At 40.9% G+C, this 66998-nt stretch overlaps 1 long non-coding RNA gene across 1 annotated transcript; it reads right to left on the bottom strand.

The window, feature by feature from the left end:
* Positions 1-8931: 8931 nt before the first annotated feature.
* Positions 8932-39234, bottom strand: LOC110222856 (uncharacterized). Its single transcript, XR_002328507.2, has 4 exons — positions 38418-39234; positions 31104-31230; positions 9569-9661; positions 8932-9450 (listed from the first exon to the last, which is right to left on the bottom strand). It is a non-coding gene; the product is annotated as an uncharacterized LOC110222856 (long non-coding RNA).
* Between the last annotated feature and the right edge of the window lie 27764 nt (positions 39235-66998).

Genomic DNA, 66998 nt, shown 5'->3' with positions numbered 1-66998 from the left:
AATCAGGCCTCAGACCAAACATTTAACACTTACTAGCTGCGTGACCTTGGGCAAGTCACTTAACACCAATTGCCTAAAATTAGGGGAAAAAATAATTAAAAAAAGAAAAGAATGGAAGTTTCAGAAAGAAAAGTACCAGCTTACATAAGGAAAAACTTCCTAAGAATGTTAGTAGAAGGGACTGCTTCAGCAGATAATGAGCTCCCCATTGCTGGATGTGTAGAGGCAGCTAGGTGGTACAATATAGAGAGTGCTTGACCTGGAGTTAGGAAGAACTGAGTTAAACCTGCATTAGACATTTACTAGACATGTGACCCTAGGCACGTCATTTAACCTCAGTCTGCCCCAGTCTCCTCATCTATAAAATGCAGATAATAATAGCTACCTCCCAGGGTTGTTGAGATGAGATAACATTTGTAAAGCATTTTGCAAATCCTGAAACATTACATGCACACTAGCTTTTATTATTTTCAAGCACAGGTTGGATGATTGTAAGGTTTTATTTTTTAAATTAACAAACATTTATTTTTCCTCCCCTTAACCTTCCCCCCATGATAGAAAAAAGAAAAGCAAAACAAAATTTTTGCAACAAATATATACCATGCAGCAAAACAAACCCTAATATTGCCCATGTGGAAATATCTGTCTCCTTCCCCACCTTAAATTCCTTACCTCTGTGAAGAACTGAGAAGCATTTTTCATCATTGGCCCTCTTCTCTAGAATCATTGACCAGGGGGAAAGGGGTTGGAGAAGGGATTCTTTATTAGGTCTGGATTGGACCAGAATCTCAGGGGTGGGGAACCTGTAGCCTCAAGGCCACATGTGGTCCTCAAGTGTGGCCCTTTGACTGAATTCAAACTTCACAGAAAAAATCCCCTTAGTAAAAGGATTTATAGGGGCAGCTAGGTGGCACTGTGGATAAAGCACTGGCCCTGGATTCAGGAGGACCTGAGCTCAGATCCGGCCTCAGACACATAACCCTTACTAGCTGTGTGACCCTGGGCAAGTCACTTAACCCCATTGTTCAGCCAAATAAACAAACAAACAAATAGATAGATAGAGAAATAAATAAATGAACAAATAAACACATAAATAAATGAATGAATGAATGAATGGATGGATGGATGGATGGATGGATGGATGGATGGATGGATGGATGGATGGATGGATAGATGGATGGATGGATGAATGAATGAATGAATAAGCAAACAAATAAATAAATAAATTTTCGGTCTCTTGGACTCAGTCAAAAGGCCATATGCGAGAACCTAGAAGGCCACATGTGGCCTTGAGGCCACAGGTTCCCCACCCCTGGGTGATCCCTGAGGTTTCTTCTTGCTCTGAAATTCTGTGATGAGCATCACATAAAGCCATTTTTAATAGTTAGCATTTTATGTGAATTGGCTGAGCTTTCTTCCTTCCAAATAAGAGTTGGTTCTAACAGATAAGAGGGAATGTGAGGGCACTGGCAAGCAGGGGGAAAAAAGGGAATTCTCCCTGAAAGGGACATGAGAATAACTCAAAATAACAATTTTGCATCTCCAATCCCCACAGCAAGACTCAGGCCCCCAGTCTTTATAAACCTGAACCACGACACCCCAACTCAGCTTTTGATATTTCAACATTCAAAAGGCATTGTGTTAGCCAATCTAAGCACAGTCCTCACTGCTGAAGGCAAGGCTTTCATTCATCTCTGATTAACTTATGTGCTTAAAGTGCTATAGAAATGATAGCTATTATTATTATTATTATCATCATCATCTCAGGGGTAGAGATGGAAGGCAGTGTGGTATGGGAGAAAAAAATACTGATTCTACCTTCAGAGATTTTTGTTGTTCAGCCATGTCTGACTGTCTGTGATCCCATTTTGGGATTTCTTGGCAAAGATACTGGAGTAGTTTGCCAGCCATTTTCTTCTTCAGCTCATTTTATAGATGAGGAAACTAAAGCGAACAGGGTTAAGTGACTTGCCTAGGGTCACACAGCTAGTAAATGTCTGATGCCAGATTTGAAATTAGATCTTCCTGACTCCAGTCCAGCTAGCTGCCCTGCAATAAGCATCAGAGGGGGGTCTGAACCCAAAGCCTGTGCTCTTTATCCCCATGTACTCCTTTTCCAGAGTCAACGCTTGTTCCACTGTACCATATTTTCTCTCATCTAGTCCCAACCTTTCATCTTACAAATGAAGGAAATGAGGTTCTGAGAAAGGAAGGCACATGTCTTAAGCCCCATACTTAGTAAATGGCAGAGCTAGACTTTGAAACCAGTTCTTATGACTAAATTTAGTCCCTATTCTACCATCCCAAGATAAATACCATGGACAGTACCATATTTCCTTGCACTAACCAAACCCTTCTCTTCCTTGCCTCAGGTTAGAGCAATACAGTTATATCTAGTGGTGAGCCTGTTTGCATGTAAGAGGGTCATCACTGGTCATTTAAGGCTGGCAAGCCTTAGGATGCTAACGAGGAGGCCTTTGTTAAGAGTTAAGGCCACTAGATAAGGCCCTTCCTTTTCAGGATCTCTATAATGAAAGGATTGGGCTAGCATCATCCAGCAGTCATCTGACATTCTATGATGAAATATTCCATCTTCTAAGCTCCTTTCTAGCTTTGACGGTCTTTATTCTATGTTCTAATTTTTCTAAGGGCCATTCTAGACCTGACATTCTGTTTTATGTACTAACATTCTATATTTTAAGATCCTTTCTAGCTCTGGCTTCTTGTGTTCTAATATTCTGTGTTCCACAGTCTCTTCAAGCTGCAAATACCACAATCCAAGCCCCGGCTGCTTGTTTCCCCAATTCTCCACACCACGGCTGAATCTTTATGTTTGCAGTTTAAGTGGGCATCCCCATGATATTTGTTTCTTCTCATTGATCAAGGCCTGTCTGCCCAGATCCATGAACAGCAGAAGCCTGGTCTTTTCACTGTTTTACAAGTCACAGAGAGCTGGGCTTTTTCCAAATCATTTGGTCACATCTGATTTCACTTCATGTGGAGAATATTGGACTCTCCCCATCCGTGTCAACTCTGATTCTGGGGAACAGCAAGGGATATTCACCTTTATCTATCAAATGCTGTCCATAAACTGATCAAGTGTGGAGATTATGACCAAGCGTTCTTTACAATGATGGAATTTCATATCTGTCTTAGTGTGTGTGTGTGTGTGTGTGTGTGTGTGTGTGTGTGTGTGTGTTTGTGTGTGTGTGTTTAGGCTAGAAGGTTGTATAGACATATATATACATACACACATATGTATACATATATGCACACACATGTATATATACATGTGAATGTACATTTTGTTGTTGTTGACTCATCTTCCTGAGTTCAAATCTAGCCTCAGCTGTATGAGTGTACTAGCTATATGACTCTGGGCAAGTCACTGTTTGTCTCAGTTTCCTTATCTGTAAAATGAGCTAGAGAAGGAAATGGCAAACCACTCCAGTATCTGTGCCAAGAAAACCCCAAATGGAGTCAAGAAGAGTTGGAGATGACTGAATGACTCAACATTAACAACAACAGTCTTGGCCACAACTTATTTATTTGGTCTTCAGAACAGAGGAGTTATCATATATATGTATACATATATGTATATATGTGTATGTATACACACATACATATATAGATCAGTATACAGTGGAGTAGAAAGAGCCCAGGTTCCTCTTATGCTAATTAAGGAAATGAAAATATTGGATACGATGATCTCTAAAGTCAATCAATTATCAAGTAATCATTAAGAACCTATTATGTGTCAGACACTATGCTAGGTGCTAGACATAGAAAGACAAAAACATAACCATCCCTGACCTCAAAGAACTTCCAGACTTTAGGGGAAGACAACAGGTACATGTATAAGTATATGTTAAATAATGTGGATGTGCAAAATAAAATAATTGTAAAAGAATTTCAGGGTAATTGGGAGGAGGCACTAGCAGCCTGGGGATCAAGAAGAACCTCGTATAGGAGGTGGTAGGTGATTGGAGTGTTGAAGAAAATCAATCTTTTCTAGCATTTACATTCTGTGAATTCTTAAATCTGTTAAGTTCCGTGAGTTTACATGTTCTGAATTAGTAGACTGGCGAGGAAAAAAAAATACTTATGTGCAGGAACCTGGCCCCTCCCAGCAGATTAAATGAAAGGAGGACCCAGAGTCAAAGACCAGGGGTAGAGATCCCTAGGTCACAACTCAGGGTTTTCCAAATAGCAAATCACCAGGTATTTAGTAAGCACTTGCTCTATATCAAACACCATGCCAAATGCTGGGGATACAAAGAAAGCTATAAAAATATTCCCTGCCTTCAAGGTGCTTGCATTCTAATGGAGAGACAGCATGTACATCTTTGAGTATACACAGAAGAGCTACAAAATGAATACAGAGTAGTTCTATATAGGATTGCACTAGCAGCTCGGGGTTGGGGTTGGGGAAGCAGAAAAGCTTTAGGAAGAAGATAGTACTTGAGCTGAGTCTGGAAGGAAAGCAGGGAGGCAGAGGTGAAGAGAGACAGCCCTTTAAGCATGGAGCACAGCCAAGGCAAAGGCACAGGGATGGGAGATTGAGCACTGTGTGTGCAAAAAATGAATTGGGTACGTGAGTGAGGAGTTTAGATGATGCACTAGTGTGTCCCTACAGGCATGTGAAGAAAGGGATCAGGGCTTTTGAAAATGGATTCCCAGAAAGAGGAAGAGATGGAGGAAGAGGAGGAGAAGGAGGGGGACACTTAAAGTCAGATGCTTAATTTCTGGGATGGCTTCAATGTACATTGTCCAAAGATAAGGGGGATGAAGGCTCCTTGATCCTTCCCCATTCTGTGGTTCTAGAATACATTCCCTTGACTCTAACAGCTAAAATGTAGAAAGAACCAAAGCCTCTGTGACATGGTGGACAGTTCATTTTGGAATCAGGTGACCTAGCCCCATAGCTTAGTCCCTGTGTGACCTTGGGTAAGTTGCTGAATCTCTCTGGGCCACAGTTACTGGTTCCTTATAAAAAAAACCACTCCATCTCCAACCTCCATAACCTTTGCTCTGACTGTTCCCCATGTCTGGAATGCCCTCATCTCCTCCCTCTCTTGTAAGTCCTAGTGTTAAAAAAATTAAAAAAAAATTTCTAGTGTAAACTGGTATTCAGACTTGTAAACTGTTGGGCTCAGGGAGGTATCTGAGTACACGGTTATCCATAGTGATAGCTGCTGGTTGCATTTCCCTCCCCTCAGCCTGATCACATTATAACCATTTTGAACATATGTTGCATATAGTTATATATGTACATGTATTTCACCCAGCTAGGTTGTAATCTCCATGATGGCAGAGACTCTCTCACCTTTGTATCCCCAAGAGCCTGGAACATAAGAGGCGCATAATAAACATTTGTTCATTGATTGACTACATGACCTCAAAGGTCCTTTGAGCTCTATACTTATGGTCCTATGAATCTTACAGTCTTAGATCGAGAGCCGGAAAGAACCTCAGAGGTCATGAAGTCTAACCTCCTCATTTTACAGATGAAGAAACTGAGGTTCAGAGAACTTAAATAAGTTGCTCAAGTCACACAGAATGAGACAAGTTTAATTTAGTCTCAAAATTCAGACAGCAACCCTATCTACCAGACAGAGAATGAAAGTTGGTCTCTTTGAAAAGATCTTTTGGGGGAATAGGAGAGACATTCTGTCTCCCTCTTCCTTCATCCCTTCAGAGTTTTCTGCTGGAGATAGGTAGGATCTGTTCTTTCAATTTGGTCCCAGAGTCCACAGGACCATCAAATGCTACTGATCAAAGATCTCTGATCAAAGTCAAGGTATCCAAATGGCTCCTGTTGCTGGGACTGGGTCCAGGCTTTTGATAAGAATGTTAACGAGGAGGAGAGAGAAGGAAAAAATAAGCCATGAGAAGCCTTGATATGAACATCACTGTTTGGGCTCAGTGGTAGGTTCAAGTCTAATGCATCATTTCACTGGGTACCTGGGGCAACTGCCACTCTACCCTAGACTCTCATTCTAAGGCCACTTTAATTGCAGTGCTGAGAATGGGCCTTCTTGGAAAGGTGTCAGATTGAGCATACAGCTGCCTGCTGGGTTGCCCGGAGTCTGTGCTTGGCCACTCAGTTGGATATTGTCAAATGGTTGTACTCAGTGGAGGTCTAGGAGTTCAGGGCATGCATTTGATGGGGATTCTGGAGAAATGCGGGGGATGAATATCAAAAACAATATGACATAGTGGAAAAGGCACTTGGCTAGTGAATCAAGAGATTTGAGTTCTCATCCTAGCCTTGCCACTCATTCAGTCAGTGACCTGGTATCATAGAACAAGAAAACTGGAATGAGGGTGGTGAACGGTGGGGTGATCACAGGATCTCTGTGTTGGAGGCTGTCAGAGGCCAGCTAGTGACAAAGGTGAAGATACTCAAAACCATGCCAGATGAAGCTCAAGGGAAAGCATTTTGGTAAAAGGAGGAAGCTAGGTGGTGCTTGGCCTGGAATCAGCAAACAAACAAGTTTGAATCCTACCTCAGACTCTTATTAGTTGTGTGACCCTGAGCAGTGGACTTAATCTTGCTTAGCTTCTTCATCTATGAAATGGGAAGACATGGTAGTGCCCATCTTATAGGATCACTGTGAGATTCAAATAAGAGAAGAAGGAAGGAAAAAAGAAAGGAAGAAAGGAAGGGAAGGGAAGGAGAGAGGAAAGGGAAGGAAAGGGAAAGAAAGGGAAGTGAATGGGGAAGGGGAAGGAGAAGAGGAAGGGGAAGGAGAAGGGGAAGGGAAGGAGCATCTATTATGTTCCAACTATGTGCCAGGAACTATGCTAAGTGTTATAGAATTATTATCTCATTTGATCCTCATGGCAACCCTGGGAGGTAGGTGCTGTTATTATCCCAATTTTGTAATTGAAGAAACAGGCAGGCAGAGGTTAAATGACTTGCCCAGGGACATCAAACTAGCAAGTATCTAAGGCTAGATTTGAAGTAAGGTGTTGGAATTTTGCTCACGGTAAAGCCATGCCATTCTTAGTTCTGTGTTGTGACATTCTATAGTCTTAGGTCCCTTCTTGTTCTAGAAGCTATGAACCAAACTCCAGCCCATATAGAAATTTTTGAGCATGTTCAAAGGACAGCAATAAAAAACATGTGGGAGCCCCACCTATTGCAGGTGAGGAACAATTGAATGAACTCAGGATGTGCAGCCTAGGAGGAGAAGTCTCTGAAAACACACGAGATCTTTCTTCAGTCATTAGAAGGGCTAGTATGGAAAAGACGGATTAAACATGTTTTTCCTGATTTACAGAATCTTAGAATTGGAGCTCAGAAGCCATCCTGTCCAACCCCTACCAGCACAAGAATCCTCTCATGAGCACCCGTGATATGTGATGGTACAGTCTTTGATCAAGCAGTTCTAGTGGGGAGAGCCCATCACCTCCAAAGGCAGCCTCTCCCACTGTTGGAAAGGGAAAGGGCTGTGGGAGGAGGAACATAATATTTAGCTTCAGATGGGAAAACCCAAGATCGATGGATGAGTATTGCCAAGGCAGGTTCCCTTTCCTTCCCCCAATATATAAGAAAAAAATCCTAATAATTAGAGCTGTCCCAAAGGAGATTGTATGGCTTCGGGATGCTGGATAACTTCAAGTGGAGGATGAGTAGTCAGCCATCATACCCTACAGTGGCTGACCAGGTATGATATAGAGGTGATGCCTCTTGGACATGATGACCTAAGAGGTACTGTCCCAGTTTGAGGATTCTTCAATTCTGGGAAAACAAGGTTAATCTCTTTTTCATTGGGATGCCCCTCAAATGTTCCCGGAGAGCTCTCATGTCCCTTCTGGCACTTCTCCAGGCTAACCACCACCAGTTATTAGAGATCATAAATATGGAACTGGGAGGGATGTTAGCATTCATCGAGTGATCATTCTACAGGTTAGGAACCTGAAGCCCAGAGAGGGTGAGTAGTTTTCCCAAAGTTCCATAGAAAGTAAATGGCTGAAGGTAAGATTTCAACCCAGGACCTCTGACTTTAAACGCAATGCTTATTCCCAGACCCTGAAACATAAGAAGCAATTAATAAACACTATTGATTTCTTTCCATTGTAATAATCAGAGCACTTTCAGATTTTCAATGTGTTTTACAAACATCTCATTCTATCCTCACGATAACCCTGGGAAGGTGGTAATTAATATTATTAACCTACTTTTATGTATGAAGATAATAAGGCAGGCAAAGGGCAAGAGACTTGCCCAGGATCACACAGCTGGTTAGTGTCTGAGGTTGCATTTGAACCAAAGTCTTCCTGGTTCCAGGTCCAGTGCTCTATCCACTACTCTGCCTAACTGCCTTCAGATAATATTTACATAGGACTTGAAGGTTTGCAAAGCCCTTTACATGGATTAATTCATTTAATCCTCACAAGAACCCTGTGAAGTAGATGCTATTATTACCTATATTTTACTGATAAGGAAACTGAGGCAGACAGAGGTTAAATGACTTTTCTAGAATTATACAGCTAAGTGTCTAAGACAAGTTTTGCATGCAGGCCTTCCTGTTTCTAAGTTCAGCACTCTATTCACTATGCTAACTAGTATATTGAAATACCTTTTGACTCTGAAATTCAATTTAATTCATAGGATCATATGATTTAGACATGGGGGGTGCCTTTGAGTTCATCTAGTCCAATCTCCTCATTTTACAGCTGAGGAAACTGAGGCTCAGAAGTGTTAAGTGATTTACCCAAAGTCACACAGGAAATAAGTGTTTTAGCCAGGATTTGAACCAAGGTCCTCAAATTCCCAATCATATTAGGGAAAATCAATATTTTTTAAAAACCGAGCTTGCGATCTTATTGGTCTAGAGACTCCCTTTGAGGAAACTCCCTTTACCAGTACAGAATATAGTCCTAGATGCTGAATGATAAAGTGACTTGTCCAGCAATCAGAGGTTCTGTGAAAAAAAATTTCACTTTACTTCATCAAAGGTGGGGACTCTGCACCTGATCATAGATATGGAAGATTTGGGTGAACATTGCAGGTATCATAGCACAACTGCCACCCACACCCTCCAAAGCAGAGCAGTCAGGAAATAGCTGTTTTACACTCTGTGGAGACAGGAACATTGGGTCCATTACATCTCTATTGAGATGAACTGCAAAATAATGGTTATAGCTCTGATTTGTAATATGTAGTAGCACTCCGGGCAGAGAGTCATCCCAAACTTGCTTGTTAGAGGAATTTGAGGATACTCTTCCCTGGCATCCCTCAAAGGAAACATAAATGTGCCAATTAACCCAAAGAGCCAGTTGCCAGAGATTGCTAATGCAGCTAATTTTAGGGATTCTTTTCCAAATAACCATTGGGCCAGGCATCTCAAATCATCACATTGATCCAAATGGCGCAGTGCTTGTTCAGATCAGCAACGTGCATCTGTGCTAAGTCAGCTGGCTAGCTCGCTGAGTCAGACCCTGGTAATAAGAAGAACAAGGTCAGGAGTTCAAGTCCTCTACAGAGTGGTTAGTTTTGCTCTATTCCAGGTTCAATAAAAAAACCAAAACACTCTCTGTGTACTAGGTAGTTACTTACTTTGCTGGATACTGGGGGACACCAAGGCTAAAGGAAAGTTTCTGCCTTCAAGGTGTTTTCATTCAAATGGAAAGGGACAGCATCGACAAATATCTAGAATAATTACAAGGAGGTTAGAAAAGGGGAAACATTGGGAGAGAAAGAGGAAAAGATGGTTATACGTGATCTGAGTCTTGAAGGAAACCAGAAATTCCAAGAGGCAGAAATGAGGAAAGAGTGCATTCCAGCCATGTTGGTGCACAGATTTATATTCAGAAGGGTGAACAGGCAAGAAAATGGGAATGAAATGGGAATGGATCAGTGCCAAACTCTCCCCACTATCAGGAAAGCAAAAACATCAACAGCATAAAGCTTAAGTCCTCTTAAGTTTAGGCCAGTAGAATCCGATAAGCATTTATTAAGCGCCTATGCTATGACAGATACTTATGTTATATTTTGGGAAAACAGAGACAAAAATAAAAATGGCTCCTTTCCTTATGAAGCTTACAGTCTACTGGGTAGGGGTGGAGGAGAGCATGTACACACCAAAATAAATATTTGGTAAACACAAATCATTCCCTAGAGTAGGTACATACTAACAATTGGGAGTAAGTAGATTTAATCTTTGTCTCCCATGACAGCCTTTTCAATCCTTGAAGACATCTATCATATTCCCCACTAAGTCTTCTATTATCTAGGCCCCAAATTTCCAGGTTTTTTTCCACTGGTCACCAAGCAGCAGAGTTATCTAGTCCTCTTCTCTGGATAAACTTGTACATGTCTTCCCAAAATGTGGTGCCCAGAAGTTAACATCAGACCAGGGCAGAGGACGGTGGGACTATCACTTTCCTCATTCTGAGCACTACTATGACTTTCTTTTTTTCTTCTTTTCTTTAATATTTTTTCTCCAATTACATGTAAAAACAATGTTCACTGTTTTTCAATTTTGAGTTGTAAATTTTCTCAATGTTCATTTTTTTTCAATTTTGAGTTCCAAGTTTTCTCACTATATCCCCTCTCATTGAGAAGACAGGCAATTTGATATGTTATACATGTACAGTCATGCAGAACATATTTCATATTAGTCATATTGTGAAAGAAAACACAGACCAAAAAAAAAACTAAGAAAAAAAGTATGCTTATATCTGAATTCAGACTCCATCAGTTCTTCCTCTGAACATGGATAGCACTTTTCATCATAAGTCCTTAGAATTGTACCGGATTATTGTATTGCTAAGAGTAGCTAAGTCATTCACAATTGATCATCACACAGTACTGCTGTTGCTGTGTACACGTTCTCCTGGTCCTGCTCATTTCACTTTGTATCAGTTTATGTAAGTCTTTCCAGGTTTTTCTAAGAGCATCTTGTTCAACATTTCTTATAGCATAATAATATTCCATCACAACCCTATCCATAACTTGTTCAGCTATTCCCCAATTGATGAGCATCCCTTCAATTTTCAATTCTTTGCCACCACTAAAAGAGTTGTTATAAATATTTTTGTATGTATATGTCCTTTTCTTTTTTATTTACTATCTCTTTGAGATAAATACTTAGTAGTGGTATTGCTGAGTCAAAAGTTATGCACGGTTTTATAGTCCTTTGGGGGTAGTTCCAGATTACTCTCCAGAATGGTTGAATCAGTTCACAACTCCACCAACAGCACATTGGTGTCTCAGTTTTCCCACATCTTCTTCAATATTTGTCATTTTACTTTTCTGTCATATTAGCCAATCTGGTAGGTGTGAGGTGATACCTCAGAGTTGTTTTAATTTGTATTTCTTGAATCAATAGTGCTTTAGAGCATTTTTACTACGCCTTTCTTAAGGCAACCTAAGACAGTATTTTTGTTTGGTCCTCAGGAAGTAAAGGTCACAGTATTATAAGCTCACATTGAGCTTATAGGGCACTGAAAAAACACAGATCTTTCTTAGTATACTACTGTGGCTTTGCCATCTTGTGCTTGTGAAGGTGATTTCTTGAACTCAAGTGTCAGACTTAACATTTATTATCCCTCTTAAATCTGCATCTGCCCACCATTTTAGCTTGCTGAGATCTCTTTTAGTATCCTGATTCTCTCTAGAATCAACAGGTTATACAGAGGATGGAACATTCATGATTCATCTTTGTGTTGTGTTCATTGCTTAACATGGAGCCATTATACAGTAGTCATTTAATAAATGTCTCCTGAGCTTAGTTTAGTGTTGAAGATCCAGATTCCAGACCAGTGTGACTGTATCTTTTATTCACTAGAAAGCCCTTCTTCCACCTACATGGAATCCCACCCTTCCATTCCCAGAGAAGATGGATCTCTTTTATGTCTGTGGAATTTGAGGTCCAGATGGCTAAAATTACACTGGAAAATTAATTTCTGGTAATTGTTCCAGACAAGAGATTGAACTGGGAATCAATCTATTCTTTCATTAATTGTTCTATCTTCCTTTGGAAAGCTTAACTGACTTGTGACATAGTCTGGGTAGGCCAGATGACCTTTGAGGGAGCTTTAGAGTGAGGTTAAGATTATGTTGTCACCTCTTCCCAAGCCTGCCCACCCATTTGAACCTTCCATATCAGTTCTCTCCCAAAGTGGGAAAGATCTAAGGTCTCACTGAATCACATTTAGTAAGCGTAGGGGTAATGAGGCTGTAAATACACATCTAAGCCATGCTGAGTTTTCTAAGGCGTCACCTTGACATTTAACTGAAAATTCCATCCCCAAGAAGCCATGAGGCATAGAGATTAAGCTTACTGAATCATAAGATTATACATTTAAAGATGGGAAGAGCTAAGGCTCAGACTTACCCAAGGGCACACAGCAGTGTCTCAGATGGCATTCCTGACATTAAGTTCATTAAATCATGCTACTTACTGAGGAGAATTGTCCATTACACTTGGGGAACCCAACAGATTTCTAAGCCTCATTGCCAAATCTCATCCCTCCAGAGGAACAAGAAAGAAAACAAGGTGTTACAAAAAAGAACTCTGGACATGGAGACAAAGGACCTGAGTTCAAAACCTGGCTCTCTTGGCTACCTATGTGACCTTCAGCAACTCACTTGATTCCTCTGGGTCTCACTTTCCATATTTATGAGAGAAATGGATGGACTACATTATTTCTAACTTTCCTCCAAATGACAAATTCTATAATTTAAAATATTATATACTCCCTTCTCCCCTCACTCCCATTTCACCTGGCTTAGTCCTGGTCTAGCCTCCAACTTCAGAATTCTGAACTTCAATGACGTCTCTGGGATAATTATGCAATGGGCAGGGGAATCATCTTTGTGACTCTGTTTCCCCTTTTGGCACTCTTCTGTTTTATTTTAGAACTCTTTTCTTTCACCCAAGAATTAGATGTGTGCTCCCAGGTGGCAGCAATCTTTTCTGATAGACATCAGATAGACATCGTCACAGAGTTAGAACTGAAAGCTGGTGTGCTGATGAATGTTCACCAAATGGCTCTCTGGCTAACACATTTGTGAGTGTAATCTCAAATTTAATCATTTTCTCCATAATTTTATTAAGTCTAGGGCAGAAATCAACAAAACAATAAATCAAGCCTTGATCTATAGCCCTTTACCATTCCTAACGCATAAATGTTCACATTGAAAATTTAACAATTGGATCTCTTGCACCAAGCTGACTCCAGCACACTCTTGTATTTATTGTATCTTCACAATGGTTCCACCAACAACTTGCCTCCTCTGTTAGCCTCACAATTAAAAATAAACAATAAACACTTCCAGTCAAAATTCTCTGTTATTCAACAGTACCACATCTCCTCCCAAGACCCCTACCCCCCACCGACCCTGAGGATCTTAATTATTACTAATAACAATCAACTCTGGCCCAGCAGCCATTGGATCCTAGATTTAGAGTTGAAAATGTGTCTTAGACATGATCTAATCCAACTCCCTCACATTATAGAGGAGGAAAGAGGCTGAGAGAGGGGAATTGACTTGTCTAAGGTCACATAGTAAGAAAATGGCAGAGGAGGGACCAGTACCATGGTTTCCTGACTCACAACCAGGTACACTGTTGCTTTGATCCTGTAGTTTAATTCAAATCAACAGTGAGGCTGGCTTCCAAGCCTGGAATACACTCCCTCCTCATTTTTGCCTCTTCTAATGCCTAATTTCCTTCAAAACTTAGCTCAAACTTCCCCTCCCACCCCCCCCAACTATTAGAGTCTTCCTTCAAATTGCCTTGTATTTATTTTGTACACATCAAAAAAGAGAAGCAAGATGAGTAAATGCCCATTAACTGAGGAATGACTAAAATTGTGGCACACGAATGTCATGGAATATCACTGTACTACAAAAATTACAAGCATGATGAATACAGAGCAGCATGACAAGATTTCCATGAACTGATGCAGAGTTAAGAAAGAAAATCCAGGAAAACAATATACACAATTACCGTAGCAATGTAAACAGAACCACCAACAATGACCAAACAATAGAGACTGAAGGTTGCAAAATGATGAACAGCAATCTTGGCTCCAAAGAAGAGATATAAGGGAATATCGTAGCTCAGTCCTTTGAAGAGATCAGATTCCGTCAAAGGAACATTCCATATAATATTGGAATTTTTTGATATGTTCATCAGTTTTACTGATTTTTTTACCCTTTTTCTATTTCTTTTTTCTTTGTTAAAAAGTCTTTGTTATATAGTACATTTCTCTGGGAAGAGGGAAAGAAGGATACAGGGGAAATCTAGAAGTTATAGAAAATCAATTAAAATTTATTTTTAAAATTGATCTACATCCTAAAGGATTATTTCATCCCTGGAACTCACACCTCAGCTCCCAGGGCCTCTTCATCTGATTGGATGTCTCCTACTAGAATGTCCATTTAAGGAGGGTGCCTAGGCTAACCAACTCTTCATTTCCTTTATTTCCAGGCTGCACTTCTTCAGACTCCTTTACTTGGCTCCCATCATGGGTACCTTCTTCCTCTCTTTATCCATCAGCTTTTTTTAAAAAATGTTTTTTTTTTAATTTTCAGTTCCAAATTTTCTTCCTCCTCTAAAACATCGAGAAGGCAAGAAAAATGAAACTCAACACACACAGACATATTGCTGTTGTTCAGTCATTTCACTTGTGTTTGACTCTTTGTGACCCCATTTGGGGTTTTCTTGGCAAAGATACTAGAGTGATTTACCATTTCCTTCTCCAGCTTCTTTTACAGATGAGGAAACTGAGGCAAGCAGGGCTAAGTAAATCGACTTGGGTCACACAGTCAATAAGTATCTGAGGCCAAATTTGAACTCAGGAAAATGAGCCCTGACTCCAGGATTGGCACTGTGCCACCTAACCCCTTGCACACACACATATGAAAAATAAATTTCCACATTAGCCATGTCCAAAGAAAAAGAAAGAGAAAAAATACAAATTAACATGTACCCTGAGTCCATCAGCTTTCTATCTGGAGATAGCGTGTTTCATCATGAGTCCTTTGGAATTATGGCTGATCATTACATTGATCAGAGTTCTTAAATCTTTCAACATTGTTTATCTTTACAGTATTGTTGTTATGTATAAATTGTTCCCATTCTGCTCACTTCTCTTTGTACAATTCATACAAATCTTCCAAAGTTTTTCTGAAACTATCCCATTCATCATTCCTTATAGCACAATAGTATTCCGTCACCTTCGTGTACCATAACATGTTTAGTTATTCCTCAATTGATAGGCATTCCCTCAATTTCCAAATATTTGTTACTACAAAAAGAGCTGCTGTGAATGTATCTTTGTACATATAGGACCTTTCTCTTTTTTGTTGATCTATTGTCTTCCCCATCAAAATATAAGCTCCTTTAAGAATCTTTCTTTTGTCTTGTATTTCTATTCTCAGTGCTTAGCACAGTACCTAGCATAAGGCAAGTTCTTAATAAATATTTGTTGATGACTGACTAGCTAACTGATTTAGGCTGAGACCATGCTTCTGACCCATTCTGGCTGTGTGAGAATGAGCAGATCACCTCAACTTTCAATGGCCTGATTACTTCTTTCAGAATGTAAGTTGTAGAGAAAATGCTGATCTTCTTTCATAGTGTGCTCACTCATCCAGTAGTTTTCTATTCTAATGAAATCACAAGTTCAGTCCTATCCATATTTTGTACCCACACGTGTGCATACACACACACACACACACACACACACACACATATATATATATATAATTTCATATTTCTTTTTCTATCCCTAACACTTAGAAGAGTGTTGATTGATTAAGTGCCTTCTATGTCCCAGATACAGCTTCTCACCTCCCAGACTTAGTACATCTTACTCCCCAGTTCAGTTCACCAAACTGATGAAATCACTGCCATAACCCTCTGATATGCTATTCTACCAGCACAGATCCAGTTGTTTCTAGCATCAGAAATAGGGCCTCCCTTGTTAACCTTCATTTGGAAAGCAATTTAACTTCTTGACATTAAAAATTAAAATATAAACAGCCTGGGTGCCTGATTTAATGGACAATTAAAAAATAAATTAACAGTTAGTAAGTAATGAGCTAATAATTGTGTTATCATAACCATATTAGTTGAATGCTTTGAGTGAGTGGTATAAAAGGGAGGAGTAGACCCCCTCTGAAAAAGGGAGGCAAATCAAACTCATATATTATATATTTGTTCTTTGAAGCCATTTACTTATCTGATATTTATATGAAACTGTTCAGGTAGTAATGAGTATTAATGACATGATTTAAAAAAAGAAGTTAAAGCTATTGTCAAGTTACAGGACAAAAACTGTGTTAGTCTTTCCCAGAACCTAGAAGTTGTGATTACCTTTTAAATCAACTATTTATGTTCCCTCCTGAATGGCCATAAATATTCTACATCTGTCTTTAAAGTATAAAATTGGATAGAGTTATTATTTACTTTGTACAACAGTCTCTACAGGAACCTTATAGCCCAACTCCTGGGCAATGTAGAAGTGAACATAATCAAAAAGAAAGGATTTCAGCACCCTGGAGAGAGCATACTACAGGCTAAGCTTATGGAGTTAATCTATCAGTTACAGTCGGTCAGTAAGCATTTATTGAATACCTACTATATTCCAGGGCAGCTAGGCCTGTGAGTGCTAGGTCTGAAATCAGGAAGACCCATCTTTGTGAGTTCAAATCCTGCCTCACACACATACTAGCTGTGTCATCCTGAGCAAATCACTTAGCTCTGTCTGCTTCAGTTTCCTTATCCATACACCACTCCAGTATCTCTGCCAAGAAAACCCCAAATGGGGTCCTGAAGAGTTGAACATGACTAAAAATGATTAAATAACAACAAACTATGTTACAGGAACTGTACTAAGGATTGAGGATGCAAAGAAAGGCAAAAGACAATCCCTACTCTGAAAGAACTTAAGCTAGTGGGGGGAGCATCATATGAACATTATACACAAACAAGTTACAGACATGATTATCAGAGATAATCAATAGAGAGAAGGCACTAGCATTAAGAGGGATTGTGAAAGATTTTGTAGAATTTTAAATGGGATTTGAAAGAAATCAGGAAAGCCAGGAGGCAGAGACGAGGAGTGAAAGAATTCCAGGCATGGGGAACAAGAAATTAAAATACCTGAAATGGGGGGATGGAGTATCTATAGAATGGGGTGGAGGTGAGTGTAGATTCAGGTGTAAGAGGGCTGGAAAGATAGAAAAGAGCCATATTATAGGGTGTCTTTTTCAGTTCAAAATTCTCACCCTCTCTGCATCCCCTTCCCCCACCCATTGAGAAAGCAAGATATACAATACGCATTATACATATGAAGTCATGAAAAATATATTTCCGTATTAGCCATGATGCAAAAAAGTGAAAAAATATGTTTCCATCTGCACTTAGACTTCATTAGTTCTCTTATAAAGGCTTTTAAATACCTAAGAGTTCATTTCTTATTTGATCCTGCAGGTAATCTCCAGGTAACTAGTGGTTATCGAATAGAAGGTGTGAAATAGTCAAACCTGTACTTTAGGAAGGTCAGTCTGATTGCTGAGTGAAAGATGGACTGAAGCAGGGAGAGACTTAAGGCAGGGAAACCAAAAGGGTATTGAAACAGTCTAGGCAAAATTGGGGAAACCATGTATCTGAGAGTTGGAAGAGTCCACAGAGGCTATTTAGTCCAAGAGACTGCTAAATGAATGAATAAATTAATGAGATTTTTTTTTTGACAATTATTATGTACAAAGCTGGGGTAGCTACATGGTGCAGTGGATAGAGTGCTGAGCCTGGAGTCAGACTCATCTTCCTGAGATCAAATCTGGCTTCAGATTTACTAGCCATGTGACCCTGGACAAGTCACTTGTTTGCCTGTTTGCCCCAGTTTCCTCATTTGTGAAATTATCTGGAGAAGGAAATAGAAAATCACTCCAGTATCTTTGCCAAGAAAACCCCAAAAGGAGTGACAAAGAGCCATGGATGACTGAAAGATGACTAAACAAGAAATATACAAAGTATCATCCTAAGTGGTGGGGATTCAAATCAAGAAGTCAGTCAGTCCTTGCCCTCAAAAAGCTCATATTTTAATGGAGGAAACAAAACTCATGAAAGCTTTCAACTGCAAGTCAGATGGAAATGTGCCATGATCTTTAGCACACAGTGGCAAAACTGAATTAAAATTCCCTTCACAATGTGCTTGTTAAATGTTTGCCTGGCTATTGTTTAAAGACCTCCAGTTAGGTACAGCCCAGTTATCTTTGAGGAAGTTCATTCCATGCCTCTAATTATTATGAGGTTTTTCCTTACATCATGAACAGATTTGCAGCTTAGAATCATAAAATCGTAGATGGAGAACTGCCAGAGACTTCAGAGGTGATCTTGTCTAACTCCTCCTTTCTCAAATGAAGAAACTGAGGACCATGCAGTTGAAATGAATTGCCGAAGCTTACACAGGTATTAGAGTATCAGAACTGGGTCCTCTGCCTTTAGATTCTCTGCTTTTTCCACCATTGTACTATTTTATCTCCACTCATTTCTAGTTTTGCTCTCTTGGCAGAAATACAACAATAGAAATGACTTAGCTATTCTCAGCGATACAATGATCCAAGACAACTCGGAAGGACTTGTGACCAAAAAATGCTATCCATCCCCAGACAAAGAACTGAGAGTCTGAACACACATTGAAGCAGACTTTTTTACTTTCTTATTTTTCTTGAGTTTTTTTGGTCTATGTTTTCTTTCACAACATGACGAATATGGAAATGTTTTGCATGACTACACATGTATAAGCTATATCAAATTGCTTGCTTTCTCAATGGGAGGGGAGTGGGGAAGGAGGAAGAAAGATAATTTAGAACTCCAAATTAAAAAAATATATATGTTAAAGATTGTTTTAACATGTAACTGGGGGAAAATAAAATACTAAATACATTTTTAAAAATTATGCAACAGAACAAACATTGAATTTGGAATCAGAGGGTCTGAGTTCAAATATCTACTCTGTCATTTACTATCTGTGTATCTTGGGTAAAGCTTCTGAGCCTCTTCAGGGCACTGATTCCTAATCTTTTTTTTTCTGAAGAGGAAGGGTAGATTAGATGTTTTTATAAGATCCCTTCTAGTTCTCAATCTAAAATTCTCTCTCTCTCTCTCTCTCTCTCTCTCTCTCTCTCTCTCTCTCTCTCTCTTTTTCACCTTTTCTCTCTTTCTTTCTCTCTCTCCCCAACTTGATCTGTACATTGAACAGGGACTAACAAATTTAGAGAAGCCAATTGCTTCCTTAAATAATCTTGCCCACATCCCACTCCTGCATTCCTGGCTCCTCATCCTCACTCACTGGAGGTCAGTTTTGAGACCAGGTTTTCTCTCCATCCTTTATCCCTGGAGATCAAACCAAGACCTGTGGCTCCCCCAAAGTCAAAGCCTGAGGCTGTTGAATAGTCATATTCCTCCTGAAAAAAAATCATCTACTTTCCCATTCTTCCAAATGTCTAGGAGTCTGGCTGAGGAAGGCACCAGCTTTTGTTTCTTCCATCCCATAAGCCCTGACTCTGATCAGCATAATCTGCTGCCCACAGAGGCTCAGAGAATATGTGCAGAAGGCCAACAGGACAGAGTTTGAAAGGGGAGGAAGGGGGAGGGATGAGAGAATCAGCTATACAAAGGCCTGTGAAGAGAATAAAAGGGAACCAATTCTCTGGTCTCTACTGGTCCAATCCAGAGCTTCTTCAAGCCCAGACACTGATTTCACTCTGAAGTTATATTATATCACACATATGGGTGCAATGTTCCATGCTTTTCAAAGCACTTTCATGCCTATTTTTATTTACTCATAATAACAACCAGGTAAAATCGTCAGGGCAAACCATCAGCATGGTACAGTCAAGAATACACAAGTTCTGGAGTCAGAGAAACTAGGCTCAAATCCTACCCTCTGAAGACTATGACCTGTGTGATCTTAAGCAAGTCATTTACTAACCCAGGCCTCAGTTTCCTCATCCATAAAATGAGGGATTTCCAAGTTCTCTTCCATCTCTAAAGAGATAATTGTGTGATCATCATTTTATAGAAGTGGAAAGTGATGGATAGATAGGACTGGGGAAGGGGGTGCTAGAATCAGCACAAATTGATAGTGGAGTGCTGGTTGTTTAATTTTCAGTGTGAGCATTTAGACCTTGGAAATTGGAAAGTGATGCAAATAAAGGATTGATCTGTTGTTTTGTTGACTGTCAACTCTAGAGTTAAAAAGGTGATGGAGAAAATGTTCCAACTGCAGATTCAACTAAAAAGTGGAATTTTAGAGAAAGTCAGTTGTTAAATATTTACTAGCATACCCATAGATAGGACCCAGATGATTTAGTCGGTGGGACTAATATCTCTATCTTATTCTCTAGGCACCTAAATATAGTGGGGGAGGGAGGAAATACTGAATTTGGATTCACATGGTCTAGTTTTGAGTCTTGACTCTTCCATTCACCTGTGTGACCTTGACCTCTCTGGGCTCCAGTTTTTTCATCTATATAAAGTGAGAGGATTGGATTAGATAATCTCTTTGGCCCCTTGAATGACCAAATCCTGTGAGTCTTAGATCAGTTTTCTTTCCATTTTACCATCTTTGCTGAAAAGCAGTTCAGAGAATACATATCTCTTTCCTGTCCCCATCAAAGGGGCTAAGTCCTGGATTCCTAGTCTGTGCCAGCTGACAGGTGCCCCTAAAGAACCCCGACTGTTGGAGGAGTTCAGGGCACCTGCTTGTCCCCCTGTCACACACCATCTGCCCTACAGGTCCCCAACAAATCCTGGGGCCAGTTAAAGGCCACTTGGAACAGATCAGCTCATTAAAGTCAGCCTGTCAAGGTACAGTGTGTCCAGGGAGAATTGTTTAAATGGCTCCCAAAAGGCAGCTTAATATCAGAAAACTGCTTCTCTTTCCCCACCTCCACCTATTCTTAGCCAGTTTGCTTCTTTTGGGATGAAGGGGAGGGGGATCCAGCAGCAGGGTTGTCTGCAACTGGGTATCACCTGGGGGCTGCCATTTCAGGCTCCCAGACAGCAGTGACTTATGCATTTTTTATGAAGAAACCTCCTTAGGATTGCCAGAGCCAGTCTCTTCCAGGGAGCTCTTAGTACCTTTCATTTATGTCATTTAATTTTTCTTCATGTTAATTTAGGAAGGCTGGGAAAGAAGGAAGAAAAAAAGGAAGGGGGAAGGAGGGAAGGAAAATCAAGGGAAGAGGAGGTGAAGAAGAGGAGGAAGAAGGAGAGGAAGAGATCAGGAGAGTGAAAGCAAGGTGGACAAAAGGGAAGGAAGAGAAAAGATAGAAGGAAGCAGGGGGGAAGAAAGATGGAAAAAGAGATTAGGAAGATAGAAAGAAAAGGAATGGAAGAGAGAAGGAAGATAGCTAGAAGGGGGAATGAAAGAAAAGGAAGAGAAAAGAAAGAGGAGGGAAGGGTAAGTGCTTTAATCCTTTTTATAAATGGAGACAGTGCAACTAAGAGAGTCCCATTTCATCCAGCAAGTCGGAAAATGGTAGTAAACCTCTAGCATGATTTTGAATTCAGTATTTTTTCTTCATTAATGTAGTTCTCAAGATACTCTCACATGCCATTCCTACAGCTGACAAACCAATGATGACACATGAAAATTACTGAAGGCTGAATGGTACCAACAGAAACAGTAGGAGCTAGCAGGGGAAATAAAGGGAGTCTCCAAACATACCATTCATTCATTATTGAACAAGCATTTATTAAGCACCTACTCTGTGCCTAGCAGTATATGTTAGGTGCTAGAGATATAAAGAGAACAGTAAACCAGTCCTTGTCCACCAAAGGGACCTTACAATTTAGCAGAGGAAGATGACCTAATATTCAGTTAACAAGCACGAAAATGTTTACTGTGTTCTAGGCATGGGACTAGATGCTGAAGATATAAAGACTAAAAATCCAAGTCCCTTAAGCTTACATTATACTGAAAGAAAAACAATATACATTTATCCTTTCTACATCGTGGGGGCTAGGGGAATGGCTCCCCCATGATCTGGAAAATCTGCATAAAATTTTTGGCCCTTCAGAGAAGAAGTCTAAATTATTATCGTATTAAAAATAAAATATGTTGATGTTATAAATACTACACATCTATTTTATGCATTTGGGAGCTTCTAAACTTTTTCTGTGTCATCTGCTGGCCTTCTTGTGTTGTCTGCGGCTTCTGTAAAACTCCCCCAAAATTCCTATTTAATTTCTTATGCCCACCAGCATATGTGGGATATGGGGCATATTCCCACTGCAATGGGGAAAGTACCATATAGAAGGGATAACTATACATGTACAGTTAAATTTTAAAAAATCAGGAAAAGAGCTACATGAACTGATGCAAAGTGAAGTAAACAGGGTCATGAAAGCAATAAATCCAATGATTATAACGATGTAAATGTAAAGAACAATGGAAACAAAGTAATTGCAAATGAATATCGTAAAATTACAGAGAAAAAGATGTACCTCGGAGAAGAGATTGAGAAAACATCTTCCCCTATAATTACTTTGCAGAAGTGAAAGACCCATGAGGATGCAACATTACATATAATATTCAAATTTTTGGATGTAATAATCAGTTTTTCAAATTTTATTTCTTTTTCCCTCTTATTTTAAATTCTTTAACATAGCGTTTGACTCTTGGGGGATGGGGTAGGAGGAGGGATACCAAGGGAAAACCAGATGATTGAAAGATAAAAGTTATGAATAACTATCTTTTAAAAATTTTTCAGTACTTAGAATGTGCCAAGCACTGTACTGACAAGCTAAGAAAGTAAAAAAAAAAACATGGTCCCCTGTCCTCAAGAAGCTCCCACCCCAGTGAGGAAGACAACTGGTAAATAGTTGTGCATTTAAGATTCATGTTGTTCTTTGTCTTTCATTTCAAAGAGGATTATCACGGATGACATCTTGACTTGCGTGTGAAATTGAATTTTAGTGAGACAGAGTCACACAAAGTCATTAGCCTCACTCTCTCTTCCTGATTTATTGAAGGCCAGTGGCAAAGAAAAAAGTCAGAACAACTGGCAACGGCTCCAGGATGCAGTGGATGGTGATGGTATCTTTGATATCTGACCAAGCTCTAAGTGCTCCATGGTGTCTGCTTCAGCCGCCTTCATGGCTGTTAGAACCAGTTATTCTCAGTCACTCATTCCACTGGGGAAAGTCTTCACATGCTTGGGGTAGACATTCCCCTAACTCACCAACAGGGGCCTGTTGGTAACCCTCAACCCGGTTTAGCCCATCTGCCAAGATGGTTTTACTTGGGTGTGGCTGCTGTACATGCTATAGCTTCTTGGAACCACAGGTGAGAGTTGGATGACAGGTGGACACCAAAGGTGGATGAGCAGCCCTGAAAATGACTCTGCAGCCTTCTCACCAGAGGAGCTAGTCCTCCTGAACACCTCAGGTACTTTATGTAAGATACATACAGTGTAAATGGAGGTATCTCAGGAAGAAGACAGTAACAGTGTAGGGAGGAGTGAAAGGAGAAGATAAGAAATGTCTCCTGCAGATGGTCAGATTTAAGCTGAGTCTTCAAGGAAACCAAATCAAGTCAAATCACCAGGCATTTATTAATCACTCAGCCAATATACCTGGAGCATAGGGGGTGCTGAAGATATAAAGAAAGTCAAAAAGCTGTCCTTGTTCTCAGGGAGCTTATAGTCCAATGGACTAATTACATGCAAGTGATGTATAGAAGGTAAATTGTAGATAGAGGGAAGGACCTAGCGTTAAGGCAGGATTGAGAAGGACTTCTGGAAGAAGGTGGGAAATCACCTGAGACTTATGCATAAAGACAGCCAGTGTTAATGCTGAGTGAGGAAGTGAAGGGTCTGGTGGGAGGAACAGAAAGAAGGCCACTGCTGCTGGATCACAGAGTGTGTGAAGGTGGAGTAAGGTGTAAGAAAACTGGAAAAGTAGGAAGGGGCCACATTTTGAAGGGCTTTAAATGCCAAAGATAGTACTTTACATTTACTCCAAGTCATAACTGGGAGCCAGTAGAGATGATTGATTAATTGTGTATTTGTGAGTAACATGGTCAGATCTGTACTTTAGGAAAATCACTTTGGCATCTGAGGGAAGGATGGACTGGAATGGGAAGAGATCTCAGGCAGGGAGACAATTAGGAGGCCATTGTTATAGTCAAGATACAAGGTGATTAGGGCCTATATTAGGGGAGGGAACAAACATTTATGAGGTGCCTACTGTGTGCATAACACTGTGCTAGTATTTTTCAAATATTATCTTATTTAATCTTTAAAACAACTCTAGGAAGTAGGTGCTATTATCATGCTCATTTTACATATAACGAAACTGAAGCAGATAGAAATTAAATGACTTGCCCAGAGTCACACAGCTAGTAAGTGTCTGAAGGTGAATTTAAACTCAAATCTTCTGACTCCAGGCTCAGGGCTCTAACAACTAACCCACCTAGCTGCTTAGATGTGTTGTGGCTGTGTCAGTAGAGAAAAGGGGGGAATATATGAGTGATATTGTGGAGATAGAATCCACAGATTTGACAACAGATTAGATGGGGGAGGGGTGAGTGAGAGCAAGGAGTTGAGGATTATATCTAGGCTGAGAGCCTGTTGACTGAGAGCATTTTGGCCCCCTCAACAGTAATAGGGGAGTTGGAAAAAGAAGAGGGTTTGGAGGGGGGTGAAGATAATGAGTTCAATTTTGGACATATTGAATTCAACATGCTGATGAGGCATCCAGTTTTATGTCCCAAAGCAAGTAGCCCAGTTTGGAATCCAAACTCCATGCAAAGAGTGTTTTCATAATCCTTGGATCATAAATCGAGAGCAGGAAAGGGACCTCAAAGGCCATTAAGTGTAATCCCTTTCATTTTAACAGATAAGCAAATAATGCCCTTCAATTGATAAATGCTCAAAGGATATGAACAGGCAGTTCTCAGATGAAGAAATTAAAGTCATCTATAGTCATATGAAAAAATGTTCTAAATCACTATTAGTTAGAGAAATGCAAATCAAAACAACTCTGAGGTACCACATCACACCTATCAGATTGGCCAACATGACAAAACAGGAAAATGATAAATGTTGGAGAAGATGTGGGAAAATTGGAACACTGATGCATTGTTGGTGGAATTGTGAAATGATCCAATAATTTTGGAGAGCAATTTGGAACTATGCCCAAAGGGCTATAAAAATGTGCATACCCTTTGACCCAGCAATAGCCCTTCTAGGGTTATATCCCAAAGAGATCATACAAATGGAAAAAGGACTCACATGTACAAAAATATTTATAGCAGCTCTTTTTGTAGTGGCAAAGAATTGGAAATTGAGAGGATGCCCATCAATTGGGGAATGGCTCAGCAAGTTGTGGTGTATGAATGTAATGGAATACTATTGTGCTATAAGAAATGATGAGCAGGCAGACTTCAGAAAAACCTGGAAAGACTTGTATGGTCTGATGTCGAGTGAAGTGAGCAGAACCAGAATGTTGTACACAGTAACAGCCATGTTGTGCGATGACTAATATTGATAGATTTAACCCTTCTCAGCAACACAAGGATCTAAGACATCTCCAAAGGCCTCTTGACGGAAAATGTTACCATATCCAAAGAAAGAACTATGGAGTTTGAATGGATATCGAAGCATATACTATTTGCTCTTTTATTTTTCTTCTGTTTTGTTTCATTTCCTCTTTCTGGTAGTTCCTCCTATTGGTTCTAATTCTTACTTACAACATCACTAATGTGAAAATATGTTTAATAGGAATGTATATGTAGAGCCTATATCAGATTGTGCACTGTCTTGGGGAGGGAGGTGGGAAGGGAGAGAGAGAAAAATTTAAAACTCAAAAGCTTATGGAAGTGATTGTTAATAAAAATAATTTAATAAAGTTAAAAAAAAAGAAAACGAGGCCCTAGAGGTTGAAATGACTTGTTGGACTACACAAATCTAGAGATTTGAACCCAGGCGAGATTTGAAACCAAGCCTTTGGACTGGATATAGAGTTAGTGCCCTCTCTCTTTTCCCTCAATGCTCCTGGGAGCATCCTTTCACACACACTTCCTTATATTATCAGCTCACAGTTTAAACAAGGAAGTCATAGTGATTTTGCTCCCTATGTCAGTGGTTATACTGCAGGCATGACAAGCCTGCCCTCTGATGGCACTTTTCCCTTTCAGAATAAACCTCAGTATCTCAGCATTGACCCTGTGCCATCCAAGGCAGCTCTGCCCTCCACTGGCAGCCTCCAGAGGTCCTGTGTTCATGTCTGTGCATGTTGATGACGAGGTCTCACACTCACCAAATTGCTCTTCACTCCTCTCATCTTATATTGTGTTTTTCCCATCTTCATTCATGGCCCAGGATGTTGCGATATTAATCTGATTTATGACAGAGCCATCCCACCTGAGGCTTGGGAAGATGGCTCCCCTCCGATCACTTTCATCAGCAGCATAAGTGGAAGGCAATAAAAACCCATGCGGAGGCTCAGGCTTTCAATTTCAATTGGAAATTGAAACTGTGCAATATGATTAAAGTTTAATCCACATCATCAATAAACATGTGTGCCAAAGAAATGAGAGATTGCTGGCTCTGTGGTCTCCAGCATGGATTTGACAGGAAGGGCCCACTTCTACGCTATGAATGGTGTGGAAGAGTGTTTACACATGAAACAAAGGAGATCACATGGGACTGAGGGCCTTGTCTTTTTCTTCCTTTCATGAGTTGCCAGCCTTGGCCAAAGAATTAATCTTCAAATGGCCAGCCTACTGGTGATGAGATTCTTCATGCTTAGCTAAGCTGTTCTTTAGGGGGGAAAAGACTGAATTGACTGCCAGTAGAATGGCCTTAGATGACTCAGACCAACCTCTACATCAACATGAGACATCAGTGGAGACTTTTATGGATTTTTGTATCAGATTGTCAATTCAATTCAGCAAACTAATGTTTGCATACAAATCACTGTGTCTAGCACAATACATAGATTTTTAAAATGGCATAGTCTCTGACCACAGATAGCTTGCAGTCTCCTGGGAGGGGATACAGCATGTATATAGAGAGACTGAACTAAGGAAAAGTGGCTAGAACTTTGCTCCAAAGCACCAAAACTTAAAAGGTGAAAAATTAAATGTAAGCCAATATATAAGTAATTTTCTATCTGCTTGATGGAATTTGCCTTGGTTACTTCTTGTGTTAGTTTCACAACATGAATAACAAAGTTTATTTGGAAGCAACTTTTGTGCAATTTTATTTGTCCCAAAGGCCAAAATTTTTGGTTTGGGTCTTTTATGCACAGATAAGAAGAAGGACCTCTGCCTCAGTGATAGGGACCAAGGAGAGATCCAGACAACATCCTTAAAGAAAGGAGAGGGATCAGCTACATGGTGCAGTGGATACAGCATCGGCCCTGGAGTCAGGAGGACCTGAGTTAAAAACCAGCCTCAGACACTTACTAGCTGTGTGACTCTAGGCAAATCACTTAACCCCCATTGCCTCTAAAAAAAAATTGAAGAAAAAGAAAAGAGAAAACACTTTTAGAAGGGGGAGGGCAGCATCATAGAAGGGCTTTTAGAGGAGGCAACTGAACTGAGACTTTAAAGGAAAAAAACATCTGAAATCCAGAGATAAGAAAAAAATTTAGATATGGGGGGTGGCTGCATGAATTAGGGGAGGTGAATCACAATAAGAGAGAAGCATATTAAAACAGCTTTGAGGTCCCACTTCACACCCTTCAGATTGTCAAAGATGATTAAAAAAGTAAATGACAGTTGGTGGAGAGGATATGGAAAGGTAGGTACACTAACACACTGCTGGTGGAGCTGAACATTAGCCTAATTATTCTGGAAAGCAATTTGGATCTGTACCCTCAAAGTCACTAAATTTTGCATACTTTCTCATGAGAGAAAGAGTGAAAGAGTGCATAAAAATATTCATAGATACGATTTTATTTGTAGCAAAGAACTGAAAGCTGAAGGGTGCCTATTAATAGGGAATGATTGAACAAATTATGCCATATAAATTTGATGGGATTTTGTTGTGCCAAAAAAAAAATTCATGAGAAGGATGGAATTAGAGAAACCTGGGAAGACTTACATGAACAATGTAGAGTGAGGTGAGCAGAATAGGGGAGCAATTTATCCAATAAACATAGCATTATAAAGAAAAATAACTTTGAAAGACTTCCTCTTTTCAGTGAAATAAACCAGGCACATCTTCAGAGAAATGATGGTGAGCATACTTCTCATCACTTTAAGCAGTGGACTAGAGGGGCAGAAGAAGACATACATTTTTTTAACATGTCTATTGTGTGAATTTTTTTAAAAACTAGGTTAACATGGTACAAGGGAGATTTCGGGGGGGGATAGAATTGAGGGGGAAATAGGGGTTGTGAAAGTAATATCTTTGTAGGTTCTTGCTCTGGATTCTGAGTTATTGGATGTCATCCCCATCTATATGTGGGAAAACATCTTGAAGTTAGATTGAGCTGAATTCTCATTACTCTTTTCTGTTGAAAATAACATTCAAACTAGTTTACTGTCTTTAGCAACTCATCAAAATCTGTCAGCCTTTTTTCATAATAAAGTCCATTTGAATATGCCTTTACCTCTCAGAGGCACATCATATCTCTGCACATTTGCCACCCCCCTCAGCCTAATTGCATCTGTTCCCTCACATTCTCTTCTCACTATCAATATTTAAAGTTGACTGCCAACTTGAGTACCAACTCGAAGATTCTAGCTATTTTTGTTGAATAATAGAATGAACTTAGCATATATTTTCCATGGCTATCCCACTATGATTAAATCACCTTTCTAGTTTCTTCAGGGATCTTTATTACATGATTTCATATTTTGTAGTATTTATGTGTTGCACAGTTTCAAAATCTGGGCCTTTAGAACTTTCTCACAATCTATCCTTTTATCCACTTTGGGTACCTGTCAATATTATAAAGATTTGGCTACAGTTCTGACCCAAATATCCCATATGTTTTCCACGGGAGTGATGGGAGGAGAATATTTGATCTCGCTAAGAAAACTCCTAACCTATGTCCATGGTTCCACCATGATAAAATACTATGTACTTTTATGAGGAGGTCTATTAGCATCTATAGGTTCTTCTGGTACCTCAGATAGCTTTTTATTTTAATCTCATTCTAATAATTTGTCTCCAAATGCTCTCATTAATAAAAATCATTTAAACCCTATTTAGCATCCTCTCATCCTCTGAGAGCCTTCTTAATCAGTTTACAATTACTATCTGCAACCCTTATCTTACTAATAACTTTAGAAGAGTTTGTATCCTCGTGTAATTTATAGAAAACCCATATCTCCTATGATGGTGACATTTCTATAAATTATCAATATCCTCTTGTAAAATGTTCCCAATGTCATTGGGTACTCCACTAATGACACCTCCTCTATCTACATTGTTATGCACCAGTGTTCCAGGGATGCAAATTCAAATGAAATTAAAATATCCAAGAAGAAATTCTGGATAGAGAATTTCTCTAATACCAATACAAATCCAAAAAATCCAAGAATGAATTCCACTATGTGTCATGTAGGTATGCAAGACCCATGGGCTTTTTCTCTTCTTTTGTTCTTTCTGAGTTGGCTTTTTCATCCAACTTACACTCATGCTAATAGATTGGCCATTGAGAGTGGCCATGAAGCTACAACTCACTCTCAGCATGCTGGTGGAGGGAATATACAAACACTATTCACAAATTTAGTTCCTGAACTCCCTTACTGTTCCTTCCATTAAAAAAAATCAGCCAATATGGCCCCATTAACTTTTAACCAGAAATGTTTGCTAAACAGAAGATGAAGCAAGAATAATTAAAACATAACATTCTTCCCATAAACCCAGAATGTGCTTTCTCATTGATGCATACTTCCTCTGTGGTGGAGAGAAGTCACAAACTTGTAAAACCATGGTATGGATACACACAAATAGTGAAAACCTGTGGCTAGCAGCTCACAAGTCAGGATTACACATCTTAATGCCTGTAAGTTCACTTATGTGTGTGGCTACTGCTATTCTAGGTTTCTCTGATCTCCTGTCCAGGAACATTCTCTGCTCTCCTGGAGAGGACCATAGCTCAATGCTTTATGCCTCTTCTCTTCTGGATCTTCTAGACAATTTCAATTTCTTTCAGCAAAATGCACTATCTAGCTGACTCTTTACTATGGACAAATGCCCCTCTGAGGAGCTTTTTTTTTTTCATGGTGTCTCTTCTAACTATCTTTGTTTCTGTTCTTTTCTAGAAATAAAACTTCCTGTATAAGAAAGACACACCAATGTATATTGACAAGCAAGACACAAAATAGTGACTTCAGCATATGCCTAAATTAAAAACAACAAAAAACCTCCATGAGATGAGATGCATGGTTTCATGTGCAATCCTTTTTTTCTGTTCTCCCCCATATGTGGAAAAATTAGTGTTTGTGTTTGCCCACTGCAAAATGACCAAAAATAGTTTGTAAAAATTAATGCAGAAGATCTGGAGGGGACCCAGTAAGTTCAGAGGACAACAAGCTGTCTTATTGGCCTGTAATAGCTAGTACTAGAGGGTAGTAGAAACCGTAAGTGGAAATGGCAAAGAAATACATTTAGCCTGGATGTTAGTAAGCATCTATCAAATGACTACTATATGTTAGGCACTGTGCTAAATAGAGAAAGGCAAAAGGTGGTCTCTGGCCTCAAGGCATTCGGTCTAATGAGAGAGTCAAAAGGAAAGCAACTATTCTAAAACAGGATATAAACACACACACACACACACACACACAGAGACAGGGTTGGGGAGGGAGGGAGGGAGAGAGAGAGGGAGAGAAAGAGAGAGAGAGTACTTTATGTATATGTATATGTATATATGTGCAAAGTTTGAACTAGGCTTCATAACAATTAGATTGTCCAAAAGTGGGATAGGCTATCTAAGTGAGGTGGTGAGTTCTCCTTTACTAGAGGTCTTCAAATAATGTCTGGATGGCCACTAGGCAGGTATTTTATACTGGGGATTCTTGCTCAGGTATAGGTTAGACTATAGGGATGCTAAGGTATGATTCTCCTGTGTTTGGAACAGCTACCCTTCCCACTCTGCTCCTACCTGTGGAATGCTTTCTGTCCTTCAAAATTAATTCACATATCACCTTCTCCATGGAGTCTCCTGATTCCGCACTCCCACTCTGTTATGCCAGTGAGTCTCCACTGGTGAAAAGGATCTCTAAACTTACCTGAATGAGTTAACATATGACAGACAAAGAATTAATTGCTGCACTTATTTTTTTATATAAATGATTAAAACCCTATTCAAATAGTACTTATTTCAGTAATAATTTAACTTTAGATATAAACAATTTAATTTCTCCCTTGGTATTACTTGTATAACAACAACAATTACAGCCAGCATTTATATATTACTTTAATGTTTTACAAAGTACTTTATGAATATCTCATTTGATCATTATAACAACCCTGGGAGGTAAGTACTTTATTATCCCCATGTTACAGGTGAAAAAATTGAGGCTGAGGGGTTAAATTACTTACCAAGGGTCATGCAGCTAGTAAATTTATGAGATAAGATTTGGACTCAGTACATTTATATATGTGTGTGTGTATATATATATATTTATAATATATAATATATAAACATTAATAATGTTAGTTTTAAATACATAAACATGTAATAGACACATTTAATATATAAGCCTGTGACAGGGGTAAAGTATAGATCCTTCTTGTCTACAATGTCTATGCCTAACTCCATTGAATACTAAACATGGTCCCTAGCCAATTCCAGGTGGCTCAATACCGAAAGGACTTGGACCCTTGGTGTGACCCAGCAAATCCTGGGTGGTCCTTTGGCCATCCTTGCCCTCCTCCCACATGTCATCACAGTGTCAAGAGACCAAGGTGCTGTAACAATTAAAAAGTAACTTCTGATTCACTCTCTTTCTTCGGTACTCTGGAATATTTGGCAAACCTCCTAGACCTTTCTGAGAGACGGAGTTAAGTTGACATTCTTCCCCTCAACCTGGCAGCTAAAACAGGGTATGTGGCTAGTTTTGCTGACCATGAGTCTTGGGACCCTGCTGAATTTCTGCTTTATGTATGTTTGTTGAGCATAGGTGAATTGTGATCCTAAGGTGGAAATTTCCAGATGGGAAAGCAGCCTTATGTTCAAGAGGTTGGAACTTCTGGGTCCTTTAGTTAGAATAGACTGGCAGCATAATGAATTTCTACATTGTAGTGTGACCAATTGTAGAGTGATTAGCCCTACTTCTGGGCTGCTTGGCCAAAAGATTTTAGCCTGAAGTAATTGTTAGGACAATATGTAACATATGTGAAATATGAAATGTTGATTCAACAGTCACAAACTGTTTCATGTTTGATGTTTAAACTATTAACTTTTTGAGGGAGTACAGTAGTAATTATAAGGTAATGTTACTTGTTGAAGTTTTTCTGTCAGTTTTTTGAGTCTTTTGTATTTAGTAGTTCTTTGTGGAAGACATAAACAGCTGCCCTATACCTGATTACATTGTTCATTGAATATTTTTCTATTTTCCTATTTGGAAAGGTGAGAACCTAGGCATAAGCTGAACCTGCGCTTTAAGTAATTTACCATGGGATCATATAGTAAGAGTGTAAAGTGTCAGAAACCTTAAAGAAAAAAGAAAAGAATTTGACTCTGTCTTCAAAGATCAGCCCCACCTAGCCTGTATAAGCTGGTCCAGAGATGAGAGAGCTCTCTTCATAGTAAGAGAGGGGCAAATAACCCAGCGGCACCTCTTAAGTCTAGCAGTTGAAATTGTTATTGTTACAAACAGAATTAACAGATTATATGTTAAGGATATGTGATCATGACAATAAGTCACAACCTCCCTGTAATTTAGCAGACACATTAATTTTTTTTTTATTGCAGACACATTTTAGAGAGATGCTAAAGATTCATAATCACATAGTTGGCAAGTATCAAAGATAGGATTTGAACCCAGGGTTTTTAGATTTCAAAACTGAACACTAAACTCACAATTGCATGCATGTGTTTAGGGCTCTGGGGGGAAACTACTACCTCATATTCAAAGTTATCCCATAGGTCTGGGGGTCTTGCTTATACTAGAACTTACAAGCCCAAATGGTGTCATTCCTATTAATGGTTAATCTGTAGATACAATTGGCTCAAAGGTATTTACTAAGTTGACATAGTGAAAACAGTAGCAACAAAACATTTCATCCTATCCCCACTCCCATCAAGCTAGGGTGAATTTTTCAACAAATACACATAGGATTCATGGGAAGATCGATCAGGTATAGACATAGCTGAATGAGTGCAATTCCTCTTCCTCATGACATCTCTTCTAATACTCAAAGGCAGCTCTCATGCCCTTCATTCAGTCAATATAACATGTTTCTTTGACTCTAGCTCTAATGTAAGGCACTTGATAGGTGCTGAGGGATACAAAGATGTACATAACATAGGCACCTTACTTAAGGGCTTATACTCTACTCTTCTCTTAAGTCTTTAGCCCCCTTATTATTTTTTTTTCTGATTGCACCCTCTAAGCTCATCCTTGGATCACTCTCACTATTCTCTGCTTTCACTCTTACATACAAGCTACCAAATAAAGGTGAAGAAAATCACACAAATGTTCTGATTGGTTCCATTACAAATTTATATCACAGAGCCTCAACTGGGTCTTCACTGCTGCTGGTCAATGCTACTAAACCTCCCTTATCAACTCATATTCATACTCTCCAAACCTTTTTCATTCCTCATCAAATCTCTCATGGCTCCCCCTCTTCCCAACCTCCAAAATGAGAAATTTTCTTCACATTTTACAGGAAAAATTGAGGCCATTTTCTATGAAGTCTCTCTTCTTGTCTCATATCACTCATGTATCTTCTGCCATGATCTTTTCCTTCACTCCTATCTCATATGAGACAGATGTTACCCTTAAAGGCTAACCCCTCTACCTCCTCAAGCAATCCCATTTCATCCCATCTTCTCCAGATGATTACCTCCTCTGTTATCCCCACTTTATCACTTATTTTCAACCTCTCTTTCTCTCTCTCTCTCTCTCTCTCTCTCTCTCTCTCTCTCCTGCTTCATTCCCTTCTGCCTACAAACATGCTCATGTCTTTTCAATCCTGAAAAAAACTTACTTATTCCTTTCATTGCCACTGAAAATTGTCCTATGTCTCTTCTGCCCTTTGTAGCCAAACTCCTCAAAAATGCCATCTATGATATGTGCCTCAACTTTCTCTCTTCTCACTCACCTCTTAATCCCTTATAATTCAGCTTCTGACCTCACCATTCCACCCGAACTGATCCCTCCTAAGTTACCAATGATGTCAATTGCCAAATCCAATGGTCTCTTCTCAATTCTTATTGCCCTTAACCTATCTGCTGCTTTTGACACTGCTAATTACCCTATTCGCAGGGCACCACTCTCCCCTGGTTCTCCTCTTGCTTACCTAACCTCTTCTTCTCAGTCTCCTTTGTTGAATCATTACCCAGATCACAGCCTCTAACCACAGTTGTCCCTCAGGATTCTGTCCTAGACCCTCTTCTCCTTTCCCTCTATACTACTTCACTTGGTGATCTCATTAATTCCCATGGATTTAATTACAATCTCTATGCTGACCTCCAACTGATTTTCAGTCTTAAGATATTCAGTAATCATCTTAAACTCAACATGTACAAAATAGAACTCATTGACTTCCCCCATAAACACTTCCCCCCCTTCTACCTTCCTTGTTACTGTTGAAGGCAAAGCCATCTTCCCAATACCTTAAGCTCATAACCTAATGTCATCCTCTACTTCTCACTATCTCTCATGCCCCACATCCAATCCATCATCAAGGCCTGTTGATTTCACCTTTGTAACCTATCCAGTATGCCCCCTTCTGTCCTTCGACACCACTACCACTCAGGTGCAGGCTGTCATCACTTCGTGCCTGAACTATTGCAATAACCTGTTGTGACTCTGTCTGCCTTGAGTCTCTCCCTACTCCAATACATCTTCCATTCAATCACTAAAGCCATTTTTCTAAAATGTAAGTCTGACCATGTCACTCCTCTACTTAATAAACTCCAGTGGTTCCCTATTGCCTCCTGGTGCAAATATAAAATTCTCTGGCATTCAAAGCCCTTCCTAACCTGGACCCCTCTTCCATCTCTAGTCTTCTTATACCTTACTCCTCAGCACATGCTCTTTGATTCAGTGACAGTAGCCTCCTTGTTATTCCATAAACAAGACACTTCATCTCTAGACTCCAAGCATTTTCTCTGGCTCTCCCTCATGCTTAGAATGCCTTCCCTCCTTATCTCAGACCACTGCCTTCCTGGCTTCCTTTAAGTCCCAATTTAAATCCTGTCTTCTATAGGAAACTCTTCCCAACACCTCTTAAATTTAGTGCCTTTTTTCTCTTAATTATTTCTTATCTATCCTGTATATAGCATGCTTGTGAATATTTTGGGGGTTGTTATTGTTGTCTCTCCAAATACATTGTGAGCTCCTTATGGGCAGGGACCATCTTTTACCTCTTTTTGCATCCTCAGTGCTTAGTACCTGGGATATAGTAAGTGCTTAATAAATGTTTGACTGGGATGCAAAAGATTTTGTTGAGGTTGGATAGATAAGACATAGCAAATTATTGGATCTAGAGAGGTAAGGGAGAGTGAAGATTTTAGGTTGACTCTGAGATTGTGAAGCCAGTTGACAGGCAAGATAGTAGTACCTTGAGCAGAAATAGGGAAATTAGATACAGTGCATTTAGGGGAAAAACAATAAATTCCATCATGGACATGTGCTTCGGATGTCTATGGGACATCCAGAAGGAGATATACAACAAATTGTTGATGATGTGGGACCAAGCCTTATCTTCTTGGTAAACATTTCAAGTTCCTTCAACCAATTTTCACATGACATGATCTCTAATCCACTAATTGTTCTAGGCCTCTCCTCTGGCAACTATACTTTATCAGTATTTCTCATAAATTATGACTCCCCAAACTGAACACAACGCTCTAGGTGTGTTCTGATCAGGGCAAAGAACGACAGGTCTGTAAGATCGCTCATTCTCAACACTTTGCAACTCTTCATAGAACCTCAAATTTAATTAGGTTATATATTTTTTGACTTGCCATATCACATTGTTGAATTGTGCATATGTGTGTGTGTGTGTGTGTGTGAGAGAGAGAGAGAGAGAGAGAGAGAGAGAGAGAGAGAGAGAGAGAGAGAGAAATAGTGGTCTTCTCTAGAGTGAGGTAGAAAGGGAAGGCAGGAGACAGTTCAGAACTTAAAATGTAACAAAAAGGTTAAATTAGATTTAAAAAAAGATTGCATTAGTTCACCTCATGTATTATTGATCTATGCTTCCTTGCACATTAACCTAAGGAGTATAACTAGAATGTCTATAGGTAAGTAGAGTGTACATAAATAATTTAGCCTTATGTCCCTGTGTGAATGTTACTTCTAGTATGAGGATGGCCAAGTCAAAGAAATATCAAACCTTTACTGTTCCAATAGGTTCAAGCCAGAGTCTTTCTTTCCCTATCTCCTCCTTTGGTTCCTCCTGGGAGGGATGGGAAAAAGATCTGGGAAGTGCGGGCTTCAAAAACAAGAATTTTAAAGTGTCCAAGTCCCAGAAAAATAGTCTCAGAACTGGAGATATTCTGATTTAGAGAGTAAATACCTATTTGATGGCCCCATCTGTCCACCATCTTCTACTTCCCTAAAATGGGACAGTTTCACAGATGAGGAAGACAGCCAGCTCCCAGGATGATAATAATGATGGCTGTAGTGGTGTCAGTAATTAGCTGAGTGACCACAAGTAAGTTACTTAAGAACCAAAATGGAAGACTCTAACTGTCTCCAGACCATTTTTCACATTTACCAGGACCCCAAGGCCAACCTAGCCTTAGCATCTTGTCACCTCCCCTGCTGCTACCTGCCACATCTCCTACCTCCCTATTTTCTATGTCTTGATCTGAGAACAGCAATTAAATGTCAAATTAACATTGCCATCACAACTAGTCCTTCTAGTATTTGAACATAGCCAACACTCTATCTCTTCCTTCCACTCTGAGTTTTCTTCTGTCCAAAGTAAAGATTTATAATTCTTTCATTTTATTCCCTTATGACATGAACTCAAGGTCCTTCACCATTGCAGTCACCCTTCTGCAGATGATCTCAAATTCAGTAGTGTTCTTCCTAAAATGTAACTCGCAGAATTAATTACACTACTTTAGATATGGGTTGACCAGGTCAGAATACAATTGGATCATCATTTTTAGTGAAAACCCAAGTGAGGGAGCAGGAGTTTCCTCTTGGACAAAAGTTTAGATGAGCGTTTCTCTCTCTCTCTCTCTCTCTCTCTCTCTCTCTCTCTCTCTCTCTCTCTCTCTCTCTCTGTCTTTCTCCATTTCTGCCTCTCTGTCTCTGTCTCCATCTCTATCTATCTTTCTTCCCCCTCTCTCAGGATGATTTGCAGGTGGCAGGCAGCAAAGCCATCCCTGGGCAGGAGATGTTAGGTGGGTGATAAAACCGTCAGCCAAGATTTGCTACAACTTTTTTTTATTCCTTGGCTCCCATTAAAAATGATTTGTTGTAGGGACAAAACACAGGAAAACAAATGTGATTAAAGTTTTCCCATATTAAATACCTGTGCAGGGTGGCAGGCCAGCCCTGAACCCACTGGGGAAACATTGACAAATAGTTGGGAAACAGGAGAGCAGCTGGTGGGCTCAGCTTTTTTTTTTTCATTTAAGAGAAAAAAGAAGAACCAACTGTCTGGTTTGGTTCCCATTCAGCTCTTTTCAGGCTGTGTATATTACTCACAGATTTGAAGATGGAGGGGATCTCAGAGATAGGTCATCAGGTCTTTAGCTTACAGACTGAGGAACCTGAGATTCAGAGGCTTTAAGTGACTTGCCCAAAGCCACATGGGTAGAAGAGTATCATAGAAAAGATTTGAACCTTGGGTTATTAATTCCAAATATAAACCCCTTTCCATTGTAACACACTGGGTTCCCAACTCCTGGGATCAGAGACACTATGATGCAGGGAAGAGGACTAAGGATCAGAGCCCTGGACATCCTCTTAAATGCTTTGGAGAATGTAGTGTGGTCAGTGAAATACCCCAGATCTAGTGGAGTTTCCTGAAGTGTGAAGAGGGAAGGACATTGAAAAAAGGCAGGCAAGCAGTCGATGGCATATATTAAGCATTGACTATGTGCCAGTACCAGAGTTATAAAGGAAAGTTTCCCAAGGCACAGGTTTTTAAAGATAATGAAATACTAGGAAAACATTTAATTATTTCCCTCATCACCATCTACCCATCCCCATCCATTAAAACGAAGGTAGGGACTATTTTTCATCTGTGTATTCCAAGTGCCTAGAACAGTGCCTATACATACCAGATGCTTCAGTTCAATAAGTGCTCACTGAACTGAACTGAATGAGACTTGGCATTTAAGAAGTGATACTTGGAAGTTATGCTCTTGACTGTGAATGAGGGTAAGAAGAAGGGTGCTCTTCTCTATAGGCAGTGCACCACCAATGGAAGACTAGGTCAGAACTACCCTGAACACCTTTAGAACATCAACTATGATGCCTGTGATGTCACAATCCCCTGTCCTGACCCATGGGGATCAGTGGAGCATTTCCATTGGCTGGTAAACCTTCCAATTCAGCTGGTTGAAAAAAACAAAACAAAACAAAACAAAACTGAGCAGGCCGAGCTGGGGGGAAGATAGATCTCAAATTATAATGTTGTAAAAGGACAAATGTCCAATAAAGGATTTGGGAAAATTAAATTAACTAGCAAAGCTCTTCTGCTAAAATCCAGTTGTTTAGATGGTAGGCCAATTAGAGTGTTGTTGGTTTTGTTTTGTTTGCTTTGTTTTATGCTTTCCTTTCTCCCCTTCTATTTTTTTGCCTCCCAGTGTTTTATATGTGCTGGTGATTTGGTATGCGAGAACACATCAGTTTGACAGAAAAGCCCAAGAAAGCATAATCACGTAGCCCAGATATTAGTGCCATTGCTTGGTCCTGGCGGTGATTGATGGGACTTTTATCACACATGTAACAGTCTGCATTTCTTTCTTCCACAGCTTGCTGGCAGGCCATGTTTTTGTTGCTCAGACCCAAGCCCACACCTTGATGCATTTTGGATAAAAGGGCCCTGATGTTCACAAGGTTACCTCCATCAGTGCCGGGCTCTCTCCTGACCAATGGGCTTGCAGGAGGACGTGTGCTAGGGTCAGCGTTACTCCTAACAGCTTTCACTTCTATATCACTCAAAGCATTTTCCTCTCCTTCACTCCAGAAGCTTCATTTTATAAAAGAGGAAATAGGCTCAGAGAGCAGGGAATGGCAGGAGAGCTAGATTTGCGATCAGAGAGCTCAGCTCTACCACTCACCACCTGTGGGACATTGGGCAAGTCATTCAAGGCCTCAGTTTCCTCATCTTCAAAATGAGGGGGTTGGACTAGTCTAGGGGTGGGGAACCCATGGCCTTCAGGCCATATGTGGCCTTCTAGGTCCTCAGGTGTGGCCCCTAGCCACATGTGGCCTCAAGGCCACAGGATCCCCACCCCTGGACTGGATGGTTTCTGAGGTCCCTTCCAAATCTCAGTCTATGATTCTATTGCCCTGCTATACTCAAAGCCTATACGAGTTGTCCAAAGGTAGAACCAACTGCCTCGGGAGGGTATAATGATAACAACCACCACCTTCCACTCACTTCTTATGTGACTTTGGGCAAGTTTTTGGGCCTTGGTTTCCTCTTCTGTAAAATGAAGAGATTGAACACAACTCCTAAGGTCCTCCTAGTTCTAAATTTATTATCCTAATTCACTTTATCTCACCAGGCCTCAGTTTCTTCATATGGAAACTAAGAGGGGTTGGACCCAATCTCTAAGGTTTCATCCAGCCTTGAATCTATGATCTTATGATTCTATTCTCCAAGTCACTTAACCCTGTTTGCCTCAGTTTCCTCATCTGTGAAGTAAGCTGGAGAAGGAAATAGCAGACCACTTCAGTATCTCTGCCAAGAAAACTCCAAATGGGGTCATGAAATGACTGAACAACAACCATGACAATAACAATCTTGTCCATAACTTACTTATTTGGTCTTCAGAAAAGGGAGTTATCATTACTAAGAGGTTATCTTGTCCAACCTCTTTATTTTAGTGATAAGGAAACTGAAACAAAGAGCAGGGAAGTGACCTCAGGATCATAGGATCCTAAATCTAGAGCGGCAGGAGTCCTTAGAGGTCATCTAGTCCAACCCTTTCATGTTACAGATGTCGAAACTGAAGCTGAGAATTCAAGTGACTTGTTCAAGGACACACAGGTAGTAGCAGCCAGAGGCAGGATCTAAATACAGGTCCTTTGACATCAAAGCCAATGCAGTGGACACATTGGGGATAATAACAGTACCTCCTTCTTAGGGTGTCATGAGTTTCAAATGGTTTATAAAGCACTTTGCAAATCTTAAAGCACCATAGGAGTTCTCTTCCTCCTCCTCCTCCTCCTCCTCCTCCTCCTCCTCCTCCAGGCAGGGATTCATTTTTCTCTTCCTGTACTCTTGAGTCTAGGCAATTTTAACTTTCCACCTTATTGCTCCCTCTCTCTCTCTCTCTCTCTCTCTCTCTCTCTCTCTCTCTCTCTCTCTCTCTCCTGTCTCTCTCCCTCTCTCTCTCTCCCTCTCTCTCTCCCTCTCTCTCTCCCTCTCTCTCTCCCTCTCTCTCTCCCTCTCTCTCTCCCCCTCTCTCTCTCCCCCTCTCTCTCTCCCCCTCTCTCTCTCTCTCTTGTCTCTCTTCTCTCTCTCTCTCTCTCTCTCTCTCTCTCTCTCTCTCCCTCTCTCTCTCCCTCTCTCTCCCTCTCTCTCTCCCTCTCTCTCTCCGTCTCTCTCTCTCTCTCTGTCTCTCTCTCTGTCTCTCTCTCTCTCTCTCTCTCTGTCTCTCTCTCTCTCTCTCTCTCTCCCTGTCTCTCTCTCTCCCTCCCTCTCTCTCTCTCTCTCTCTCTCTCTCTCTCTCTCTCTCTCTCTCTCTCTCTCTCTCTCTCTGTCTCTCTCTCTGTCTCCTCTCTCTCTCTCTCTCTCTCTCTCTCTCTCTTCTCTCTGTCTCTCTCTCTCTCTCTCTGTCTTATTTCTCTTCTTAGCTGTCGGACCTTCTCAATCTCCTTTTCTAGACCATCATCCATATTCTTCTCACAAAGTATCGAGCCTCAGTCTCCCCACCCAACCTATTCCCCAAAGCTCTGTCCAAGCTCCTTTCTATTCTGTCTCTACTTTCTTTTGGCAATCTTAGAAGCTGCCACAGGTTCAAATATCAACTCAAAGCAGATGATTCCTGACTCTATATATCTATAGCACTCATAAGTTCTAGAGATCTTTGCTTTCACTCCAACTTCTACTGACAGGTTAGGTCCTCAGAGCTTGACTCCATTTCCCCTTCAGAGGAAATGTTACATTCTAGGGTTCTATGTGTAGCCCTGAGGAGTAAAGATCAGGGGATAATTCTCCAATGCTGTTGCCTCAAGCCTCTACCAGTATGCTTCTCTCCAAGATTATCAGCTAAGAATAATGTTAGACTCAAGGCTTTTAGAAAAGGCTATTTACTTAGGCACAACAGTTGGAATAAAATATTCTCCTTCCTCCAAAAAAGTTTCTTCCACCATTACAGAAATATTCCAAGGGAAAGTGGGCTCCAATTTAGGGAGTGCATGTAGCAAAGAGGTAACTCACAAATCTTGGTTTCTGGAAGTCTTTTTTTTCCCACTTGTGGGGTACTCAAAATGTTCCCCTTAAACATGCTGAATCGCATCCATATGTCCTTGCCTCCTGGTGAAGACACTGCCATCAGCTGTTCTGAACATGAATGAGATGTTGGAAAGCCCAAAAATCTCCAGACTCAGGGAAGGCATGAGACTTGGCCAAAGCTTTCTTTGCCTTTTTCACTTCTTTGATAATTTCAATGATCTCTAGTGTGTGACCAAATTTCTCAGTCAAGCCAAACACGGTTCTTGTATAACATCATTTTTTGCCTTTAGTCTTAAGGCCTGTGATTAAATTGATTGGTCATACTTGAAGTGAGGAGGAGTTGAATGAGTCAATTGCTCTGCCTTTACTTCTTGTTGCTGAGTGATTTTTCAGTCCTTTCTGACTCTTCATGACCTCATTTGGGGGGTCTTCTTGGCAAAGATACTGAAGTGGCTTGCCATTTCCTTCTCTAGCTCATTTTACAGATGAGGAAACTGAAGCAAGCAGGGTGAAGTGACTTGCCCAGGGTCATACATTTAGTGTCTGAGGCCAGATTTGAATTCAGGAAGATGAGCCTTCCTGACTCCAGGCCTGGAACTCTATCCACAGTATGCACTGTGCCAGCTAGCTGCCCCCTGCCCTCTGCCTTTACTTAACCATCTCTAATCTCTCCTCTAATGTCCAGTTTCTGATTACCAACTGCCACCTGAATATCCCTTAAGGCATCTCAAGATGTGTCCAGTAGGACTTATTATATCTTCCTTCAAATGTGTCTCTCTGCCAAACTTCACCATTTCTGTTGAGGCCATGACTATGACTGGAGACATCTTGGCATGACTACTGCCTTACCATAACTAATAATTGCTGAGTTTTATCAATTTTGTTTTTGTAACATGATCCATGGAGTATGCTCTAATCCAAGAGGGAAGGAAACAAGTACTTATTAAACACTTACTTTGTGCCAGACATTATGTTAAATACTTAACAAATATTTCATTTGAGCCTCACAATAATCCTACAAGGTAGGTGCTATTATTATCCCCATTTAACCATTGAGGAAACTGAAGCAAAGATCAGTGAGTTGTCCAGGTACTAACTTGTGCTAATTTGTATAGCTAGTTAATTATCTAGGTCTAGATTTCAACTCAGGTCTCTTTGAATTCTGGCCTGGAGAGCTCTATCCACTATGCCCCTGAACTGCCTTTTCCACACTTTCATACCATCTGTCCCATTCTCTCCAATTTCCATAGCTCTCACTCTAGTTTAGATCCTGTATCACCTCTGAGCTACATCATTGCAAAAGTCCTCTGATTGGTCTTCCTGCATCAAACCTCTCTACTCTCCACTCAATCTTCTAAACAGCTGCCAAGATAATCTTTTTAGAAATTGCTCTGGCCATGTTGCTCCTCTACTCAAGAATTTTCAGTGGTTTCCCATGCCCTCTAGAATGAAATTCGATATCCTCAAGATTTCTTAAATCCTTTCACAGTCTGTTTCCCTCATGCCAAACTTCCCAGCCTTGTTTCATAGCACTCCACTAAATTCACTCCCTGTTCCAATCAAATGGCTTTCTAGGCTCGTATAGATAGAGCCGAAAGGGACCTTAATGGCAATTTCATCTGATTCCTTCATTTTATATATGAGGAAACTAAGACATTAAGTGACTTTGTCCTTGATCATACAACTAATGTCTGAGGGAGGATTTGAACTCAGATATCCCTGATTCTGAGTCTAGTGATCTAACCCCTATTTTACCTAGGTGTTCTCATATTCTGTTTCCCACCTCCACACCTCTTCTCAGGTGATCTTTCATGTCTGCAATGCATTCCTTCCTTACCTCCACCCCTTAGAATACCCAGCTTCCTTCAAAACACAGCAGGGGTGCCTCTTCAAATTGAGGCCTCTTCAAATTATTTTTGATACTCCCCTCCCATACGCCAGTGGCTAATGTTCTTTTCCTCTTGAAATTACTTTGGATTAATTTGTCTATATTTAATATTTACTTATCTGAATATATCATTTTTTCTTCCTCCTCTTTCTCCTCCTTTCTCTTCTTTCTTCTCTTCCTCTCCCTCCTTCTTCTCTTGCTTATCATCTTCTTCTTCCTTATCCTTTTCCTCCTCCTCCTCCTCTTCCTCCTCAGCATGTAAGTTCCATCATGACAGGGACTACTATACATTTGTCTTTATGTTCTCTATGCCTGGTATAGTGCCTAGCCCATAGTAGATGCTGAATATAAATGTTTGTTGAATTGAATTGACATTATTGAATTAGAAGTATAGAAGTACAATGCTAAGTACATAATACCTTGATGAAAGATAATTCGGGGTTCGTAAGATCAAGTTGTGTAGTGGAAAGAGACCCAAGAGATGAATAAATTCCATCTTGTTCATCTTACAGATTGATTGTATCAACCTGTTTTTCTCCCCCAAGCAATTGTTCAGTGCCTGACAACCTCTACCTGAGTCATGCTGTGGACTCTCAAAGACTACAGGAATAGGCTTGGCTCTCTTCTTTGCAGGTGGGAAGGCAGTTCATCTGTAACTCACTCAGCATCTGGACCTCCAGCAAAATTAGAAATAATCTTTAGTGTGAAGAGATCGTGAAGGGGAAAAGTACAGGGGAAGAGGCCAGGCTGGCTCCACTTTCATGAAAGATGAATTAAAGGAGGGAGGAAGCAGAGCAGGGCCCATGTAGCAGAAAGGGAGTTGCAGAGGTGATGCAAGGGCTGTGTTATCCAGGGATCCACAGGCCCAGAGACAGAGCAGAATTGATAGCACTAATCTTGCCTAATGCCTTGTATTCTCCCCAGTGCCTGCATATGGGCTGGAGCTGTGTTTCATGGTGTTTTATCAGATTGCAAGAACATAGAGTGCCCAGGGGTTGTTCAACCTCACTGAGCAGAGGATACTTTGCCAACTAAGGCTGGGCAGAGGCAGTGTCCATCTGTTTCAAAGCCCCTCTTTTCCCTGGTGTCAGAGAATCTGTCCTTATATTAAGTATAGTCCCAAAGTTACTTCATTCAATCTTAGGGTCCATTAAGATGTAACATGCTCTGGGGCAACTACCTAACTATAACTTCCCTATTAGGCTGGGTCCTCAAAGCTCAATTAGCTATGTTCCTTCAGGGCCCTAAGGGGGGCTCTGGGGGTTGAGGGTGGGGTTATTCATCTAATGCTATACAGCTCATGAGCCCCCACCGGTGTTTTTCTTACCATAATTGTCAATTAATTATCAGTCAACCGGACTTAACTAGCTTTTAGAGAAAAAAACATATTTACTAAAAAGATATAGTAAGAATAGTTGTTGCCAAAAATCCCAAAACTTTGTGACTTTTTTTTCTACTAGTGCACACAAAGTCAGAAAGTAGGCTGAAACTTGAAAAACAATAGTGGCAAAGGAGTTGTTCCCAGGTTCTGGAAGTACTTTTGATATAATCCTCTACATGTTCCCCTTAGGTATGGTATAGCTTTAACGTAGGGCTTTTTGTAGAGCCTTGATTCTTTCCTTATTATCTGGTGGCTTCTAAAACAGACACTAGTATCACTTGCTCTGGCAATGCTTCTAGGAATACTTCTGAACCCCTTGAAATTCATGAGTCCCAACTAAAATCCCACCTTCTACAGGAAGCCTTCCCCAACACCTCTTAATTCCAGCATCTTCCCTCTGTTAATTCTATCCTGTTTACCCTGTTATGAACAAGGTAAATCTTGCTTTATGTATATTTGTATATATTTGTTTGCATGTTGTCTCCTCCTTTAGAATATCAGCTCCTTGAAGACAAGGATTGTTGTTTTACTTCTTTTTGTATCCTCGGTCTTCAGCATGGTGCCTGGCACACAGTTGGTGCTTAATAAATATTGATTGGTTGATATGGCTCCTCAAACAAAGGGAAAGGGGAGGAGACAGAGGCAAAAGAGCCCAGGCCTTTGCTCCTCTCTCTCAATTTATCTCTTCTGAGAGGTTTTAGCTGGAACACTCTTTCCTTTCCACTGCCAGTCACTCTGATTGTAGCTATGTTGAGCAGTTATACACAGGTGCCAAAGAGTGTGGCCAAGACCTTCAGCCAATTTGAACAGACTTCCTATTGCACCTAGGGAAGTGTCTAGGCCTGGTTCACACAGTGAACAACAGAGGTATATTCTTACCTGATATGACTATCAGGGTTTAACATCCTGATACTTTAAATGAGGTGGAGGTGATTCTAGGAGTAGATATGTGGTAGTCTAATTATTCTGTGCCCCGATCAGACCACACTTGGACTATTGTGTTCAGTCTTGGGGACTGCATTTTAGTGAGGAAGCTCTAAATATAGCTCTTATATTCTTATGATAAATTGAAGAGAGAAGAGATAAGCATAACCAGGGTGGTAAACAGGCAGTTAGGATAGAGTGCTGGGCCTGGAGTCAGGAAGACTCACTTTCCTGAGCACAAATCTGGCCTCAGACACTTACTAACAGTGTGACTCTAGGTGAGTCACTTCACCCTGTTTAACTCAGTTTCTTCACCTGTAAAATGAGCTGGGGAAGGAAATGGCAAACCACTCCAGGATCTCTGCCAAGAAAACCTTAAACAGGATCATGAAGAGTCAGACTTGACTGAAAACAACTGAACAACAACAATAAAATTGTGGCAAAAAAATCTGACATGGAGACCCATTAAGGAAATTGGAATTTTTATCCCAAGAAGGGAAGATGCAGGGAGCCACGTGATGACCACTTTTAAGTATCTGAAGGACTATCAGATAGAAAAGAGGTTAGAGTTGTTCCACTTCAGCCCCAAAGGCAGAACCAAGAGCAAGAAGAGGAAGCTGACACATTGAGGTTTGATCTCAGAAGAAAACAAAACATCGCTTCCTAGTAATTAGAGATACCCAAGAGGAAACAGCTGTTTTAGAATGTAAATGATTTAAGCTCCATTGGCGGGCCAAGTTGTAGTGGGTCTATGGGCTGGACTTAGTGGTCCTTGGTGTCTCTATTGACACCAAAATTCAGACTGATTTATTAAACACCTACTGAATACCAAAACTAAGATCTCAGCAGTGGGATAGGAAAGAAGCCTAGAAAAGAAATACAAGAGCCCCATGTAATTTAACCATGTAAGACAACCAGAAGAAAATATGTAACAAAATAGACAAACAGTATGAGAGGCTTCTGTCAACTCAGCTGAGCGTATGAGTGACCAGGAGTCTAGGTGTTTCCCAGTTCTAGACTGGGTGGCCTCCCTACAATTATACAAGATTCAGGGCAAGTCATATTCTATGGGATTTGCCATCATCTCTCAACATTTTTCTAGAGGCAAAATCTGGTTTAAATGCCAATTAAGAGCAATCTCCTTCAATAAAACCAAGAGGATAAATGTCTGCTAGATCATTAAGTCGGTTTCTCTTAACTACTGTATTATAGAGTGGTATTTATAGACTCCCGGAATCCAATTCAATCCAACAAGCATTTTTTAAGTACCTGCTTTCTGCCAGGCTCTGCTCTAGGTGCTGGGGATGCAAGGTCAAAATGAATCCTGTTCCCTAGGAGCTTACATCCTACTAGGGAATAAAACATGAAACCAAATCAGAAAATATAGTGATTACAAGAGAGAGAGAACACTAACAAATAGGGATAGGAGAGTCAGGAAAGGCTTCATATAAGAGATGGGGCAAGTTGAGCCTTAAAGAAAGCTGAGGATTCCAAGAGTTCATGAAGATGAGGAGGGAGGGATTCCAAGCAGGGAGAGAGCCAGTGAAAAAGCATGGAGATGAGAGATGTAATTGAGAGTTCAGGAAACAGTAACTACTACAGTTTAACTAGAATGGAGTGTGTTGGGGGTGGGGAATGAAATGAAATCAGCCTGGAAATGGAAGCTGGAATCAGAGTAAGAAGGGTTTCAAATGCTAAGCAGGGGAGATTATGTTGTATCCTAGAGACAAGATGGAATCATTGAGGCTTCTGGGGCAAGAATCTCAATGACGTGGTTGGGTTCGTGCTTTAGATAGATGATTTGGGCAGCTGGGGTAAAACTGAAAGCCCGGAGTCTAGTTATCATAGGATGTCAAAAAACATCTAGTCCTCATCTAGAAATCCTCTAGTACTCATTTTGCAGAGGACAAAACTGACACCCAGAAAAGGGAAATGACTTGTCTGAGGTCACTCAAAATGAAGTTGTAGAATAGTGAAGTGGGGGAAATAATGCCGAATTTGGAGTTAGAGGACCAGTATTTGAAGCCCAGCTTAGCCACTTTTTACTATACCTGTGTGATGTTTTAGGCTGCTTTGGAACTCTTCTGATGTATAAACTGCTCATGCAAAAAAAAAATTAAGATTGACTCTTGGGAGCAAGTGGGAGCTGTCTCCAGCACACCCTTGAAGCCTGAGGACTTCCCATATAAAAGGGGGGTGGGTTGAGTAGAATCTGAGTCAGGTACCTTCTCCCCCACCCACCTTTCAGCTTCCTTTTGTGTATTGTCTTTGCCCATTAGAATGTAAGCTCTTTGAAGGCAGAAACTTTGTTTTTATTTGTATTTGTATCCTCTGTACTTAGCATAGTGCCTGTCACTCAATGAATGCTTATAGACTAACCTTGGGCAAGTTACTTTAACGCCTTGTGCCTCAGTTTTTTCTTCTGTAAAATGAGGAGATTCATCTAGGAAGCCTCTGAGGTCTCTTCCAGTTCTAGAATTATGATTCTATGACAACCTCTCTGGACCTCATTTGCTTCCCCTGTAAAATAACACGGTTAGACAAGGTGATCTCCAAAGTCCCTTCCAGCCCTAGTCTATGAGTTTGTGACTTCTCTGGACCCAGTTGCCTATGAGTTCTCTAGGCCTCAGTTTCCTCCCCTGTAAAAGGAGAGGCTTGGCCTGGATGGCCTTTGATAGTCCTTCCGTCCCTAGAGCTAGGAGTTTATTTCTACATCCATAGTAGAGGGTGGAGCTGGGGCTAGAATTCAAGTCCTCCAGCTCCAAGACCAGTGTTCTATTCAAAATAGAAAAGAATGCTTCTTTAAAAAGAGCATAATCCCGAAACCTGAGCAGTTAAGAAGGAGCCAGGGGTTTGCTTGGTACTTCATCTCCACCCTGTCAAAGGTGCCCCCAGAATGGGCACCAGGACAATGGCATGCCAAAGGGCTCACTCAGCTCCCAGCATCCTAGACCAAGTCCCAGTTTGTGCTCCATCATGCCTCCCCTCAGTCCCCGGAAATTGTTTAGTCATCAAGGTGAACAATGAGAAATACCTCGTCATGATCTTTTTAATGCATCTAGTCATCTCCGTTCTCATTCCCCCTCTCTTTTCTACAGCCCATCCATCTCTGCTGTTTCTTCCTCTTGGCAGTTAGGGACCTATGTGAAAAATCATCTCTTTGCAAAGCAATTCACGGGACCACAGGATTTTAAAACAGGAAAAGACCTAAAGACTAGTTAGTCCAATGGGGCAGCTAGGTGGTGCAGTGGATAGAACTCTGGCCTTAGAGTCAGGAGGACCTGAGTTCAAATCAAGCCTCAGACGCTTGATACTTATTAGCTGTATGACCCTGGGCAAGTCACTTAACCCTAATTGTCTCACCAAAAAGAAAAAAAAAAGATTAGTCCAAGGCTCCCATTTTAGAGATGAAGCAACTGAAGCTAAAGGAGCTAAAATTACTTACCCAAGGTCACAGAGGTAAGTGGTAGAGCTGGAATTAGAAATTCAGAGGAAATGACTGCAGAGCCATTGCTGGGAAATCCTATGATATTATTCAATTATTTTCAGGCATGTCCTACTCTTCCTGACCCCATTTGAGGTTTTCCTGGCAAAGATACTGGAGTGCCATTTCCTTCTCCAGCTCATTTGACAGATGAGGAAACTGAGGCAAATAGAGTTAAGTGACTTGCCCAGGGTCACACAGCTAATAAGTGTTTAAGGCTATATTTGAATTCAGGTCCTCCTGACTCCAGGGCCAGCTCTCTCTCTATCCATTGTACCACCTAGCTGCCCCTCTTATGTCCCATAGGCATCTCAAACTAAACTCATTATCTTTCTCTCAAAACGCTCTGTTTTTCTTAACTTCTCTATTGAGGGCACCATCACAGTTACACAAGCTCACAACCTAAACCCCAGGTCTAAACCTGTCCCTGCCCTGGTCTGTAAAGTCTAAGGGCTCCCTATCATTTTGAGGATCAAGCATAAACTTCACTATTTGACATTTAAAACCATTTAAAACCTGATACCTTTCTGTTTTTCCAGGGTTTTTTTTTTAACACTTTATAACCTCTTCAAGTACTAAAATTTGTGCACTTGCCTTTGCTCATACATGAGATGCCTTTTCCTGTATCTTTGAAGTGATTGTTGACCTCTCCTGGAATCCTCTTCCTCCTCACCTCTACCTTTTGGTTTCCCTGACTTCCTTCAGGATTCTACTCAAATCCCCCCTTTGATATGGGAAGTCCTCAGGCTTCAAGGGTGTGCTGGTGACAGCTCCCACCAGCTCCCAGGAGTCAATCTTAATTTTTCTGTGTGAGCAGTTTATATATCAGAAATCAACGAATGCCACAGATTAAGGCTCAGCTTGTTATGTTGATTGCTTAGATTTGAGAATATGACAAAGAAAATGTTAATGATGCAGATTAAATTTCCAAGTGTCTTATGGATAGAGAACCAGTTAATCTTTTACCAACACATCATTGACTTTAGGGGGTAGTCTAATTGCAGGTGCTCTCCTCTCTGAGAATACTTGCCAAACACCACACTCTCAATATCACGGTCATACAAAGTTCTTTGTGCGCTGCCTCCCCAATTAGAATCATTAGAATGTGAACTCATTGAGGGTGGAGATTGCATTTTTGCCTTTCTTTTGTATCCCCAACACTTAGCACAGTACCTGACACACAGTAAGTACTTAAGAAATGTTGGTTGATTGATTGACTGGGTCTTTTAAATCTTGGCATTCTTATACTGCTGCATATGCAAGGAGTTGGTTAATAGATGGATACTAGAATTCTCCAATAATAATTATGGAGTTGGAGTTGTAAGGGTCTTTAGAGGTCATTTAATCCAACCTCCTCTTACATACAAGTGCTCACATGGTGGTCAGAAGAAGCCATACAAGGACGCTCTCAAGGTCTCTCTTAAGAACTTTGGAATTGATTGTGTGACATGGGAGAGATTGGCACAGGACCACCCAGCGTGGCGTGTCCTCATGAAAGAAGGTGCTGTGCTCTGTGAGCAAAGAAGAATTGAAGGAGCTCAAAAGAAATGTGAGATGCACACATTTAGAGATTCCACCCCCAAACGTTCACATAAATTATTTGTGCCGACCTGTTACAGAACATTCCGAGCTCGTATTGGTCTGATCAGCCAGTCAGATGTATTGTAACTTGACTCTAACATAGTGATGTCATTCCAGTCCTCTTTGAGAACGAAGGACAACAGTCACCCATGAGGCATCTGATGGCCATAGGGGTTGTGACTTATCCAAAGACAGGAAGTGGCAAAGGCTAGGTTTGAACTCACATTTGTGTCTTCAAATCTAGCACTACTCTTATTGAACCACATTGCCTCCCTTATAGTTGCTGAAATTCATATTAAATTCAGATGTCTGAAGAGCACTATATACAAACATATCTATGTGTGTATGTATATATACACATTCTCCTTCGATTCTCACAACAAACTTGTGAGGCAGCTGTATTATATAAATATATAATTGTAAATATACATTATATAATTTATCCTCATCATCATTATCCCTGTTTTACAGATGAAGAAACTGAGGTTAAGGGATTTGCCCTGGGTCACATAGGTAATAAATGTCTGAGACTGGATTCTACCCCATTTATTTCTGACCACAAGTCCAGCCCCCCATCCACTAAGTTTCACTGCTTCTATAGCTTCCCCGTTTTATTGACATGGAAAGTCACATGACTTGATGAAGATCTCCTGGGTAGTAGGTGGAAGAGACAGGATCTGGACCCACGTTCTTTGACTAGATAATCTGCTCTTTACTATCCCACATGTCTCTCACTAGTGAGGTGAGACTTCATGAGCAGCAAATAGCCATCACAAGTTTTTTTTCTAACCACCTTCCCCACCACTGGTCTCTTCATTCAGAAATGTCCACTCCTGCCACTAGTATGCCTAGAAAATTTGGGTCCATTTCTCCAGACTAGGAAATAGAGGTCTAAGACTACGTATGCCAGGCTGGTCCTGGACTGCCTTCCCTCTAGTCTGGCTTTGCTTGATAAACAAATATGGCTAGTTCTTTCTGGGCCTTAGAGGTAGAGAAATAGGGGAATCCTGGTGGATCAGGCCAGATAAGGTGAATGTGAAATCTCTTCATCTAACCCACATCCAGGACACAAAGATTGTGGGGGCATCCTACAGAAATTGCTCAAGCCACTGGATGTAGATCATAAATAGAGGCAGAGACCTAAGGCTGGAAGGGGCCTCAGGGGTCTTTGAATTCAATCCCCTTATTTATAGATAGGGAAACTGAAATACAGAGTGGTTAAGTGAATTGTCCAAGGATACACAGGTGGTTAAGTATCAGAGATGGAATATTCCTGAACTAAAGCTATATTGAGTATGTGAAATGATGACATGTTGAACACTACATAGAGTGCCAGACTTGGAGTCATAAAGACCTGGGTTCTTACTCTACCTTCAACACTTATAGTGTTATCATGGACAAGTCACTTAGCCTCTCTGAGACTCAGTTTCTTCAACTCTAAATAGGAAGCATAATATCTTGGGTGTCTCCTTCCCCCCACCCACATCACACACACAGAGGATATTGCGAAACTCAAATGAGGTAATGCTTGAGGAGAATTTTGTACATGGCGAGGCAGTATATATTATTATCGCTCTTCTTTGTATGTGGCCTTTGCGTAAGTAGTCCCCTATGTCTGGCATGCACTACTTCACCTCTACCCCTTAAAAATCTCTGTATTTGTCTTTGTCTTTGCAGTCTTTGAGTATATACTTCTTGATGGATTGTATTGTTTTTGGTTTTTGAGGCAATTGGGGTTGTGACTTGCCCAGGGCCACAAAGCTAGTAAGTTTCTGAGGCTGGATTTGAACTTAGGTCTTCCCGATGCCAGGTCCAATGCTCTATCCACTGAGCAATCTAGCTGAGTGGCCTTAGGCAAATTACTTAATTTTCCTTGGGCCTCAGTTTCCTCACCTGGAAAATGAGGAATGGTGAACTGGATGGCCTTTGAAGTCCTTCTCAGATCTACATCTATGACCCTATGATCAAACCCTGGGTCTGTCACTTACTACCCATGTGGCCTTAGGCAAGTCACTTAACCTTCTCTTGTCCTCAGTCTCCTGGCCTGGAAAATAAGAGTTGAATGAGTGGGTCTCTGAGGTGACTTCAAGCTTTAAATGTAGGCTATAATGATTCCCTGACTTGCATTTCTTTAGCTCCCCAAAGGACTCTGCCCCAGCCTCTTAGCTGATGTTTCACCCTAGCCTCGGGAGTCATCAGTCACAGAGCTGCTGGATCACAGTTCTGGAAGGGTCCAGGCAAGCAGAACTAACTGGATCTTGAAAGTCTACCCTAAGCAGGAAATGAAGGAGAGTGAGGACAGGAGAGAAGAAAGGAACCAGAAACACAAAATCAAAGACTGAGGGGAAAAAAATAAAAGGGGAGAGAGAGCGAGGCAGGAAAAGAAAACATTCTTTTCTTCCTTTTGTCTCCAAAGCTGGGTGGCAGAGAATGGAAATAGGGGATGTAGATCAAAATGTAATTTTGCCTTACAAGCTGCATTGAGACCACGGGCCTGGTAGGTAGCCAGCCCCCGGGAGCCGCTGGCTCGGCAATAACTCACCAGCATTTCTGCACAAAAGCCCCATTTTATTAAAGGTCAAATGGAGCCAGAGGGGGGAAGGGCTGATGGTAGCAATAAAAGAGAGAAGAGAGGGGCTAAGGAAGGGCAGGGATGCCTTCTGGGAGGGCTGGCAGATGAGCTCCCAATTAAAAAGCCATCTCACTGAAGGGAAAGAGGGAACACAAGTTCAGCAATTGGAGCCAGGAGGTTCAGTTCCCCTCTCCACCCCCCCCCAGTTCCCAAGAGGTCAGGGCTGCAACTCCCATCTTCTCTCTGATGCCCTCAGCTTGTTCCCAGACCCAGTGCCCAGATCAATGGGGAGATCAATAAAACAGAGGCAGTAATCAGCAAAGCCAGAGAAACAGTACCTCTCCCCTCCTGGGCTGCTGCCTGGTGGGCCGAGGCCTCTGCTAGCAATAGAAGTGGAAGAGCACCAAGAACTTAGGTTCTAGGATCAGTTCTGGCATCTTCATTCAAGAATGATTATGAGTAAAACTAATCATGGGATTTTGAAACCATTTAATCCAACTAATCCATTTTACAGATGAGGAAACTGAGGTCATAGCTTAGTAGCTTTAGACCTGGATAGAGTGGCCAGGGCTTGGAGTCAGAAAGGTCAAATTGCTATGGCCTAAGGCCACATAGGTAGTAAGTGACAGACCCAGGGTTTGATCATAGGATTTGACTTTATCTTCCTGAGTTCAAATTTGGCCTCAGACACTTAACTGTATGATCCTTGGCAAGTCACTTAACCCTATTTGCCTCAGTTTCCTCATCTATAAAATGAACTGGAGAAGGAAAGGGCAAACCATTCCAGTATCTTTGCCAAGAAAACTCCAAATGGGTCACAAAGAGTCAGACATGCCTAAAATAGCTGAATGACAACAAATCTAATCAATTCTTTTTATAGATCAGAAAACTGAGGCCCAGAGAAGTCATAGTATCATAGATTTAGAGTTGGAAGGGAACACAGAATTCATTTCCTCTATCCAACTCGTTTTACAAGGTGGAGAAACTGAGTTCTGGATGAAATTTAGACCTAGAATTCATAGAGGGGCAGCTAGGTGGTACAGTGGATAGAGCACCAGCCCTGAAGTCAGGAAGACCTGAGTTCAAATCCAGCCTCAGACCAAACATTTGACACTTGTTAGCTGTGTGACCCTAGGCAAGTCACTTAACCCCAACTGCCTAAAAATAAAAAAAAAGTTAAAATTCATAGACCATGTGAATTCATTTAGTCCAATAACCTCATAGCAAAGATGAAGAAACTGAGGCTCACAAAAATCATAGCATAATATTTTTAAAGTCAGAAAAGATTTCAGAGACCATTGAGTCCCATCTTCTCATTTTGCAGTTGAGGAAACTGAAGCTCAGAATAATTGAGGGGCACGCTCACTATAACACAAGTTATACATGTCAGAGTAGGGATTTGGACCCAGGTCTTTTACCTCCATATACAGAGGTCTTTTCCATTGTACCCTAATCTTTTTTTTTGAGGCAATTGGGGTTAAGTGACTTGGCCAGGGTTACACAGCTAGTAAGTGTCAAATGTCTGAGGTAGGATTTGAACTCAGGTTCTCTTGACTCCAAGGAGCAGCTCTATCAATTATGCCACCTAGCTGAACCCTGTACCCTAATGTTTTTACTGAGGAGGAAACTGAGGCCCACTTGAGCTCATAGAATTTGATTTGGCATTCGGAGGGTTGTTATAGTATCCACATCATCTGACCCTCTCATTTTACGTATGAGGACACTGAGCCTGAGAGAGGGGGAAGTATTTTGCCCAAGGTGATACCTATAAGAAATAGCTCAGAGGTCTTCTTGTACAAAATGACTAATATGGAAATGTTATACATGATTGCACATGTATAATCTATATCTGCTTGCTTACAGTCTCAGGGAAGGGGGAGGGAGGAATAGAATTTGGCACTCAAAACTTTAAATAAAAATGCTTAAAAAAATGTAAATAAAAAGAAAAAAATAGCTCAGTGGGGATTCTAACTCTGGACCTCTAACTCCAGCCAAGGTGCTCCTTTCCCTCCATGACTATTGACCTGATTAGTTTACAGACAGGTTGAGAGAAACATTTGAGATAATACACTGCCTAAATGAGGCAGATTAACAGCAAGCAAGATGTTATTAAGGGATAACAACTCTTTACTTGGATAGAGTCACAAAGCCCATGGAGAACCTGGGGGTTGCTAGGCTGCTCCATCCAGGGGCTGTCCTAACTTGGTCATTATGGGCCAGTGTATGTTTCCCTCTGATCCTTCATCTTCTGTGTCATGTAGGACATTTGGATGCCTGGTGCTTCCCTCCTTCCAAGATCAAATGCTTTGTAGACCTTGTGTGGCATGTAAGAATCAGTTAATCTTTCTTCCCCCCTTCTTTTTATTATCCTAAGTTGAACCCTCCAATATGCCAATATGCATCACCTCCTCATATCAGAATGTGCACTCTTTGAGTTTTCCTATTTGGATTCCCTGTGGTAGAGACTTCTGAGCTCATATTGGTCTGATCGGCCACAGTAGGCCATCCTGCACCTTGACCCCAATATAGTCTTGTTATTTTGGTCCCTTTCAAGAATGAAAGACAGGGGCAGCTAGGTAGTGCAGTGGATAGAGCTCCAGCCTTGGAGTCAGGAAGTCCTGAGTTCAAATCTGGCCTCAGACACTTGACACTTACTAGCTGTGTGACCCTGGGCAAGTCACTTAATCCTGATTACCTCAGCAAAAAAAGAAAGAAAGAAAGAAAGAAAGAAAGGAAGGAAGGAAGGAAGGAAGGAAGGAAGGAAGGAAGGAAGGAAGGAAAGGAAAGAAAGAAAGAAAGAAAGAAAGAAAGAAAGAAAGAAAGAAAGAAAGAAAGAAAGAAAGAAAGAAAGAAAGAAAGAAAGAAAGAAAGAAAGAAAGAAAGAAAGAAAAGAATGAAAGACAACAACCAACCAATTTGAATCTCTGGCATTTAGCAAGGTGCTTTGTAGATAGTGCTTAACTAATGTTCATTCATTCATAGTTTCTACTAATGTTAGAAGTTGGATTATTATTAGTCATTCTCCTCTTTTTCTATGGAGTTCAGAGAGAAACATTTTGGGGACACGGCATTACCTTGCTATTATTATTTTATATTTAATATTCTGCACAACCAGATAACCTCTGAAGGCTCACTCTGCACATCCTTATTCAAATACAGCAGCAGACAGAGCAGGGATAATGTGTGCCTTACCTTGTTTCCATGTAACTTTAATATTCTATCATGATGATCATGATGATGATGATAGCAATAATAAAAACAGATTGATCAAGTGTCTTGAGATATGAGTCACTGAAAATCAGTCTCAGACTAACCTGGTTAGACTTACAACCTTTGTGATCATGAATGGAAAGCCTAGGTTTCTAAATCAAATGTTGTTATTGTTCAGTAGTTTCAGTTGTGTTCAACTCTTCATGACCCCATTTGGCGCTTTCTTGGCAAAGATACTGAAGTGGTTTGCCATTTCCTTTTCCAGCTCATTTTATAGACAAGGAAACTGAAGCACACAGGGTTAAGTGATTTGCCCAGGGTCACACAGCTAGTAAGTGTTTGAGGCTGTATTTGAACTCATGAAGATGAGTTTTCCTGACTCCAGGGCTGGCATTCTATTTACTGTGCCACCTAGCTGCCCCTGAACTAAAGCGACCTGGGTTCAAATCTAGTCTGTGTGTACTACCTTCGTGACCTTCAGCAAGTCATTTTGCTTCCTTGATTCTCAGTTTACCCATCTGTAAAATGAGGAGGATGAATTAGATGGCCTCTAAGGTCCCTTCCAGATAAGAATCTGTTATCCTATGATCAATGCTTTGGTCTTCATTCTGATCCCACTTTGGACAAATCATTTAACTTTTCTGGGCCTCAATTTCCTCATCTGAAAATGAGAAGGATTGATTTAATGGCCCCTTTCAGCCCTATATCCATGATCCATAGAACCATAGAATTAGAAAAGACCTTAGAGATCATCTAATCTACCCTGAATATGAAGGAGAACCTTACTCTAAAATGTACCCGAGTTCCAGTCTCACATCAATAATAGACTGCTGGACAGCTCCACTGGCTGTCTCATTGGCATTTCAAACTTAACTCTCAGTGTTCACTCTTTCCCATCAAAAATGAACAAAAAACAACACTCCTTTCTAACTTCCCTATCAAGTGCACAGCCACCCTGTCAATCATATGGGCTGCTCCCCTTTCCACAAATGCTCTCCCTTCTCTTCTGCACTTCTTTTTTGGCCAGGCAATTGGGGTTAAGTGACTTGTCCAGAATCACATAGCTAGTAAGTGTCAAGTGTTTGGTCTGAGGCCGGATTTGAACTCAGGTCCTCCTGCCTTCAGGGCCAGTGCTCTATCCACTGTGTCACCTAGCTGCCCCTCTTCTGCCCTTCTTAGAACCCCAAGTTACCTTGTAGGCTCAGCTCAAGAACCATTTCTTTCATCTTTCCTGATTTCCCTAATTATTAGTGCCTCCTCTCCTCCAATGACTTTGTGTCTGCATATATCTTCTTTTTATTCATCTATAAACACAGTGTAAGCTCCTTGACTCTAAGTTCCTTGAGGACAGAGATTGTATCTATTTCATATTTGTAGCCCTAACATCTCAGACGCCATGTGCATAAAAGGTGTTTAATAAAGGTGCCTAATGAATACTCATTGAACTGCACATCTGACAGATGATTGTGTAACCTCTGTTTGAAGATCTCTAATAAGGAGCTCCCCACCCCCTCTCAAGGCAGTCCATTCTACTTTAGGGTAGTTCTTATTAGTAGTATTATATCCAGTCTACATTTATTTCTTCCATGCTTCAACCCAAAACTCCTACTTCTGCCCCACTGAGGCCAAGTAGAATGACTCTATCTGTATTTCAAATAGCAGTCCTTCAAATACTTACAGGCAAGTATCACATGGCCAATAAATCTCCCTGTCCCCAGGCTAAATATCACTCATTCCTTCAATCTATATGACATGATTCAAGGTTGTTTACCATTCTGATCACCCTCCTCTGGAGATTACCCAGATTACACCTATGTCCTTCTTAAACCTTGGCACCTAGAACTGAACACAATACTTCAGATGCAGTTTGACTCAGGGAAGCTATCAACTCCCTAAGTCCTGGACACTATTTCTCTCTTAATGCAGCCTAAGGTCACATCAGCTTTCTTGGTCATCATATCACTTTGTTGACTCACCTTGAGTTTATGGTCCACCAAAATACCCATGTCTTTTTCAAATGTGTCATTATCCTCTCCTGTTTTGTATCTGCAAAGTTACTTAAAGTATAAGATGTTATATTTATCCCTTTTACATTTTATTTTATTAAATTTGGCCCAATGTTCCTTTTTTTTGTCATCTAGTGTGTTAGGTAACCCTTGCCAGTCTCATATCATCTGTGAATCTGATAAGCAAAACCCCTCTGGGTTTCAGTTTCCTCATTTATGAAATAAAGGGATTGGACTAGAATATCTTTAAGGTTCTATATAGCTCTAAATTCTAAGCTAAACAGCACAACAAGCAATGAGAACTATTTGGATTGAGGCTTGGCTTTGAATACTAAGGCAATTGCAAGGTGTGTATGTGTATGTATGCTTGTGTGTTTATATATATATGGTGTATGTGTGTGGGTATATGTATATATATATAAATGGTATATGTGTGTATGTATATATGGTGTATATGTGTGTGTATGTATGCTTGTGTGTTTATATATATATGGTGTATGTGTGTGGGTATGTATGTATATATGTGTGTGTGTGTATGTACATATATATACATGTATATGTGTGCTATGTGGTAATCTCATCCCATAGTAAGCTCAGAATGGCCATGGATTCTCCTATTTAGATCCTAAACATCACAGCACTAGGTGGATAACTTCAGCTCCTCTTCTCTATGGTCACAGTCTGCAGGCACAAGAAAGAAAGGGTACATATCTTTCTTTTTTAAGGCAGTTGGGGTTAAGTGACTCTCCCAGGGTCATAGAGCTAATATATGAGGCCAAATTTGAACTCAGATCCTCTTGGTTCCAAGGCCAGTGTTCCATACACTGTCTCACCTAGCTGCCCCCAGTGCATATCTTTCTAAATGTAGATGTTTTCTGCCCTAATAGAATATAAGCTCCTTGAGAACTAGGCATACTTCATATTGGTCTTTATGTCTGCAATGCCTAGCACACTGTAAGTACCATAATGTTTGTTACCTAGGTAGGCCACAAGCATTTATTAAGAACTTTCATGCACTTGAGGTTATTTTCCAGGCACTGTGCTAAGTGCTGAAGCTACACAGAAAACAAAAGACAGCCCCTGCCCTCAAGGAATTTTGTACCATAATGTTTGTTACCTAGGTAGGCCACAAGCATTTATTAAGAACTTTCATGCACTTGAGGTTATTTTCCAGGCACTGTGCTAAGTGCTGAAGCTACACAGAAAACAAAAGACAGCCCCTGCCCTCAAGGAATTTATACTCTGATGGGGAAGGACAACACAAATAAGGGAGCTGGAGAGTGGAGGGTTTGGATTGGGGAATAAGAAGTACCCCTGGTGGGGCATGGTGGCAAAGTCATTAGAGGCGGCAAGGAAAGGAAGCGTGGTTGTTTCCAAACTACAGGCCCTGAAAGAGGCCAATGACAGGGGAGGGGATGGCATGGCACAGGGATGTTTCAGGGTAAGAAGGCACCAGGCAGTGAGGAAAGTTCCAGAGTAGGAAGGCAACTGAGTCTTGATGGTAAAACTATTAGAGTCAGTCTGGAGGGGAATGAAGTCATTGCTTGACTGATTGGTTGAGGGTAAGCTGTGGGCAGCTCAATACAAACCCATTTCTCCTACCATTAAAAGGACTCAAAACACAAGCAATGGGATGGGTCAGGGGTGGGATGTGGGGTCATTTTGTTATTCCAAAGAATATGTCACCTATTGCCTGTGGTGGCGTTTCATACCTCAGAAAGCCAGCAGTTTGTTTTCAAAAATGTTCTGAAATCACATCCCGCAGATGAGCTGTATACTTTAAAAGGCCGGCCCTGGCCTGGGAGTTAAACAGGAAAAGCTCCAGTTGTAATGTTTTGTTGTTAACTGCTAGAGGGTCTCAAGTTGAGAAAAGCAGTTTAAGAGATCTAGTCTATAGATTAATTTAAGAAATAATTGATAAAGTGCCTACTATGTGAGAGGCATTTTGCTAAAACCTGGGAACACTGAGATGAAAAACAGCACAGTCCCTGCTCTTAAGGTGGGTTTATTCAATTAAATATTAAACACTAGTGGTGTCAAATATGACTAGTGCTGCCCTCAAGATGAATTGGCTGGGTTGGAACTGAATTGAATTGGTTGTATTGAAACAACCCTTTTGATGCCTCTTGATTTCACTGATGATGGCTGTTCCCAAGACAGATTTGTCAGTCTGGGTTCTTGGTGCTAAGGTATATTCATGGGAGGATCCATCTTTTTTGTACCAGCCAGAGGATAGGAAGCAGAGGAATTATGTTTTCTCCCCTCCTTTCTCCTTTCCCCAGAAAGATCCTGAAAGTGTAGGTGCTGGTGGCAACCTTGTGGCAAATGCACATGGTGGGGTGAGGAAAAGTTTCTAGATTCTTCCTGAATCTTATTCTAGTTGGAGAAAAGACTTCCTAGGCAGCTCTGGTCTTGGGGGCCACCTTGCTGATAATCCCTAGGTTGAAAGTTCAGGGCTTTAGATTTCTTTTGGTAGAAGAAAAATTGCCTAAACATTGCAATTCCTAGAGCAGAGGATTGGTCACATGGCACTGGTGGTGAGAGCTTGAGCAGCAAGGGACCAAGACGTGATGCAGAGAAGGGAGAAATCTGGACTGGTTACATTTCAGTGACTAGGAAAGCCTCAGCTGTGAAGTAGTTGGCTCCGTCTCTGTTTCTCTTTCCAAGCCATTAGTGAAGGGACTTACTCTTTCAGGCAAAGATGGCTACAGCTCCCTGCAGCGGTAGCCCTGAGGAAGTGATATGGCTGCCTCTAACCCTATCAACCTCAGCCTCAAATCTGGTGGGTTTCTTCCACTCCTCCCATTAGCCACTTCTGAATAAAGCCCCAGTTCCATTTACCCAATTAACATCAATTTTTCTAAAGGGATATTGACTTCAAAGATAGAGAGAGGAGGGAAGTACTACAATTTCCCCTGAAACAGCTGAGGGCTCACTATCCTCTCACTTGGAGAGAATAAGATAGATCTACAATAGTTTTAACTTGGTGTTTCCCCTCCGAATTCTCTTTCAAATGTGCCATGGTGGCTGAATGCATGAGGCAGCAGCTCTGCCCCTGCTCAACTGGGCCAAACAGGTGACTCTCACTGTCTGGCTTCAGCAGATCCCAGGTCTTGGACTGCAGGTAGCTCCCTTTCCTGACCTTTTGAAACTTGCAATTTCATAGTCTTCTATCCTATTCACCCCAAAGTGGAAAGAATAGACAGAATAGAGAAAAACAACAGCAAAGCCATGTGTTCTCAGCTTTAGGCTTCATGTCAACTCCAGGTGAGAGAGGGTCCTAGAGCCTGAGGCCCCAACCCACCAACCCATAGCAGCTCATCCACCTTTTTGAACTCCAGTCCTGCATAGGGTCAGATTAAGAGACTTCCCTGATCTGAGAGGAAGGAGTGGGAAAAGATGAGAGGAAAGGAAAGAGGGGAGTAAAGACAGGAGAATGAAGGGGAGAGAAGAAGGTGATACAGAGGAAGGAGGAGACATAAAACAGGGAGAGGGAAAGGAGAAATAAGGAGAGGAGAGGAAGGAGTGGGGAAATAGGGAAGAGAAATTCACCTCAAAATTCACCTCCATTTAATAGAGGTTAACTAAGACCACCCCCACAGCCAACCTGGGCCCCACAATCACTGTGCTCAAAGGCAGAGGAGGCAGCCTTGTTTCCATAGGAGCAGAGCAAGGGGAAGCAGACTCCAAGGAGTCTGAGCTCTCCCTGCAAAGGGGATTCCTCATTCTAGGAAAGGGGCTAGCTTGAGAAAGAGGTTTTATAAAACACCCCACGCTCTCTTCACTTCATTAGTGTTTAGAACATTCAAATGCTACACACCGAGGCCAGCCATGATCCCTAGCAAAATCTGCCCCAGGGAACATGAAAAGCAATAAGAGATAAAAGGATTGGGACCTTTTGTGCAATCAAATGAAATGTGTATTTTCTTAGCTGAGAGCCCTGAGGGAGAAAGGGACTGGGGTGGGGCGTCTCCGAATAGGACAGAACTGTCTGTCCCCTTTTATCACTTTGGGAGAGAAAAAGATTTTTTGTGGCTGGTGTCACCTAAAGTAACCCGCTCTGCACTGCTCCTTCCCACCTCCCCTCCCCACTCCCCACTTCCCCTCCCAGCCCAGCACCTGCCAATCACTTTCATTCTCCCTTGCCATCTCAACCCCTGGGAAAGAGAATGAAAGACATTCTTTTGTCATCTTCACTGAAGCCCTCCAGAAACATGTCCTTATTCCTGTGCTATCCATTCATCATGAGCAAACTGTTACTGATTGCCTACTATGTGCAAGGACCCGTGTGTGTGTGTGTGTGTGTGGTGTGTGTGTGTGTGTGTGTGTGTGTGAAATTGGGGGTAGGGAAGCATAAGCCAAAAACAGCCTTTGCACTGCTTGTCCCCACTGCCTAGAATGATCTCCCTTCTTACCTCCACCTCTTTAAAATTCCTGGCCCAGCTGAATATCTAAGGCCCAGCAGAAAAGGCACCAGCAAAACGGTTTTTTCCCCCTATTTTCTCTAGCTTCTAGTGCCTTCTCTTCCAGTGTTACATTGCATCCACTCCATAGGTATCTTGTATACAAGTATATATATACATATATACTTAGAAGGTAAGTTCTTTGAGGGCAGGAACAGTTTCTTCATTTTCTCTGTTTCCCCTGTGCTTAACAAAATGACTGGCAAATGCAGAGAGCTTAATTAATTAAGGCTTGCTCATTGTTTGATTGACTGCTGAAGGACCTGGGGATGATGCCATGGAAGAGTCACCTGAAGGAACTAGAACTGGTCAACCTGGAGAAGAGAAGATTTAAGGGGGCACATGATGTAATGACTGCATGAATAAAAATCACTTGTTAAACATTTATTATACTACCTAGCATTTATATAGAACTTTAAAGCCTGCAAATAATATACATACATACAACATATATATATATATGTATATATATATGTGTATGTATATATATATATATATATGTGTGTGTATGTATATATATATATATATATATATATATATATATATATATATAAATTCTTTTGATGCAACTACCTTTTAGGTTAGCTATTATTATCCCCATTTTGAAGATGAGGAAACTGAGGCTGAGCAAGGTTAAGTACTACCTGGGTCATACATCTAGGAAGTATCTGAAGCAGGATTCAAAATCAGGTCTTCCTGACTCCAAGTCCACCATGTCTACTAAATCCATTAGCTGCTTATATATCACCCATTATGCTGAGCACTGTTTATAGTAATACTACAAATATGAATGTAACACAAGTCTTTGCCCTCTGATACTGTTTTTCAATTGTTCCAGTTATGTCCAACTCTTTGAGACCCCATTTTGGAGTTTTCTTTGCAAAGTACTGGAGTGGTTTGCCATTTCTTTCTCTAGCTCATTTTAATAGATATGGAAACTGAGGCAAACAGCATTAAGTGACTTGCCCACGGTTGCATAGCTAGGAAACGTCTGAGGCCAGATTTGAATTCAGGTCTTCCTGAGTCCAGGTCTAGAGCTCTATCCACTGAGCCACCTAGCTGCCCTTAAATTCTAATAAGAAGAGGCGATACTGGGAATACATGCAGGAGATCCATGTGGACGTTTGATGAATCTGCTTATACAAGTGGAGAGCCAGGCCACCATGTCATCAGAAACTTCCAGCATCAAACTCGGCTAGCACCGTGGATCTACTTATCATGCTTTCGGTATGGAGCTTTCATTGGCCAGTCATCCACTGCACGTGTAGAAGGTAGCAGGGGGAGGGGAGGGATGTTTTGCTTTGGACAGTCACAGTGGGGATGAGTAGAGCCACAAGGGAGTTGGATGACATGTCCTTTCCAACAGTAATATCAGTATTTATTTGTTTACTCTTTCCCAGAGCAAAGGATAAATGTCTGTCATCAAATATCTGAAAGGCCACCATTCAAGACTGAACGACCATTTTAGGGAAAGGAGGTTCCGTTCCTCTTCTAGAAAACAAGGAACTAGATGGCTTCTAAGTTTTCTTCTAATTCCACAGCCAGGATTCTGAAAGCTTCCTGACATTCCTCCCCTCCTTTCCAGGTGAATTCTTTGTGCCTGTTCATTCTTTAATCCTTCTGCCTTGCCAAAGCTAATCCCTTCTATGCATGTTTTCAGTTCCATTCCTCCCACCTTCTAGTCAGACCACTACTTGTCAGGTATTTTATCATCAGGTTTCCTTTAATTCACAGTTGGATTAGATGGCTGATGAGGTCCCTTCTGTCTCTCAACTTCTGTGATCTGCCCCCAGATTGTACCCCCTGAGTCATCTCTCCCCACTGACTCTTCCCTTCCCTCTTACTTTTCAGTGCTTTGAGTTTTGAAAAAGGCATTATTCATTGTCAGGAGGAGGTGGCGTGGACCTAGAGGGGGAAGATGGAACTAGAGAGAGACAGTAAAAATAATAATTTGTAAACCCCAGAGCACAATGACAGGTGAGGAGATCATGAGAAACTTGTGATTTGTCATAAACACAATGGAAGGAAGCAAAGGTGAGAAAGCTACACAATGGAAAAATGGGAAAAGGAAAATTACTGGTTAACCCCATGATGGGCAAAGGTAGGCATTAAATCAAACTGACAAGGCCATGGGACTGTTAGGTGCTCTGAAGTCATCCTTTTTGAACTCTGTTGTAGTATGTGATTAAAATGGAGGAAAATCTAACCTTTCATAAGATCCAACTGATTTATTAAAGAAACAAGCAGCTAGACAAGGATGGAAAAGGGGATGAGGATGCACTGGCCAGGCCAGATGGTTATCCCCCAGAAGAGGAGAAGTCAATATGATGAAAGACACAGAAAAAGACTTGTGCATGACTTCAAGAGAATGTCAAGTGGATATAACTGTCAGAAATCCAAAGGGCAGGAAGGTGGCTGTTTGACACATGAGGAAAGAGGGGGACAGAGAACACAAAGAGAAGAGAAGAAGTTAATAAGTCTACAAGAAGATGCTGTCACTCAATCAACAAGCATTTATTAAGCACTTACTATTTTCCAGGCACTGTGTTAAACCCTGGGGATACAAAGAAAATGAAAAAAAACCACCATACATTTTCTTCTCTCAAGGAGTCTAATAAGAGCCAACATTTAAATGAATGGGTATATGTAGAGTAAATGCAAAGTGAGATAGATAGGTAGATAGGTAGGTAGATGGATGGATGGACGGATGGATGGATGGATGGATGGATGGATGGATGGATAGATAGATAGATAGATGGATGGATGGATGGATGGATAGATAGATAGATAGATGGATGGATGGATGGATGGATGGATGGATGGATGGATGGATGGATGGATGGATGGATGGATAGATGGATGGATGGATGGATGGATGGATGGATGGATGGATGGATGGATGGATAGATAGATAGATAGATAGATAGATAGATAGATAGATAGATAGATAGACAGACAGATAGATAGATAGATAGATAGAGGGAAAGTACTTGGCATAAAAGCATTGTTTGGAAGTCAGAAGCCAGGAACATGAATGAAGACTGGCCCCTGCACACTGAAGAAGCTATAGAGGGATGTTCAAGGTTGAGAAGACTTCAGGGTAGTTTTGTGTCCCAGAGGGCAAGGTCCCAGGTGCTGAGGGAAGTTGAAGATGAGACAGCATGATTTGGAAGTCCAGAAGCACAGAATAGGACTAGGCAGGAAAAGTCTGCCTCTCATGGTCAACAGTAATAACTAATTAAAATAGTATACTTCTAAATTGTGTACAGTCGAGTTTCTCCAATACTCTTTTCTTCCAGAAACCTTATGCCAATGTCCTAAGCTTTTTGTTTCTGTCTGTCTCTCTGTCACTGTCTGTTCCTGTCTTTCTCTGTCTCTGTCTCTCTCTGTTTCTCCACCACAAAACAATGTCCTCCTCCGTCAACTAAGAGTGCATTTAAAGTACTTCTAATTTGTCCTTATCCCAGGGCCCCAAATTCCTAGCTAATGTGCTTTGTCTCCAAGGGTCCAAGATGAGAATGCTGTGAAGGGTGAGGGGAAATGGGAATGTGTTACCAGATGCTTGGATCATCAGGAGAGAGACCAAGGAAACTGCATAAAAAATGGTCACTTGCCCAACCCAATGATGGTCAGTGAATAGAATAGACTAAAGGACTCATTCGTTCATTGTTTAACTCTAAGGACCAGGCTAAGTGGGTGATTATTGACAACAGATATGTCAA

This window comes from Phascolarctos cinereus, unplaced genomic scaffold, assembly GCF_003287225.1.
Source record: "Phascolarctos cinereus isolate Bilbo 61053 unplaced genomic scaffold, phaCin_HiC Scaffold_4;HRSCAF=312, whole genome shotgun sequence".
NCBI lineage: Eukaryota > Metazoa > Chordata > Mammalia > Diprotodontia > Phascolarctidae > Phascolarctos > Phascolarctos cinereus.
Note: the sequence above shows the minus strand (reverse complement) of the source record. Positions and strands in the feature narration are given on the sequence as shown.